The sequence below is a fragment of the Cannabis sativa genome, chromosome X (genome assembly GCF_029168945.1).
Source record: "Cannabis sativa cultivar Pink pepper isolate KNU-18-1 chromosome X, ASM2916894v1, whole genome shotgun sequence".
In the NCBI taxonomy this organism is placed as follows: domain Eukaryota; kingdom Viridiplantae; phylum Streptophyta; class Magnoliopsida; order Rosales; family Cannabaceae; genus Cannabis; species Cannabis sativa.
In genome coordinates this window covers 752,812-824,900 of record NC_083610.1, presented here as the reverse complement: position 1 = coordinate 824,900, position 72,089 = coordinate 752,812, and the positions used below count along the sequence as shown (strand labels likewise).

At 35.5% G+C, this 72,089-nt stretch overlaps 3 protein-coding genes and 3 non-coding genes across 12 annotated transcripts; 5 read left to right on the top strand and 1 right to left on the bottom strand.

Moving 5' to 3' along the window:
• The first annotated feature begins 20,286 nt into the window (after positions 1-20,286).
• Positions 20,287-28,006, top strand: LOC115709620 (putative 1-phosphatidylinositol-3-phosphate 5-kinase FAB1D). Of its 3 annotated transcripts, none has more exons than XM_030637770.2 (13): positions 20,287-20,503; positions 21,338-21,586; positions 21,694-21,727; positions 21,820-22,392; positions 22,563-22,707; positions 22,784-23,125; positions 23,308-24,129; positions 24,260-24,594; positions 24,831-24,957; positions 25,046-25,201; positions 25,496-26,911; positions 26,998-27,264; positions 27,355-28,006. In XM_030637770.2, the coding sequence occupies exons 2-13, from the start codon at positions 21,343-21,345 to the stop codon at positions 27,640-27,642; spliced, it is 4,749 nt and encodes a 1,582-aa protein (XP_030493630.2). In that variant the 5' UTR covers positions 20,287-20,503; positions 21,338-21,342; the 3' UTR covers positions 27,643-28,006. The 3 variants fall into 3 exon arrangements, with proteins under 3 accessions (XP_030493630.2, XP_030493639.2, XP_030493623.2); XM_030637779.2 differs by having other exon boundaries at positions 20,287-20,541; positions 21,351-21,586; XM_030637763.2 differs by having other exon boundaries at positions 20,287-20,541.
• A 9,827-nt stretch (positions 28,007-37,833) lies between these two features.
• On the top strand, positions 37,834-37,940 carry LOC115703294 (small nucleolar RNA R71). Its single transcript, XR_004009070.2, has one exon. It is a non-coding gene; the product is annotated as a small nucleolar RNA R71 (small nucleolar RNA).
• Positions 37,941-48,649: 10,709 nt separating this feature from the next.
• Positions 48,650-48,756, top strand: LOC115703380 (small nucleolar RNA R71). Its single transcript, XR_004009149.2, has one exon. It is a non-coding gene; the product is annotated as a small nucleolar RNA R71 (small nucleolar RNA).
• A 3,672-nt stretch (positions 48,757-52,428) lies between these two features.
• LOC115703391 (small nucleolar RNA R71) lies at positions 52,429-52,535 on the top strand. Its single transcript, XR_004009158.2, has one exon. It is a non-coding gene; the product is annotated as a small nucleolar RNA R71 (small nucleolar RNA).
• A 4,402-nt stretch (positions 52,536-56,937) lies between these two features.
• LOC115709604 (uncharacterized) lies at positions 56,938-59,007 on the top strand. Of its 2 annotated transcripts, none has more exons than XM_030637742.2 (3): positions 56,938-57,083; positions 57,750-58,653; positions 58,817-59,007. In XM_030637742.2, the coding sequence occupies exons 1-2, from the start codon at positions 56,967-56,969 to the stop codon at positions 58,647-58,649; spliced, it is 1,017 nt and encodes a 338-aa protein (XP_030493602.2). In that variant the 5' UTR covers positions 56,938-56,966; the 3' UTR covers positions 58,650-58,653; positions 58,817-59,007. The 2 variants fall into 2 exon arrangements, with proteins under 2 accessions (XP_030493602.2, XP_030493611.2); XM_030637751.2 differs by having other exon boundaries at positions 56,961-57,083; positions 57,762-58,653.
• A 3,450-nt stretch (positions 59,008-62,457) lies between these two features.
• Positions 62,458-66,119, bottom strand: LOC115709591 (uncharacterized protein At2g24330). Of its 4 annotated transcripts, XM_030637733.2 has the most exons (7): positions 65,842-66,062; positions 65,711-65,744; positions 65,323-65,613; positions 64,872-65,016; positions 64,052-64,161; positions 63,119-63,527; positions 62,458-63,032 (listed from the first exon to the last, which is right to left on the bottom strand). In XM_030637733.2, the coding sequence occupies exons 3-7, from the start codon at positions 65,599-65,601 to the stop codon at positions 62,776-62,778; spliced, it is 1,200 nt and encodes a 399-aa protein (XP_030493593.2). In that variant the 5' UTR covers positions 65,602-65,613; positions 65,711-65,744; positions 65,842-66,062; the 3' UTR covers positions 62,458-62,775. The 4 variants fall into 4 exon arrangements, with proteins under 4 accessions (XP_030493593.2, XP_030493586.2, XP_060961468.1 ...); XM_030637726.2 differs by lacking the exon at positions 65,711-65,744 and having other exon boundaries at positions 65,323-65,615; positions 65,842-66,119; XM_061105485.1 differs by having other exon boundaries at positions 62,458-63,527; positions 65,323-65,615.
• Between the last annotated feature and the right edge of the window lie 5,970 nt (positions 66,120-72,089).

The following is a 72,089-nucleotide window of genomic DNA, read 5'->3' as shown; positions in this document are numbered from 1 at the left end:
TTCATGTATTTTTAGTCAAATGATATTAAGTGAAATTTTTACACATGTAACATGCTTTTGAAAAATTGTTTAGTCAAATGTAGAATTTTGTAGTTAATTTTTATGTTTGAAATTATATATCGGGATATTTTTTTTATAGCAGTATTTGTTATAGCTACATTATTATCTTTTTAAATTTTTGAAAAATTCTGAATAGTTTACAATGCCAAAAACAGAGTTCCTGATATTCGAGCTTACCACGCGCGTTCAAAAAAACTTCAAACGTATTTTTAGCACTATAAACTATTCAAAAAATTTTTAAAAATTACATGAATAATGTTGTAAACATAACAAACACCGCCATGAAAAAAAATTGTAAAAAAAATATTTCAACATGTATTTTCGAGCACGAAAAATAAACTAAGATGTTTAATAAGAACTTAGAGTAACGCTCCTCTTTTGTTATTGAGTGAAATATTTCCACATGCAACATTTTCTTTCTTTTTTTTTAAAAAAAAAAAAAATAAGCCATTTTGCTATGTATTTTTTTTTTATTTCATATTTTATATTATATAGTAGACATATAACTTAATTTTTATTTTTAATTTTTCTTTTTAAAAAATGAAAATTTTATTCTTAAAATTTTCAAGTAGGTTGCGACATAAATATTTAAGTTTAATTTCCAATTGCAGATAAATATTTAAATATAATTTTTGACGATAATAAACCTAGGTTATATTTATAGAATTTCTATAAGTATCTAGTTGTTAAGTGTCACATTAATCGCCACGTAGTAGTTCCTGATTAGTTCAAATAATTAAATTTTTATTTTTTATTTAAAAATTAATTTAAATATACCAATAAAAAAATAACAAGTGGATAATGACTTGACACTTGACTCCCAGTATCTACGGAAGTTTTAAAAATATAACTTCAGTATTAAACCGTCAAAAATTAAACTCAAATATTTAAGTATTTACGCTGCAATTACTCTATTTTTAGCTCTAACTAGTTTTTTTAAGATAAAATAAATAAAAATCAGATACTCTAACTTTTATTTCCTTTCCAAAATCCAACTTAGAGTAAATTTCAAATGATGTTTTTATTTTTTCATTCTCATTTATATTTTCTACCAAAACTTGGTAGTTGTAAGCCTATTTGCATGTGGTCCTCAATATGACTTTAATTTATAATTTTAAGTGTGTCTGGGTTTTCTATAAGTGTGTAATTATTTTAACACGTTTTAATAAAAAGAGGATGTTAGATCACAATTTTTTGGTTTATGAGCTAGAATGATAATTATTAAAAAGTTATATAGCATGGACCTAAATAGCTAAGTTTATTAGGGTATAAATGCAATTTTTTTTATAAAGGTATTATATTTTAAAATTCTAACTAAATTTAAATTGTTTCACTATTATTATTATTTTTTAAAAAAAGCTTTATATAAATTTTCATAAGTTTCGGACAAAAGTTAGTGTACAAAGATTATTTATTTTTTATTTTTTATTTTTTTGTAAGGAGTGTACAAAGATTATAATAAAATACTGAAGATAATTCAATTTGGTAACTGTTGCTCCAAAATTCGCCCAAAATACGTGGACCAGTCGAGAGGGGACACGTGGATCAGATAACTTGGAAAGATTTGCTAAGTCTTTTTATGCCACCAGGAAGCGCTATTAGCATGGGTCCCGGAGGAGACACCCGGAGTACAAGGTACTCCAGGAAGCTAGCATAGCATGAAGGCTCTCCGGGATGTGTCAGGTCTCTCCCGAGAAATCAAGTCGCATTTAATGCTGCATGGGAGGAAGCGTGTTGGGACTGTAACACGCAATAAAGTCTGACGGCACAACCCCCGAACAGCAGCGCTACAGTAATGATCAGTTAAGTCTAGCGACGGCTACTCTGCGAAGAGTCACGTCAATCACAAGACAAAAAGGACATTCTCCATAAAAACCCTACAGCACCTAAGGATTTGACCATGCATCACCCATGGTATATTCATCGGAAATGCCCAACTTTATGGATACTTACAGACACATGTGTAAGAACAATTCTAGGGATTACCCCGCCAAAACACTATAAATACCCCCTCAAAGCTCATTTAATGGAGTCGAGAATCTTGGTTGCAAAAGAGCAAGAAGAGAAAAAAACTCACCAAGAACATTCTCTGTATTTAAGAGAAAAACATTCTCTCAAGTGTAGAATCTGTATTAAATACATCCATTAATAGCAGTGGCTCGTGGACTAAGGCTCATTAACGCCCCAACCACGTAAAAAGTCTTCATCTCACTTTCTTACAGCTCCTTATTATAATTATATTTTAATAGTTGCCGAAAACCTCGGTCAACATTTTGGTGCTTTCATTGAGAGCTGAGGAAAGCTGCTTCACAACAAGCATTTAACTTCACGACAATGGTGGAGACAAGAGCTACACGTCATCCTCGCCCTCTAGAAGACGCTCAAGATCCCAATGAGGAAGATGTAGCCTCAAGGGCAGCAGAGGAGTCCGAGGAAGAAGAAGAAGAAATAGTTCCCGATGAAAACTACGAGGAACACCTCGACGAGTATGCCTATGACGGAGGAAGCTACTCGGAGCTGGTGCTCCTTAGACAAAAAGCTATCGATCATGAAGCTGAGATCGAAGCTCAGAAAGCGCAAAATCAAAAAATGCAGGAAGTGATGCTAGCCATGCAGAAAGCCATGGAGGCAGCTGGTATTCACGTGCATCCCAAGGCGATGGCCGCTGGACTCGACGGGGAGCCAGCAACGTCTTCGCCTAATTCCCAGCAGCAAAGGCCTAGGGAACCTAGCCCTATAAGGCACCCTGCTGAGGAAAACCAAACAAAAAACCCTACTTCTGCCCCTGGTCGAAAGAAAAAGGCGCAGGATCCGCGAAAGGTCCGCTCGGATTTCCCTAAAGGGAAAGGTCCGCAGAGGGGCAAGCCCCAAAGAGGGAGTCTTGGCCCTCAGGATCGAGGGGACCGGAAAAGCATTTTCGTGCACCAGGAACCAGGGGGTAGAGGAAGAAGAGGACAGAGATGTCCACCCATTGATATGAGAAATCAAATCAATGGGAATCAAGGTGACCTCCGGGATCACCTTGACCAAAAAAGATACAGGCCCGTAGTTTCCTCGGGTACTGTAAACGAAGGGATTATGGCAGAACTTGCCATACTTCGAAAAGATATTGCTCGAGTCTCCCGGAGGCAGAAGGGAGATGACTCCGACTTGGACAGTGAGGATCGGGAGCCTTGTGCCAAACATATCCTGGAGGCGGAGCTCCCTAAAAACTTCAAAATGCCCGAAATGGCAGCATATACTGGGAACTCCGACCCCAGTGATCACTTGTCACGGTTCAACCGGGTCATGACAGTCATGCGGGTCAGCAATGACGCCAAATGCTTATGCTTCCCCCTCACTCTGAGCGGATCGGCGGAGGAATGGTTCAAGAAATTGGAACCAGGATCGGTGGGTTGTTGGAACAAACTCCAAACCAACTTCCGGAGACAGTTTGTCGCTGCCAGGAAGGTCAACTTGGAGGTTAGTGCCTTGACCAACATCAAGCAACTGCCCACCGAGACCTTGAAGAATTACATCAAGAGGTTCCGAGAGGAAGCCTCGAAGACCAAGAAGGTCGACGACGGACAACAGCTTGCGCTTCTCCAAGCAGGAATCCGCACTGGGACTCCCTTCTGGAACGAATTACAGCAAGAAGGCGCTGCTAGCCTTCAGGACTTCCAGAAGCGAGTCCAAAAATATATTAACCTCGAAGAAGCCCAGATCGTGGCTTACGGAGGCTATTATCCCACCGGGATAGCGGGATACATGCCAGGAGTATCGCCCTCGGGTACTGTCCCGACCGCGACCCCTCCGGTAAGTGGCATACAGTTCTCTGCTACTCCCGGATACAGCCAGGGCCAAGCTTTGGCCCCGGCATCTTCCCATTACGGCAACCTGTCCGGGGTGAATGGACGGACCCCTTCACAGGCTGCCCCGATTGCTAGCTTAACAGGCCCTACCCAGGGGTCGAGGAACAAAAGGTCCTCCAAGGGCAGCACCCGAACGGGAGAGAAGCGCCAAAAGAAGGGGTACACACCCCAATACACCCAGTACACAGAGCTCACGGACTCTCAGGAACGTGTATATTTTGCCACAAGGCAGAATACGCACTACCGGAGACCACAGCCATTGTACAAAGACAGCTCCCGGAGAGATCCGAGTAAAAGGTGCGAGTACCACAACGACATTGGTCACAACACCAATGAGTGTAAAAATCTCAAAGACGAGATTGAGAATTTGATCCGTTTGGGCCACCTCTATGAGTGGATCAAAAATAGGTTGCCCCACCTTAATCCGGGCGAGGTGGCGGGGGTATGCTTCGGGAACACCAGGGGGTACAGCAGGAGTATTGCCTCCAGCTGCTCCCGCAGGTGACACCCAGCATATACCCGGACTACCGCCCCGGCCTAATGGACGGGTAGCCATGATCTCCGGAGGTCCCCATATCGGAGGAAACACTCGCAAGGAGCGAAAGAGATATGCCGAGGCCGCAAGACACAGTGAGGTGTGGGAGGTCACTCAACTCCCGGCTCAAAGGCCTCGGCTAATGGACCAACCCATAACGTTCACGGAAGAAGACGCCAAGGCGGTGCATTTTCCTCATCACGACCCGCTGGTCATAGAGACCCCCATCGCAAATAAGGTGGTGGCTAGGGTCCTGATTGACAACGAGAGTTCCGTGAACTTGCTCTTCAAAGAAGCCTTCACTGCGATAGGGTTGACCGACCGGGACCTCTCGCCTAGTGGATCGCAGCTCACAGGGTTTAACGGGACGACGCTAATCCCGATGGGAAAAGTCAGGCTCCCGGTTACCCTGTGCCCCGATACCCCCAAAGCACATTCAAGTATTGCACCTTCGTGGTGGTAGACTGTCCAACAGCCTACAACGCAATCTTAGGCCGACCGGCCCTCGTTGACTTTGGTGCAATAACCTCAATCCGACATCTATGCCTAAAATTCCCTACCCAGGAAGCCGGAGTCGGAACGGTGAGGGGAAATCAAGGAGAGGCCAGGCAATGTTACAATGTTGCCACCCACTTGCCAGTACTCATGGTCCGGGGGCCCCCTGAGATAGAGAAGCTGAAGAGGACGAGTTGGATCCTCGCATAGGGTCCGAAAGGGTCGTATAACCAATAGAGGACGTCGAAGAAATACCAGTGTGCGACGACGACTCCACCAAAGTACTCCGGATAGGGAGAAGCCTGGATCCGGAGGAAAAAGATAAAATAATAAAAACACTGAAGGGCGCCATCGACATTTTCGCATGGCGCCAAGAAGACATGACCGGCATCAGCCCTCATGTCATCACCCATGTACTCAATGTCAACCCGGACATGCCCCCTATCCAGCAAAAGAGACGCCCGCTCGACTCGGTGAAAGCCGAGGCCTTAGAGAAAGAGGTGGATAAACTTTTGTCCAATGGCATGATCCGCGATGTATACTATCCGGAATGGCTGGCCAATCCGGTCCTGGTGCCCAAGCCGAACGGGACACAGCGGGTTTGTATAGATTTCACGGATCTAAACAAAGCTCGCCCAAAGGACCGCTTTCCGCCGCCCAGATCGACCGGATGGTAGACGCCACGTCCGGATTTAAGTCGCTTGTCTTTCATGGATGCCTATGCCGGGTACAACCAAATAAAAATGCATACGGCAGACCGAGTGCACTAGCTTCGGGGCCAGATAAGGGGGTATACTGTTACCTAGTCATGCCTTTCGGACTGAAAAACGCCGGAGCAACCTATCAAAGAATGGTTAACCGGATGTTTAAAAGCCTCCTGGGACGAAACATGGAGGTATATGTAGACGACATGCTCGTCAAATCCAAAGCATGCAACAGCCATGCAAACGACTTAGAGGAATGTTTCGAAGTCGTCCGGAGATACGGCATGAAGCTCAATCCGAAAAAATGCACCTTCGGGGTCAAGTCGGGAAAATTCCTGGGCTTCATAGTCAGCCAAAGGGGGATCGAGGCGAACCCGGAGAAAATCCAAGCTCTCCTGGACATGCCATCCCCCGAGAAACATAAGGACGTGCAGAGTTTGACCGGAAAGGTAGCCGCACTAAGCCGCTTTATCTCACGGTCCACGGACAAGTGCATACCCTTCTTCAACATACTGAAGAAATGCCAAAAGTTCGAATGGACAGACGAATGCGAGGAGGCATTCAAAAGGTTAAAAGACCACATGGCCAAACCTCCTATCCTATCAAAACCCGTCCTTGGAGAAGACTTGTTCCTTTACTTGGCCGTCACCGAGCATGCGGTCAGTGCTGCACTGGTCGGGGAGGAAGAAAAAATTCAGCACCCCGTGTACTATGTTAGTAAGCGCATGGTAGGGGCCGAGACAAGGTACCCGGTTATTGAAAAATTAGTATTCTGCCTCCTGATGGCATCAAGGAAGTTGAGACCATACTTCCAAGCCCATCCGATCAGAATCTTGACCAATCATCCACTCCGGCAAGTTCTCCAGAAGCCTGAAGCATCCGGAAGGCTCCTCAAGTGGGCGATGGAGCTGAGTCAGTTCGACTTACATTACGTGCCCCGGATTTCCATAAAAGGCCAAGCCTTGGCGGACTTCATCACCGAATGTAATGAAGCCGAGGCGACAGCCAATACGCCGGAGCCACCCATCCCCGCTTGGAGAGTATTTGTGGATGGAGCTTCTAATGAGAACGGTTCAGGAGCCGGAGTGGCTATGATATCACCTACTGGATTGCGGCTCCAGGCAGCACTCCGATTCAACTTCACGGCTTCGAATAATGAAGCCGAATATGAGGCCCTGATAGCAGGGCTAAAATTGGCTAAAGCTGTAGGAGCCAAGAGGGTGGAAGTCTACAGCGATTCTCAGCTGGTCGTAAACCAAGTTTCCGGAGAATACCAAACTCGCGGCGAAAGGATGGCCGCGTACGTAACAATAGTCCGAGAACTACTCCACGAATTCACGGACTATAAAATAGAAAGAATCCCCCGAGAAAAGAACGCTCACGCGGACTGTCTGGCTAAGTTAGCCTCGGACAGCGAAATCGAAGAGCTCGGGGTAGTACCAGTGGAACGCTTGGCAGAGCCAAGCATCAAAATAAAAGAGACCACACAAACGGTTGGGCAAGAACCCAGCTGGATGGTCATCATAAAGTACATAACCACAGGTGAGTTACCCCAAGAGAGGGCAATCGTCTCGAAAGATTCGCATCGGGCTCATCGTTATGTAATGATGGATCAAATTCTCTACCGGAGAGGACTCAGCATGCCTTATTTAAGGTGTGTATCGGACCCTGAAGCTAGACAAATCATGCTGGAGGTCCATGAAGGGTTCTGTGGAGATCATACGGGAGGACCCAGCCTCTCAAAGAAAATATTGAGGCAGGGGTACTTCTGGCCAACAATGAAAAAAGATTGTATAGACTATGTCCAAAAGTGTGACTCGTGCCAAAGGTACGCGAACATACCGAGAGCTCCTCCAAATGAGATCACTTTGATGACCAGCCCCTGGCCCTTCGCGGTCTGGGGAATAGATCTCATCGGGTCTCTACCTACGGGAAAAGGAGGGGTAAAGTATGCAATAGTAGCAGTGGACTACTTCACCAAGTGGACAGAGGCTGAGCCTATGAAGACAATAACTGCTAAGAAGGCGTTGGACTTTGTTATCAAAAACATAGTGTGTCGATACGGCTTGCCTCACAAGATAGTCTCAGACAATGGAAAGCAATTTGATTGCGAGGAATTTACTGACTTTTGCAACCAACACGGAGTGATAAAAAGCTTCTCCGCGGTAGCCCGGCCTCAAACAAACGGCCAGGCGGAAGCGATCAATAAAATCCTAAAGGTCACCTTGAAAAAGAAGCCGCCGGCTCCGTAAAAATAACTGGCCTGAAGAATTGCCAAGGGTATTGTGGGCCTACCGGACGACCCCCTGAACCACAACCGGTCACTCGCCGTTCTCAATGGCGCACGGTTGTGAAGCAATGGTCCCGGTGGAAACATTATTCCCATCCCACAGGAGGACGACTTATGATCCGCAAGAACTAATCGGGCCCTGCTCCAAGAGGCTCTGGATCAAGTCGAAGAACTCCGGGATGAGTCCCAAATACGGATGGCTGCTTATCAAAAGAAGGTGACCAAGTATTTTAACTCCAAGGTTAAAAATAGAAAATTCGCTATTGGGGATATGGTCCTAAGAAGGGTTTTCCCAGCCACCCAAGAACCCGGAGTGGGGGTACTTGGACCAAATTGGGAAGGACCATATGAAATCGAGGACGAAATCGGTTCTGGCACTTACAAACTGAAAAAAATGGACGAAACTACTGTCCCAAGAGCCTGGAATGCCGATCACCTCAGAAAATATTACCAGTAGCGAATTAAACTTAGATTTTGTTCAAAGGGTTTGTACCGTCCAAATGTATGCCTCCTCTATATTAAATAAAACTGAGTGCCTTAAAAACAAAGTTTCTATGCCACTCAGGGGGGTGCTAGGGTATACCGCACGGACAAACAAAAACAAACTAAGTAAAATATCCTGACCCAAAGGGCAGGTCAATCTAAGTAAAATATCCTGACCCAAAGGGCAGGTCAAAAAATATGCGCAAAAATAAAGAGCATAAGTATAAAAACCCTGAGCCAAAGGACAGGTTAAAATACCTAAGTGTGACAAATAAAGATCGCATATATATAAGAAAAAAATATCCTAGCCCGAAGGGTAGGTCATACACATGTAAATGGCCCGGGGACAGGCCTTAAGATATAATTGTCTCCCCTTCAAATAAAAGCTGCCGCCTATATATAAATTGTTCTAAGGCAGCAGCAAATATGTACAAACAAAAAAAAAAAAAGAGTTATAAGAAGAACGGGTAGAGTCTGGGTCAATAATACGGCAGCTCAGTCAGCCCGCGGAGGAAGACGAGGTCCAATCCGTGCCTCAAGCGCAGCATCAAGCTTCTTCTTCTTTTCCCGAAATCTGGCAATCATTTCCTCGGGTTTGGGATAAAAAGTAAGCTTGATACTCTGATCATTGGTGGCCCAAGCCATGTAGACACCATCATCAAAGCGCTTCGGGCACCGGGCGCAGGAAACAGGAGAAAGGAGCTCGGCCCTCTTGGCCTTCCTGGTAGACTGATCTTTGTAATCCCTAAGCTCCTTCAACTCCGCAGCTAGAGCGGCCTTGGATTCGATATCCGACTGGTGAGTCTCCTCTAGAGACCTCACCTTGGCGGCCATTTCATCCAAAGCCTCCCTGGCCTCCCGGAGATCTCGCCTGGCCTTCTCGACAGCCTCGGTTTAAGCCCTTAGTTCCTCCTGATGATGGGCCTCCATCCTGTCTCTCCGCTGGGCCTCGTCCCGGATCATGGCCTCCGCCTGAGCCTCCCTCCGGTTGGCCTCCTCTTCCTTGGCCTTGGCCGCTGCCTCCTGGCGCTCGGCAGCCTCCTGGTAGATCTGCCTCTCCGCTGTGAGGTCTTGGAGGACCTTCCTGACGTCGTTCATGTCCCCAAAGTCGGACAGAGCGAAGCCATGGTTTATGATGTTCCTGGAGAGGCGACCAGCCTCAGCAGCAAGCTGAACCATAACGAGGTATAAGGAAAAATTTCTCAAAGGAAGAAAACAAAATACAAACAACAAAAAGGAAACGCAAAAAATTGCAAAGTACTTACCACTGTGAGAGAATGGCTGAGGTCCTGGACCTGGAAGATAGAGTTCAGGGAAGCACAAGTGGCAAACCGCTTGGGCGCGCAACGTGTAAGCTGAGAAGCGAACTCACCGGTCATCTCCGCGGCAAAGGGAGCCAAAGTGGGCCCTAGGAGGGGACGGAACCAGTCCGTTAAGGGGTCCAGATTGAGGTTCCACGGATCATGATAGTCCGGGTGGTTGATGCTCGCCTCAACCTCAGCTCGCAGAATCCTCCTAAGGGCCTCCACTTCGGCATACCCCCGGGAGTACTCGTCCATAGCATAGTTGTGTTTGGCTATGCGAAGCTCCTGCCTCACCTCATCCCCCGGAATCGGGGTAAGATCAATGTGGGGAGGAGCAGGATTTTCCTCCATCGGGGAAACCCCGCCGTCTAGGCCATGAGCAGGAGTGTCGGCCCTCCGAGGCCTCTTCGGCTCGTCCTGGGCAATCATCTTGCCCTTACGCTTGCGAATCAGAGCCACTTCAGGCTCCTCCTCGTCCTCCTCTGCTACCACTGGAGGGGCTTGAGGCTCTCCAGTACCCTCAACGGCTTCCTCCGAGAAGTCCCACCCTTTCCCTTGGCCTTCTCCCGGAAGCACCTCCTCGTCATCCACTAAGTCAATGGTTTCGGGGGGAGCGCCGGAAGGAACCTTCAAGGAAGGAGCCGGGGGAGAGGGGTGAAAGCCGGAGGAGCCACGGGAGTATGAACCCCGGCAAGCTGTTCCAGGATGGCATCCATGGAGGTACCTGTTCCAATAAAATAAGCAAGTGTTAGAAGTTCGTGAGGAACCGCTTATAAAAGATGCAGCAAATAAGCTACTCCTACCCGAACTTCCTAATTCGGCCCTAGCAAAGTCCCGAACTTTAATGCTGGCAGCATCATCTCCAAGATAACTGTCCGAGGGCCGAAACCAGCTGGACGCTATGTAAGTCGACGGACCTAAGGGAATAGGTTCCGGAGGGCCGGAGCCCATCCGGGACCGACCTAGGTAATCTCCTAAGTTCGTAAAATAAAATTCCTTCAAATGATCCCCCCACCGGGTCGACGGCATCTTAAACCTACGGAGACGCTCGTCGAACCCTATGGGCCTATGACTGGTATATTCATCAACGGAAGGAACATAGCGAATTATCAAGGGAGACTTACCACCGGCACCGGAAGTGCTAGCACCGGGAGCACCCGAGTTTGGTTCGGGGGCTGAAGGCTGAGGCCGGGAAGTCTGATTCTCAGAAGAACCTTCAAGACGAAGGGGCCTCCCGGCGGAAGGACCCCCAATCTCTTCTTGAAGTATCTTGTCAAAAAATTTAGCCTCGGACTTCCCGCCAATGGCTTGGCTCCTTCGCACCACCGGACTCCCCACGCGAAGCCCTCTCCCAGAGGCAGCCTGGGCCTTAGAATACGCCTTCTCCTGGGCCTTCCGGTAGAGATAATCTTGGTACTTCTTCTCTGCTTAGTAGCAATGAGCTCATCCAGAAGGCCTTCTCGCAGCCGGCGCCCTCACATTGGGGCGGGATGACCGTGAGAGGTTGGAGTCATCCACGGATTGATGAGAAAGGATAAGTTTGGCCTTCCTACAATTCTCCGTGGTGACCAGGCCCCCGACATCAAGATCGGCATGGTCGTAGGAGGCGAAGGCTTGGGCCCTTCGAAGGAAAGCCTGAGTGGGAAGCGTCCGCTGGTAAGGTGGGATCCGCACCCACTCCGTGAGAAGCTCCGGGTGGTCCACGGCCCTGAACCCGGACGAGAAGAAAAAGCGGTGGCGGTACTCCTTAACATGAGTCTGCCTATTATATGGAACCACCCCCTCGTTAGCAGGGTGGATCCGGAACCCATAAAAACCATCCTTAAGTGTGTCCCCTTTCTTGGGGACGGATACAAGTTCATAAAAATATAAAATTTCCGCCGGCCGGGAGACCCCCAGCCACGGGCGGTGTAAAAAATGAATAAGCACGAGAAGCGGGCGGTAAGCTTGAGGAATAAGTTGGTATGGCGCAAGGCCGACAAATACAAGAAAATTCACAAAGTAATCTTGGAGCGGGAGCATGGCACCGGTCATCAAATGGGTCTGACTCCAAGCCCCGAAGCCCTCATAGTTGTGGTTAGGCGTCTCCGAGTCACGAGGAGGCCGGTGGAAGGTCCCCGAGGTGGAGGGTTTGATCCCAGCCACATTAATAATGTTCTCCAGCTGGTGAGGACAAGTCAGGGTCGATCGAAGCTCGGCCGCTTCCCAACCAGTTGCACGGGACTTGTACCCCTCTTGGGCAACGGGTTCCAGAGAAACCTCCTCCAGGGTGGCCATGCTTTTCCCTTTCTTCTTCGAAGATTTCGAGCCAGAAGCAGACATTTTATGTTCTGAGAAAAACAAAAGGGAAAAAGAAAAACCCAGCAGTTAGGTCCCATACCAAACCCTAAATCAAGAAAAAGGGAGTGGGGGTCCCCTAACCGCTGGAAAGAGGCCCCCTCCGGACACGTGTCACCTGGGAAACTCTGGAGAGAATCCCTCAACAAGTGTCGGGTGCAGTGAAATCGCAGAAAGTGGTTTCGCAAAAAAGAAAAAAAAAAGGAGAGAAAAGCCATCCTATGCCACTAAGCAACCGGTTAAACGAAGAGCACATGGCCCTCTTCAAACAGAACTGTATAACTACAACAGGGGCATGATAAATGGCGATTTTACAACTAATGCAGTAAACATAAAAAAAAAAAGAACTCGAAGAACTTAAACACTCACACACCCAGAAGTCTCTAAGTGCGAACCCAGAAAACGAACGAAGTAAATATAAGCATGTTATTATCTAAGGATGCAAGAAACTTACAGTCGATCGTTGAACTGGAGGAACTGAAAGGTGGTTGAGTGAGAGTTGAGAAGCACTGGCAAAATCAAACCTTTGGAAAATTAAATGAAGTGTCTGAGTATTAAGATAGTTCGTGCTACTTCGAGAAATTTTCTCTCTAGGAAATTCGAGCAGAAATGGCAAGGAATGGAAAGTAACCGAAATGAAGGAAAGGTGGTGGCTTTTATAGGCAAAAGTGCATGAGGAACAGGCGTCTTCACCTACCAATCGCACGGTGGGGGAAACGCACGATTCGAATTTCCAAAGATCAACGGACCAGATCAATCTACCATTAAGGCGGTGGAAACGTTTGAGTATCCGTCTGACACCATCAATGCGCCGCATCAATCATGGGGCGTGAAACGAATCGACCTCTGCAAAAGTGAATCGCTGCATTTAATGCCATTATCAGACACACCTCCACGCGCCCCCAAGTCGTATCAGAAGACCGAGGAGGCGGCTGGAAACATTCCTGCAAAAAGCATATCGCTGCATTAAATGACATCATTTAATTTGCCCCCACGCGCTCGAGGCTCGAGCTAGGGAAACGAGGGGTCAACCGGAGACACTTGAACAAGCCTTGGTTTATTTTTACTAAGTAAACAAGGCTTGGGGGGTAAATGTTGCTCCAAAATTCGCCCAAAATACGTGGACCAGTCGAGAGGGGACACGTGGATCAGATAACTTGGAAAGATTTGCTAAGTCTTTTTATGCCACCAGGAAGCGCTATTAGCATGGGTCCTGGAGGAGACACCCGGAGTACAAGGTACTCCAGGAAGCTAGCATAGCATGAAGGCTCTCCGGGATGTGTCAGGTCTCTCCCGAGAAATCAAGTCGCATTTAATGCTGCATGGGAGGAAGCGTGTTGGGACTGTAACACGCAATAAAGTCTGACGGCACAACCCCCGAACAGCAGCGCTACAGTAATGATCAGTTAAGTCTAGCGACGGCTACTCTGCGAAGAGTCACGTCAATCACAAGACAAAAAGGACATTCTCCATAAAAACCCTACAGCACCTAGGGATTTGACCATGCATCACCCATGGTATATTCATCGGAAATGCCCAACTTTATGGATACTTACAGACACATGTGTAAGAACAATTCTAGGGATTACCCCGCCAAAACACTATAAATACCCCCTCAAAGCTCATTTAATGGGGTCGAGAATCTTGGTTGCAAAAGAGCAAGAAGAGAAAAAAACTCACCAAGAACATTCTCTGTATTTAAGAGAAAAACATTCTCTCAAGTGTAGAATCTGTATTAAATACATCCATTAATAGCAGTGGCTCGTGGACTAAGGCTCATTAACGCCCCAACCACGTAAAAAGTCTTCATCTCACTTTCTTACAGCTCCTTATTATAATTATATTTTAATAGTTGCCGAAAACCTCGGTCAACAGTAACTTTACATACATATCCACGATCAAAATTAAAGCTAATTAATGCTCTAAAAAAATATTATATCCATTTTTTTAATGTATATATATAATTCATTTTTTTACTCTATTTTTCCTATATTTATTTTTTTAGACTTTATACATTTTGTAAACTAGAACAAAATATCCTAAGAATCTATTTGGGTTAAAATTACTAAAGTTTACACATTTTAATTTAACCTTATACATAAAACATTAGGATACAAATATGTTGACCATAATTGAATTATAAAACTATTTTGATCTCCCAAACTTTTTTTTTTTGGGGGGGGGGGGAGGGATTCTCATGCTACAAAAATAAGCATGTTATAGGTGATTGCTTTGAGGAAGGGACATAGTAAGCTCCAAAAAAATTGATAATTTGTCGTTCTTTTTTTTTTTTTTTTTTTTGGGGCGGGGGGGGGGAGGTTAAAGAGAAGCATAGTAAGCTCCATTTACTTCTTACGAGCAGGTTTGTTTACTCAAGCAGTTTGGTGACATTGAATTTCAGAGAGTATCGAATGGAACAATGTTATAGTAGCAAAATTCATGTGGGATCTTTTTATAAAGAGAACCGTATGCTCCATTTTACTTCTTGGGAGCAGTTTGTTTACCCAAGCAGTTTGGTGGCGTTGACTTTCTAGAGAGTACCGAATAGAAAGGTTGTATTAGAAAGATTCATGTGGGATCTTTCTATGAAGCAAGATCTTCTTTGGTAAAATGGGTGCACAGTATTTACTTACAAGATCAAGACTATTAGTCATATTCATTGGAGACCGATGTCAATTGGTACTGGAGGAAGTTGGTTAACCTTCGAAAGATGTTTTCTATAGTGAATATTCTTAATGTAAGGAGTAATGGGAAGTTTAAGGCTAGTAAGCTTTATCAGAGTTTTATTCATCATGAGCATGTGAGTTACAATAAGATTGTTTGGTGTAGACTTAGTGTGTTTAAGCGTAAGTTTATTTTTTGACAAACAGTGAATGAACTTACTAAAGATAAACTTCTACTTTGCAACATCCATTTGAATTTAATTTTATCCCTTTTTGTGAAGCATGTTCTAGTCATTCTCAAATTATTCTTTAATTGTAGTTTTTTTCAAAGAGTAATACAAGGTGTTTTTCTTGATTAAAAAAAAAATAAAAAACACAGAATTTATTTTTTTATTATTATCAAAATAGAAAGTTCAAAAAAATATTTAGTATAAACAAAAAATCTACGGTACCTCACATGATACGAATCTAAATTATTTAATTAGGTTTAAACTTAAATAATTTTTTGCTGGTATTTATAAAAATATTAATCTAGTCAAATATTATGATTCATACAAACATGTTTTCACACTAATTGCATAAATCGATCAATACTTATCCTTATATTAATTAAAAAGTGAGGTATAAATCTTCACGTAATTTATATTTTAAATATATGTTTATATGATTGATTGCATGGCGTATATATATATGTATATATTAACGTTTGAGTTTCTATAACCTAATACAAATTTAAATAATGGCTATAATAATTCATTACCATTTTTAGTAATTTCATCAAAAAGTAAATATAAATTAAGTTGTTCAAAGATTATACATTAATTTAATTAAAAGGGACACTATTGTCTCTTCTTCTCAAATATTATCTCAAATTATATATATTTATTTAATTACGTGGGCCAAATTGCATTTATTAAATTCTAAAGCGTTAAAATAATAATAAATTAAATTAATAATTAAAAAGAAAGTGGAATTTGTCAAACAAAATACATAACACGCCAAAATTATATAAATGAGCCGTTTTTCCTTGAGAGAAATTATGACTTTTTTTATTATGAAAATTATATTTTAAAACACTAACAACAATAATTAAAATAAAAAAACAGAATCTCCAATTTTAAAAATGTATTTTTATTTTTTTTATTGCAATCCTAAATCTTTTTGTCTTATATGAATGTAAGTTGTATCTTTGTTTTAAACAAAGGGTCAATTTTTGTAAAGAAAAAATTACAAAATAGGTCATAAATTTGAAAAAAATTATAAAAATATTTTAATACAGAAAATTTATTATTTTTACTTTGAACTTTTTTATTTACAAAAATATTTTTTCAGTAAAAATAATAAATTATTTTTTTAATTGTTTTATAATTTATTTATAATTGTATTATAGTTGTCATGAGATTATTTTATTTCTAGTTATTTTATAGTTTATTTATAGTTGTTTTATAATTGTTGTGAGGTTGGTTTTTAATTGTCATTTAGTTGTTTTTTTATTTTTTTACTAAATAAAATGTATTTTTATAAATAAAAATTTTAAGTCGTAAAATTATAAATAAAAAAAATATCGTTAAAAATTTTCATATTCTAAAAGCACTTCCTCAAATGATAAAAAGATTAATTTAGTATACTATAGTAAAAAATAATGAATTTGGATATATCTTCCAAGTCACCGAAAAATTGATCATAAATTAATCTAAATAATAATTAACAAAAATAATTTAGATAAAAATTGATAAATACGTGTCATATGAGTGAATGCATGCGGTGAGAGGGGTAAGTAAAAATATAGGGCACGTGGTTAACATATTGACCAAATATTGTCAATATGAAATTTTATAGTTAGGGTTAGGTTAAGAAATGATTCCCATTTATGGCATGTTTACTAATAAGTAATGGGAATCAATAGTAAGGTAATCATTCATTTACATTTGTTTACTTGCATTATTAAAATTAGGAAAGGGAGAAGTTGATTAAATAAGAGAAAAAAGAAAGGGAGAACTTCCCCTACCAATTTTGTAAGAAATGCCATTAAGGGTAATGGATTTTTATTATTTTTATTTTATTTTTTAATATTAAATATATAATGATAATTTTGTCCTTTAAAATATGTCTTGCAAAATAACTACCATATAATATAGTTTAACTCAAAAGGGCAATTTAGTCAATTTAAGCATTCCGATTACGTTTCCTAATAAAGTAAACAAAATAAATCACAACTATTCCATTTCTAAAAAATTTTAGTAAACAACATATTACAAATATTGATTCTGATTATTTTTCATTTATTCCGTTACATTTCTCTATTAATTTATTCCGATTCTGATTACTGTGTAGTAAACGTGCCATTAAAGTAACAATACTTAAATACTTATCAAAGATACATTTAAATAATGAATTATTTTATAAATATAGAAAAATAATAAAAAAAAATTATAAAAATACAGTTGTACAGAATTTTAAATATTTTTACGATTTTTATGATTTTATTTATAAATACACAATCTTTTAATATAATTTTATGTTGTACTCTTGTTAATTTATTGTTATTTATATGTTATTTTTATTATTATTTTGATGTTGTTTAGATTTTATTTTCCTGTAATTTTTATGTAATTTTTTTTATAATTTTTTTTTTATAAAATACCGTAAAAATATATATATAAAAAATTGAACGTAAAAATATAAAATTCTTAAAAAAAAATAGTAATTTATGTAATTATCTCTTTAAATAAATTAGTCATAAATGTAGACTAAACTGATCCTATGCTAACTTGGGCTTTAGACAAAAATAAAATTGGAATCCAGTAAAAATTTGAAATTATTGGAATTTGAACTCTAAACTTATACACCCTAAACAAATTACCATCGAGCTCCAACATATATTCAGTGCGACCATCTCACTCGTCTCACATTAGGACCGATCCTGACTATAGAAAATATATATTATTATAATATATATATATATTTAAAAAAAAAAAACTTTGTATCATATCACAAATATTTTTATATATTGTTTGGTTATTTAATGGATTAACAATTTAACAATTTTTTCCAGCAATTTGAGCATGATATAATATCATTTATTTATTTTAAATTTATATGATTATTAAAAAACATAATAATATTTTCCGCATATTACTTTTATACTAGTATACAATATATAGTATATAAATTGTAATATTGGTCGTTAAAATTTACATTAATTAAACATAGAATAAATGATATATATTTTTAAAAGGTAATTCACAGTAAATTTTTTTTTATATTTTAATTTTTATATACGTAACATATTTTTATTAGTTTCGAGATTTTAATGTCTCATGTATAATAATCCGAGTTGACATTTAATGGTAAAATTTAACTAATGTTTTAAATTTGCAAATAAAAGTGAAATTAAAAGGATATTGCCAAAAAAAATTCAAAAAATTAAGTGTATCAAAATTAAACCATAAACCATAAAGGAGTTTCATTCCTAATTTCCTTTTTTTTTTAATAAAAGAAAGAAAAAAAAAATAGTAACATATTTGGTTTACTTGTTAGTTGCTCTTGTGTAATATAATCAATGGTAAACTTGACAAGAATTAAAATAAAAAAAATGATTTTCGAGTCAACAAAATTGTTAGTAATATAATTAATTAATAATCCAAGTTGTTGGATGCAAAAACCTTGACTTTAATGTTGTCTCACGACCTTATCTCTCACGTATTAAATCAACCTATAAATATTATTTTTTTATATATAAAATATAAATTAAAAATTTGAGAAATATAAATTTGACATTTAAGTTGAAAATTCTGTTTTATTTATTAAAAAAAAAAATCAAATTTCTATATTAAAACTGAAAAATGATACCGTTATTACCATGAAAAAGTGGTATAAATTTAATTGAAAAAAATTAGGGTTGCTTAATTGGGTTCATAATCTTATTATTAGTAGCCAAGGCCGAGTTTAAACTAAATGAAATAAGTAATAATGTAAATAAATAAAATTATTGTTATTTATCCAATTTTATATTTTTACATAATTAAGAACAAGTCTAGTGCCAAAATATTTAAAGTATTTTCGTAGATTAATCATATATTTGGTCTAATGATGATTTTAATATAATTGTATGAATAAAAATATTTTTTGTTATTCTAATTATTATACATAGAAAAATTAGCAAGTCTCTAACAAAAAATTATCAAGGAGTGTTCCTTAGTTTTCTTCATTTTCTTTTCATCCAAACAAAATCCAATAATGAAAATGAAGCTACATTAAATACAAGGTTTAACATATTTTATCGCGATCTTACTCATGAGAATTGACATTCCAAGAATTTTGGACATCTTGAAAGGCTATCTCGAGCTACGTGGTTCTCTTTAGTTTTTTTTTTTTTTTTTTTTTTTTATGATTTAAGCGTTTATATATTACAACTATGTTTTATATGAGACTCGAACCCAGAACCTCCAACACCCACCCACCTATGGCCACTTGAGCTAGCCTCAAGTGGTTATGGTTCTCTTTAGTTGATCAATAACTTAAAGTTCTGTTGAGTATTCTTTTGTTTTAATTATTTATGTTCTCTCTATGTAAATATTGATTTTAGCTAGTTTGTGCCATATTTTTAGTTAGTTTGTACTATTTTGATTTGACTGGTATACAAATTATTGTTGGCTTGTTTGTTTACAGAGTGAACCTTAAAGAGTGCTATTACAGATTTTCACAAATAAATTTTAAATCTTGTCTTTTAATTATATTTTAATAATTTTAGAGGAATTTTCTTCCTATTATTTTACCATTTATTTGTTAGCTAATTGAGTTTTGTTACATTTTTGACAAATTAACTAATTTTAGTTGGGATTTGATTTAAATTTTATGTATGATGCATGTTTTATTAACTAGTATACTTTGCTTTAGAAAACTTAGCTTATATACAATGGTAGTTTTGGTCTATTTGGTCGCTTGAAAATAGTCTCAAGTTATCTTGTTTAATTTTTCGAAATAATTAAGTATTATATAAGTCACATTGTTTGTAATAATTCATATTCTGACTTTTTATATTTTTAACTAAATAATTAACTTATTGACTAAAAATTAATTTTCATTAATGATTGTATTCATATCCCTCTCTAACAAAATTTATAATAAATATTAAATATTTTTTGTTTGGCCAAAAAAAAAAGTGATTGCATTATAATTTAATAAATATTTGCTATTAATTATAGGGCATGCCTCTCCATTCTAGACATGCACCATGCTGCTAAATCTAGCAATTTTATTTACATTTTTAGAAAAATCCATAAATACCATAAAATCAGAGGACATAACTGCAAAACTCAAAATATTTATAATACAATCCGCCCCAAATTATGGAACAAGTCCTCAATTTTATTTTATTTACTTATTTCACCAGACAAGAAGACTTTCTTTGCAATAATAATAATAAAACCTTTATTTATTTATAATAAAAAAAGAAAAATTTACAGCTGCTAATGGAAACGGCGGGACCCATTTTTGAATTTAACTTTATTATTATTTATTTTATTTTTTATATATTGATTTATATTTATATTTATTTTCTCTGTTCTTTTTTTGTTTCTGGTTCATTCTCTCTTTCTCTCTCTAGATTCTCTCTCCTCCAAATCTTGTGACTTTGTCTGAAGAAAGAGAAGACTCTGTGTGGACTCTCACACCATACCTGAACAGACCAACGAGCTTCACAAAAGATTTGAATAAACGAAACCAAATTACACAATCTCATATTCGTGTTCTTAAATTATGCTTCGGATTGATTTGGAGGTTACACCCAAATCTTTGTTCTTTATTTTGCTTTGACTGTAAGTCATCCATTTCTTTTGATTTTCTTTCTATTTTTATATATATATATGTATGTATTTTGATCAAAATGGTAGTGTATATATATGTTTGTGTATGTATGTTACTTTTCTTGTTCGAAATCTTGGTGGTTTGTAAACAGTGGTTTTGAGATTTTTGGAAAGTTTGGATTTTGTGATTGTGTTTTTCTTTTCTTTTTTTTGGTAGATTTAGTAGATCATTTTTTTTTGGTGGTTTCAGCAATGGTTTGGAGTATGGTGTTAGTATTTTTCATAACAATTTTGAAGTGTTTTTCTTTATTCTTTGGTAAAGTTTGGGATTTTATCAAACTGGGTTTTCATAGTTTTTTGTTCATTAGTTTGTATGTGAAGAAATATTCTTGCATGAATTCATCTTTTTCTTTTATTTTAAAATATTTATTTTTGTTCTCCTGATTAATGGGTTTTGTTTAGATTCTTGATTTGGTTTTTAATATTTAGTATCAGATTGGTTCTGGTTTTGCTTTTGAATTGTTCTTGTTATAATGTCAATTGATTTTAGAAAATTTTGAATCCATGGAATCTCTATAGTTTACACAGTTCTTATTCTATGAAGTTAATCAGTATATGCTAATCCATATGAATAATTTTAAAACACATGCTAATCTATATGAATAATTCTAAAACACATACTTTATTTTTTTATTTCTTATTAAGAACATTGCTCCTTTTTGGGACACTATTTTGTTTTTTCTTCTTAATGAGTCAAAGTTGGGTACCAATTTCAACGGTTAGTTTTCTGGATTTCTTATTTTTGTAGATTATATGTGTAGCATGTGTCATAATTGTGGTGTGGAACTGAACAAGCCAAAGGAGGCAAGGAAAATAGAAGAGAATGTGAACGGTTTAGAAATTACCACGCAAGGCTCCATTACGTCTTGCAAATGTTGTGAGGTTAAGCATGAGCAAGGAATTGAGACAGATAGTAGAAGAAACAGTTCTTATGTAGAACCAATGATCAGTCCAATGGCTTCTTTGTCTAGCAGCGATCGGTCTGTATCTAGTTGCAGTAAGTTCCTTTCGGTTTGCTATTGCCATCTTACTAAAGTTCAATTGTTTCACAGCTTATTATGGGTTCTATTGTTTTATACTTTTATTTATCTTCTGTTTTTTTAGGTGAGATTTCGGTTGATATGAACTTACACGATAGGTATGTGTCTTTGCTTCTTTGAATTCGGAATTATGTTTATCATCTGTATCACTTTTGGGTATTTTATTCTTATGTACTTATACTACTTGTAGGGCTATTCAAGAAAATGGAAGTTATAGATCATATTCACATATAGAAAGCAATGGTAAGACTCTACCAAAGAGTAATGGCCATGAAGAAAAAGATAATGGTGTTGAAGCAACAAACAACTCCGTTGATGAAGAAACTGAGGATTCAAATTCCTTTGAAGATGATGTTAATGCCCAGATTTGGGATCCCCCTGAACCAGAAAATCAAGAAGATGATTTGGTGGGCAGTGTGGCTTTCAATGACGACGATGATGAATGTGGAGATGGCACGCCTTGGGGAAAGCCAAGTTCTTTGAGCCCTTCAAGCAGTGACAGAAGTGGGAATTATAAGTTTGAGGAAAAACAGAGAGCTATGGAAGAGGTGAAGAATGGAAAGTTTAAGGCTCTTGTTTCTCAACTTCTTAAATTGGTAGATGTTGCCCCCTGTGGACAAGATGGTGAGAATTGGGTTGATATAGTTACTTCTTTGTCATGGCAAGCTGCTCAATTTCTAAAACCTGATGCCATTGTTGGTACAATTGATCCAAATGATTATGCGAAAGTGAAATGCATCCCAACTGGTGCTCGCAGTGAAAGGTAACAGAGTTAGGCTGTTTGTAATTTTAATGCTCTTCAGATTTTCTTTCCTCAGTTTAAGATCAGTTAATTGTTTCGCATATTTTCTCTCTGTATTTTAATAACGTTCATTCTCTCAGTTAAATGTATTTTCAAAGTATGTTTCAAGCCTGAAATTTTTGATGTTGCAGCCAACTAATTCAAGGGTTGGTCTTCAAGAAGCATGCAGCACACAAGCACATGCCGACTAAATACAAAAATCCGAGGTTGCTGTTAGTCCAGGGTGCTCTTGGCCAATCCTCCAGTGGATTGTCATCATTTAGTACTATGGATCAGGTAATTTATCTTAAACATCATTTTTGATCATGTGAAGATTATGCTTCTTACTGATCTTATGATTTGGTTCAAACAGGAAAAGGATTACCTGAATTCTGTGATTGAGGTTTTAGCCTCGTGTCATCCAAATGTGATTTTAGTGGAGAAGTCTGTTTCTCGTGATATCCAAGAGTACACTCTGAAAAATGGAATGACACTTGTCTTTGATATGAAGCTCCATCGGCTAGATAGAATTGCTCGTTGTACAGGTTCGCCAATTTTATCGTTAGATATGATGGCAAGTCAAAAGCTAAAACATTGTGACTCTTTTCACATTGAAAAATTTGTTGAGGAACATGCTGGTTCTAATGAGGGAGGAAAGAAGCCAAGCAAAACATTGATGTTTATTGAGGGCTGTCCTACTCGTCTGGGTTGTACGGTTAGTATTCTTTTCTTTGTTTAAACAAGAATTGCTTATAGATAATTTAGTTATTTTTTGCTCTAGCATGCTTACCCAGTAATAATTTCAACAGGGATTCACATTGCTTTGGTGAATTGATTTTTTAACGTCCTAACATTGTGAAGTGAAGTAATTGTTTTTTGCATGATATGACCTTACAGATTTTGCTGAAAGGAGCAAAGAGTGATGAATTGAAGAAGGTTAAATGTGTGGTTCACTGTGCGGTTATTATGGCGTATCATTTGATACTTGAGACTTCCTTCCTTGTTGATCAGAAAGCAATGTTTTTTACATTATCGTCTGCTGAAGAGGCAAATGTACTGTCCAGGGATCAAGAACCCACTAATCTAGACATTGATGCATCCTCTCCTCGGCTTGAGGCTTCTGCTGAAAGTAAGTCACATGATATTCCAATATCCAGTGGCTTTAATGATGGAGATTTCTACAACTCCAACACTGAGTCAGACGGAAATTCCCTGTTTTATGAACCATATAGTCCTGCGATACTGTCTGGCTTTTCCTCTCTTTCAGCTTCTTTTAAGAAGGCTGTTGGCGAAAATTTCCCTCTTGCATCTTCTTCTTACCAGTCACTTTCTTCATACCTTGGTTTCCCTGAAAGTGAGTCGAACGATAATTGTATCAAATCTGTTTCTGGTTTAACATCTCCTAAGGATCTTGATCATTATGAGGCTGAAGATAAGAGCAGTTCTGATGAAGAGAAGTCTCCAAATGTTGAACAGTCTGATTCTTCTAATGAAAGCTCGGAGGCATCTCAAGAATTGAAAAATGGTGACTATGATGAGGTGCAAACCAAGGATGGCATCAATGGAATGTTGGATTCCCAGAGTATTTTGGTTTTAATGTCTAAGCGGAACGCCTTAAGAGGAACTGTATGTGAGCAAAGCCATTTTTCTCATATCATGTTCTACAAGAATTTTGATGTTCCACTTGGACAGTTCCTGGTTGATAATTTACTTACTCAGGTATTTTTTTGAAGAACATTTTATCATTGTTTCATCTCTTCTGTCACTAACTTCTGTAATTCCCTATTTCATAACACATGGGTTAGATTATTTGAATTTGAATGCCACTCATGAAAACTATATGATGCAGAGAACTCAGTGCGATGTTTGTGGTGAACTGCCACAAGCTCACGTATACTACTACGCACATCATAAGAAGCAGTTGACCATAAAGGTCCAGCGTCTTCATCCTGAAAAGAGTTTACGTGGGGAAGCTGAAGGAAAAATTTGGATGTGGAGTCGTTGTGGCAAGTGCAAACATGGAGATGGAGTAACTAAATCTACGAAAAGAGTTTTGATCTCCACTGCTGCTAGTAAATTGTCACTTGGAAAGTTTTTGGAGCTCGGGTTTTCACAACACTCCTCATCCCATAGATTATCTAGCTGTGGCCATTCATTTCATAGGGACTTTATCTACTTCTTCGGGTATGTATTCTCTGTGAACTTTGGCATATATTATTGGACAGCTTGGGATTGTATTTATTGAACAAATTAGAATTGTATTAGCAAATAGTTTACTGTTTCAGATATTAGCACCAGAATTGTATGTGATTCATAATTAGTTTCCTAAAAAAAAAATATTTAAATTCTTCATCATTCATTTGTGCTTTCAATTGGTTTCTGTTTTAGTGACCTCATCAAATAAGTTCAACATGTCACAGGTTAGGTCCCATGGTTGCATTATTTAGGTATTCTCCAGTTGCCATTTATACCGTGGCTGTGCCACCTCAGAAGTTGCAGCTCAGCCATACAATTAAGCAAGATGTTCTTAGGGATGAAATTGAGAATGTAAATTTCATTTTATTTCTATCTTTGTTTGTTATGATGCTTTTAATTTTTCCTTTATTCATTAAGTTGATCTTTTAATTTCTTAAAGGTGTATACGAAAGGGATATTGCTGTTTACAGAGGTTTCAAACTCATTAAAGGAACTCAAATCCCAATTTGAGGGCTTGTCTTTGGATCTCCAAGGTTCTATAAAAGAATTCTCCGATATTGAGGATATGTTAAAGCAGGAAAGATCAGAATTTGAGGTCAGCACCTAAATATGTTGAGGGAACTTTTGTGAAAAGTTTGGATTTGGCATGACTATAATGTCGCATTTAGTCGTAAACGCTTTCATACATGAGAATCATGTTTTTCTTGAGGAGCTTTGGTTTCCCATGATTTGTTGTGCAGTTTGTTTAGTTTTTTAAGGTTATTTATTTTGTTAATAGAAACTAAACTCATGCTAATTTCTTTAGTTCTTTTCCTTAAATTCCGTGTATGCTAGAACTACTTTTTTCGGGTATTCTGTAAGACTTACACTTAATATGTAATTTAAACAGGAAAATATTCAGAAAATTTTCTCAAAGAATGGGAATTCAGACCAGACTGCTCATAGACTTCTCAGTTTGAATCGATTACTGTGGGAACTTCTGGTATCATCCTGCATTTGGGATAGGCGCATGAATTCCCTACTCTCTCGTGATATCGTCGTCATTGCTAATTCTAGTGTCGATGGGAAAAAAATTCAAGGACAAGAGAGCAACGGTGTTGCACCAGAAGTGAAGGTGGATACTGAGATGACTATCGAAGGAGGTGAACTAAATTTGAAGTTAGATGCCTCTGCAGATGTAGATGACTCTTCAACCAATGAAATTCCGATTGAAGGTCCTTTTGACGAATCTAGATCTAGCGATCCAGGTGAAGTGTCTCTTGTTCATGAAAGTATTGATATCCCCATTGAGGGTGAGTTAAGCCCGAAAGAATTGTCCAGAGAAGATTCTGTTGTGATACCTGACAACTATCATTCTGAGGATTCTGAGGCAGATAACGAACCAGATTCTGATCGCCTACAAGTGAAGAGATCAAAAACAAATTTCCCAAATGTTAGCAGTTATGATTCTGTAGCTGATTTGAATTTACTGAAGAAAAATGTTTCAGAGACTTCACTTTTGCATCACTCAGAAAATTCAAAGGGATGGTTCTGGTCACCATTTGCTGAGATAATTGGTTTAGAAATGAGAGACCTTCAAAGACTATACTTTCAGAAATTCGAATCTGTCAGTAGCTATACTAGGGAAAATATACCCGAAGCATATCAACTGATATCTGAAGAAGGACGAAGACTGCACATTCCTCTTGGGACAGATATTGTTTCAGATTACGAGGGCGAACTCTCTAGTATAATCGCTTGTGCATTGGCATTGTTGAAAGAGGGTGATGTTAGTACGAAATCTCTCGAGAGTTCGTACAGTCTTCCTCATTTTTCTTCAATTACTTCCTCACGTTGGTCTTCAAACACTTCCACTGATTCTGATTCAGTCCACTTAACACCAAGTGTTTCACTAGATGAGTCTCGCTTCTCGAGTTTTGATGGATTGAATTTGCTGGAGTCACTTGTACCTCCTGGAACTGTCAATCCGGTGGTTCATCTCGGTTTTGAAAAATCACTTGGAAAGAGTCGATATACAGTTGTATGTCCCTACGCCAACCAGTTTCGTGATCTCAGAAACTTGTGTTGTCAATCTGAGGTTGACTATATTACTTCTCTTAGCCGCTGCAAGCACTGGGATGCTAAGGGTGGGAAGAGCAATGCTTTTTTTGCGAAAACTCTTGATGACAGGTTGATTATAAAAGAAATCAGGAAAATTGAATTTGAATCGTTTATGAAGTTTGCTGAGGATTACTTTAAGTACATGAAGGCTTCCTTTGAAGTGGGGAACCAAACTTGCTTAGCTAAAGTTCTTGGGATTTATCAGGTTCATACTTTGATTTTCTATCTTCAACCATTTCACTATTGTCGTTTTTATATTGATCACTAACACTTGAAAATCTATTTCAACAGGTTGTTGAAAGACCAAACAAAGGCGGGAAAGAGGTGAGGCATGATCTCATGGTGATGGAGAATCTCACCTTTGGCCGGAATTTTACTCGCCAATATGACCTTAAAGGCGCTCTCCATGCTCGGCTCAATACAAAATCAAAAGATCCCGGTGATGTTCTTTTGGATCAGAACTTTGTTAATGACATGAATTCTTCTCCACTATATGTTAGTAGCACAGCAAAGCGTCTCTTGATACGAGCTGTTTGGAACGACACAGCTTTCCTCAATGTGAGTACTTAAATTTTTCTGTTTCGGGTTACATTTTCACTCAATAATTTCACATTTTCATGAAAGATATTTCTGTTTCTGTACGCGCAGTCAATAAATGTCATGGATTACTCATTATTAGTGGTAGTAGACACTCAACGACGAGAGCTAGTCTGCGGTATCATCGATTATCTCAGACAGTACACATGGGACAAGCAGTTAGAGACATGGGTGAAATCTTCACTTGTTCCAAAAAACTTGCTTCCAACCGTCGTCTCTCCAATAGAGTACAAGAGGAGATTCAGGAAATTCATGTCTACTCATTTCTTGAGTGTCCCAGATAACTGGTGCTCGGGCAATTCCTCCGGCAACTTTGAACTCGATCGTGTCAGAGAATGATTCTTTCTCACCATCCAAATGGTTAGGTGACACAAACATGGTTTTTTCCTCCTTACCCCAATTCGTTTTCTTTAACTTCTTGCCTAAGAATTAGATTCTCTGGTTCGGTTTACAATCGATTCGCCAATACTGTAAATAGTCTACGATTTCATATGAGTCAGCTATCCTATATATCCTGCCCTGTTATTCTGCAAATTTTTAGAGAATTTCTGGGGATAGAGAGTCATTCATCTAAAGTACAAAATGTGCAGCCAAGTTTAATTTTTTTTGGTATTGTTGCCTTTATATTTATTTATGTATAGCCTTTTGAGAATATCAGAGTTGCTCTGATAAATAGTATCAATGAAAAGTTTTTAGCTCATCATTCTTTCTTGTACATGAAAAGAAAAGTTGTTAATGGATATATTTGGTGCCATTATATAAATGCTATATCAATTTTTTATCTTCCCCTTTTCTTAGTTACTGGGTTTTTTTGCTAAGATTTTTTTACTACAACTTGAAGTAGTATTTATGGAGAACATTAAAAAGAAATATGCTTGAATTTAGATGAGATGAAATGAGAAGCAAGGAATTAAGGTCAATAGGAATGAGAATTGGAATAAAATTAAAATGTATAAAAAAAATTATTAAAATTTTTCAAATCTTGCATTGGAATGGTTTTTTCTTATATTTTAAAATGAAATAGTCATTCTACCAAAATGATGGAAAGGTAATTTTATCGGAATGGTATTCCAATAGTTTTAAATGCAATCAGACAAAGGGATGGAATGGAAATTGTTAAATTGAAAGTAAATTGAAAGTAAGGAATGATATTTCATTCTATTTCATTACCTCCAACCAAACACCACCTAAAATCATGTTAAATTGAAAGTAAATTACATTAAATCTAGTAAGTACAACTAACTACCTCAAAATAACTGTAAAGTTTAATTTTAAAAAAAAAATGCACTGCAGTTTGTTGCTATAATTTATAAACACTACGCAAGTATACGCAATCAAGTAGTAAATCTCACACAGGTGAGGTCGATCCCACAGGGAATTGGATTAAATACCACTAAACTATACTTATAATTCTATTCGACAGATCAAAAGTAATTATGATTTAAAAATAGTAAAGTATGAAAGTAATTTAGAAAACTTAATAACACGATTGAAAGTTGAGCAAGATGAGATAATAGGGAGGAGAATCCTGTTGTTGTTTACCCAAATCGTTAATGCTTAATTACTATCCTATTCTTGAAGTGAATGACAGATTATGAAGTAACCTAGCTCCTTTCAGATCTTCTAGATTCTAAATCACATGTTATTTAATTAATTCCTCAATTAAACTAACATGAAATCAGTATTAAGTAATAATCTACTCGTCACATAAGTCATGTGAATACTTTCGTTTCACATAGAACATCGATTATCTTAATTTTAGCATTCTCAATTCTCACTTTTCAGATTTCGAATTGAGATCATAAAGCATGCACAAGGTGATCAATCTTAAATATGAAATTAAACACAAATTAAGATAATTTCACAAACAAGAATTGAGGAATGGTAATTAAACATTAACTAGGCAAAACATTAAACAACAATCATCATCCTCCCTAAATGGGAAATTTAGTTCAGAAACAAATCCATAACCATTCCTATAGCAATATTCAACATAAATAAATTAAAGAGGAATAGAGAAAAGAACTGTTGGTGAATGAATTTTGGATCGTCACTTGAATCTCTGTGCTCTTCCTGCGGCTCTCTGCTGTATTTTAGGGTTCCTGATCGCTCTCCTCGACTTCCAATCGCAATTTTCTATTTATATCTAAAATTTAGGGTTCGATGGACGAAAATGCCCCTGGTCCGTACGGGATCTCGCCGCGGCCAAGCTTCCTCTCGCCGCGGCGAGATAATTGCAAAAAGCAGGCCTTTCTGTATCTCTTAAATGGCCGCGGCGAGACTCCCCATCGCCGCGGCGACTGTGCCATTCCAAAGTGTCGAGATCTAGCCGCGACCAAGTGGTATCTAGCCGCGGCCATATATACACAATTCCTTAAAAATTGTGTTTTCTTCGGCCCAGCTCGTCTTTTATTGAATTTCTGCACCCGAGACCTCTTTTATTCTAAAGAACCTGAAAAACATAGAAAACAAGCGTAATTCCGTCCCAACACAGCGAAAAATGCACATAAATTAGATCCAAAACATAGGCTAAAAATAGCCTAACAAACTCCCCCAAACTGACTCTTTACTCGTCCCCGAGTAAACTAAGACTAAACTAAAGCAAACAAACAATGATAACTAAACTTTCCAACGATTGAACTGCTACCACCACCTGCACAACTTCAATCCATCAATAACCAGAATTTCAACTTGCCAACTCTAAGAACTAATTTGAATGTGCAATTTACAAGTAAGTAATTCATACAAACATAAAACATCGCAATTGCCATCTATATCACAACTGTTCTAAACTTTCCAACATCCCACTAACACATGATCAATAAGTTTGAATGACATACCTCTCTCCACTAATGTTGACAAATTTCTATTTGGAATCAATAGGTCTTTTTCGGTTAGCATCGCATGGCTTAGGTACATGGGTAGGTGAGAAGTCATTTAGGCTACACTATACCATAACCAAGCAAACCTAGACATTTATTTTTTTCTTTCTTTTCTTCCATATATTCCAAAAACAATAGTAAGAGATTGCAATTTTTTTTCCTTATGTGTGTACCTCATATTTTTCTTAGTTTTTTTTTCTTTTCAAGAAGACATTTTTGCATATTTTTTTTCTTCTTTTTTTTTTCTTCTATTTTTTTTTTCAGAGACACAACACACAATATTTTTTTCAATCTCTCACCCCTACACTTTATCTCTCCACTTACAACACTTTATCCTCCCCCAAACTTACTTAAAGGCTCATGGCATAATAAGGTATGTTCAGGGTGAAAAGAGTTAAATATAACAAATTCAGCTCAGTTAAGTGGTGAAAATTTTTAAAACAGGCTAAGGCTCAACTTTGGGTATACTATGGTAAAAATTTCTAGGTAGGCTTGAAAGGCTCAATCGTTCCAAAGAAAACTTGCCTAAATCACTTTCCAAACAGATAAAATCAAGGATTTCGCTTCAAGAGAGTATGTCAAACAAATTCTATTTCATGTACAATCAATCATTCCACAAACCAAATAGAACAGAAGTGATATGCGAGAATAATAAATGTTTTAAGTCTACATGAATCACTTCCTAGCACACATCCATCTTAATTCAAACAGTTGCAAGTCAAGCACACAGTTATGTTTTAATCCATTGCACAAGTGAATAACAACAATTCAATCAATCTTTCAATTTAGCTATCACACAGGACTAAAAAAAAAACTAAAACAAATAAACTGAAAAAAATTTAAGTCTCCCCCCCCAAACTAAAATGCACATTGTCCCCAATGTGTGAAAATAAACCAGGGTGAGAGAAACTTACCTGAGCCCCTTAGAAGGGGTTTGGCGGCGGTGGCTGGTCATAAGGGTTGAAGCGGGGTGGCATGGGAAAATAATTTGGATCGTCCACACCGATATTCATCCTCGTGACAAGTGTGTTCAATTGTGCCACCTGCTGCTCATCAAAGATACTCCGCTGAGCCATGTAATTTTGCATATGGATGTTTTGCTGAATCAGATAATTCAGCTGATTGTGAGTGTACTGCATGGCGGGGTCAAGAGGCCCGACAAGGCGTGGTGGTTCAATGTCCTCATGTTCCTCTTCTTCTCTTGCTGGAGGACCTCTCTGAACTGGCGGTTGACCATGAGGATGAGGAGGTTTGAAGCGAAGAACAGTGGCCAAGTTAATACTGCGCTGTGGCGGCGCCTTGGTATCATATGAGTACTGCGGTACCCCATGTTTCTCACAAAGATTAGTGATAATTCCAGCCAGCCCAAGTCCTCCACCAGAAGATCCCTCAACCATTATGTCAAAGGTCACTCGAATAATATCCCCCACATTCAAATTATAACCTTTCATAATGCCATAAACCCATTTAATCCTGTCTATTTGAGCATCAGAAAAATGTTTATTCGGGAGCAACCTTGCACTAACAAAGTAAAGCCATGCCTTGGCCACTGGGTTAAGTTCACATCGGTACAATTGGTATGGTTCTCCAGCAAGCTCATGGAACCTCAGGCCAGGATACCCTAGAGTCTCAGCAATATCCACATAATTCAAACTTCTTTCCCGAAATTGCTGTTTCAAGGGTTGCTGCTCTACAGTGAAAGTTGGGAGGTCGTAAAGAGCATGCATATCAGCTGTGGAAGCAGGCACTTTAACCCCCCTAACCCTTACCTTGCCATCCTCTCTTTCAGGCCAGTTGGCTAAAAATTCCAAAGCTAGAGTTTGGTTACTACGCTCAGTGACATCCACAAACTTAGTCCACTGCCTATGTAGGATTTGATCTCTAATAGATGCAAAGGCAGGAGGGATGTTTGCAGTTTGGCTTAGGTTTACAATATCTATCCCTCTATCTTCAATGAATGCCCTATCTTTCAATTTCAAAAACCGCTCTTGATCATCCATGTTGGTAAACCTTACTCTATCAAGATTAGAGCGACCCCTAGGTGGGTTGGATGATGAAGCTCCCCCTTCCTCACTCACTCTTGACCTTTTTGGACCCATATCACCCAAATTTTTCTATCTCTCAAGATTTTTCAAAATTTTGACAGCACTTCCCCTTAAAAATCCACTTCCCGGGAATTAACCCTTTCACAATCACACTCAATTTCACTCACAACAATAATATTCAACAATGTATGAGCAAAAATTCCAAAAAAATCCAACACAAAGTCTAAAATTCTCTAGCAATCCACAAATAATCCAATCAAACTTGTGTAGAGAGACTAAAATTTGTTACCTCAATGAAAATCAATCTTTAGTCAACCTCCATTGATGAGAACCTTGAAGCTTTAAGGAAGAAGAAGATGAATAGTGACTTTTCTGAAATTTGAGTGATGTTTAGGGATTTTGGAATGGATTTTTAGAGGAAAAGAGTGTTAGATGATAGAAATAAGGGTTTATGATGATTTAGGATGAAAGTTTATGGTTAGATTTGATGAAAAGGGGTTTGAATGGGATTAGATGAAGGAAATATGATGAAGAGAAGGGTTTTCGGCGTGGAGGGGTTAGGGATTTAGAATGGGGTGTGAGTTTGAAATGTTAGGGATTTGGGGTTTTTAAACTCAAACTGACCAATGTCGCCGCGGCGAGATATTGCCTCGCCGCGGCGAAAATGCGTGAAAATTGGGTGCTCTCTGTAAGCCTTAAATGACCGCGGCCGTATGTTCCCTCGTCGCGGCCAGAATTTGCGAAATTAAGCTGCTCTCTGTAAGCCTTAAATGGTCGCGGCGGTATATCCCATCGCCGCGGCCACTGGAAACTTTTTTTTTTTTTCACAAACAAAACTAGACAAACTGAAAAAGAAAAATAACAGTAAAACTTAAAAAGAGTTCAACTAAATCATAAAGAACATTTGGGTTGCCTCCCAATTAGCGCTAACTTTATCGTCGCATAGCTAGACGTTGATCGAGATCTTCATAGTGGCGCCAGAATCATGGCGGACTTGGTTTGATCAAATTGACCTCCCAAGTAGAGCTTTAATCGCTGCCCATTCACTTTGAAAGTATTAGGACCTTCACCTTTTAGTTCCACCGCTCCATAGGGAAACACCTTGATCACTGTAAATGGCCCTGACCACCTTGACTTTAATTTACCAGGAAACAACTTTAGTCTTGAGTTGAAGAGTAGAACTTGTTGACCAGGTTGAAACTCCTTTCTGACTAAATTTCGGTCATGCCACCTCTTAGTTCTTTCCTTGTAAATCTTAGCGTTCTCATAAGCTTCATTTCGAAATTCCTCCAATTCATCCAGCTGTAGTAGTCTTTTTCTCGCCCAAAGGCGGCACTTTTAAGTCCATGTTCAGAGTTTTCATTGCCCAATAAGCTTTGTGTTCTAACTCCACCGGTAAATGACACGCCTTTCCAAACACCAACCGATATGGTGACATCCCGATTGGCGTTTTGAACGCTGTTCTATAGGCCCACAATGCGTCATCCAACTTTCTTGACCAATCTTTCCTTGATCTCTGCACCGTTTTCTCCAGAATAATCTTTATTTCCCGGTTAGAAATCTCAGCTTGGCCATTACTTTGCGGATGATAGGGGAGAGCAGTTCTATGACGAACACCATATTTTGAAAGAAGAGCTTCGAACTGTTTATTGCAGAAGTGACTCCCTTCATCGCTTATGATCGCTCGGGGGGTACCAAACCGTGTGAATATATTTTTCTGAAGGAACCGAAGAACTGTTTTTCCATCATTAGCTGGTGTTGCTGCAGCTTCTACCCATTTTGATACGTAATCCACAGCTAGTAAAATGTATAGATTGCTAAATGATGAAGGAAAAGGACCCATAAAGTCTATCCCCCATACATCAAACAACTCTACTTCCAAGATTCCTGTCAAAGGCATTTCGTTTCTCCTTGAGATGTTTCCTGTACGCTGACAACGATCACATGCCTTCACAAAAGTACTAGCATCTTTGAAAAGTGTTGGCCAAAAGAATCCGCTTTGCAACACCTTGGCAGCTGTTCTAGTTCCACTGAAGTGTCCCCCACATGGTAGAGCATGACAGTGATTAAGAATAGAGTACATCTCCTCTTCAGGCACACACCTTCTTATTATCTGATCTGCACAGTGCTTGTAGAGGATTGGCTCTTCCCAGTAGTAATGTTTCACCTCAGAAAAGAATTTCTTTAGTTGTTGGCGAGATAGCTCAGGAGGAGTGATATTGGCAGCCAAGTAGTTAACATAATCAGCATACCATGGTACCATTAGACTTTCCCTCACACTAAAGAGTTGTTCATCGGGAAATTGTTCATTTATTTGTACCTCTTTCGTATTCTGACTTTCTTCCAGCTCTAGTCTTGACAAGTGATTTGCCACCAGATTCTCAGTACCCTTCTTATCTTTTATGTCTAGATCAAATTCTTGCAAAAGAAGAACCCATCGAATTAGTCGTGGTTTGGCATCCTTCTTAGTCATCAAGTATTTGATTGCTGAATGATCTGTATACACTATCACCTTATTGCCAATCAAGTAGGGTCGAAATTTGTCACATGCAAACACTATAGCCAGCATCTCTTTTTCTGTAGTAGCGTAATTCAGTTGGGCATCATTCAAGGTTTTGCTTGCATAGTAAATGGTTCTGAATACCTTGTCAACCCGTTGTCCCAAAACTGCTCCAATCGCATAATCACTTGCATCGCACATGATTTCAAAAGGTAATTCCCAGTTTGGTGTAGTCACGATCGGTGCTGAGATTAACTTATCCTTGAGAATCTGGAATGCTTCAAGACAATCTTTTCCAAATTCAAAAGGTACTCCACTAGCGAGAAGATTGGACAGCGGTTTGGCAACTTTGGAGAAGTCTTTGATAAATCTTCTATAGAACCCGTCATGACCCAAAAAGCTTCGAACTCCCTTAACTGAAACTGGAGGAGGCAAGTTCTCAATTGTAGATACTTTGGCTCTGTCAACCTCAATACCTTCTTTTGAGATTTTGTGTCCCAGCACTATTCCTTCTGTAACCATGAAATGGCACTTTTTCCAGTTCAACACCAAATTAGAGTCTTCACACCTTGTTAAAACCAATTCCAAGTTACTTAAACATTGGTCAAACGATGAACCAAACACTGAAAAATCATCCATGAACACCTCGATGCATTTTTCTATTAGATCTGAAAATATGGCCATCATACACCTCTGAAATGTTGCTGGAGCATTACACAGCCCAAATGGCATTCGTCGAAAAGCAAAAGTACCATATGGACATGTGAATGTTGTTTTCTCTTGATCTTCCGGCGCTATAGCTATTTGGTGATACCCTGAGTACCCATCAAGGAAACAATAGTACTCTTGACCTGCCAACTTGTCTAACATCTGATCAATGAATGGGAGTGGAAAGTGATCTTTTCTTGTGGCCTTGTTGAGTTTCCGGTAGTCAATGCAAATTCTCCATCCCGTGATAGTTCTGGTTGGGATGAGTTCATTCTTTTCATTCTTCACCACCGTCATCCCTCCTTTCTTTGGAACAACTTGGACTGGACTTACCCATTTACTATCTGAAATAGGATACGCTACTCCGACATCTAACCACTTTAAGACTTCTTTTCTGACAACCTCCTTCATTGGTGGATTTAATCTTCGTTGAGCATCAATGGTAGGCTTCACTCCTTCCTCCATTAAGATTCTGTGCATTACAGTTGAAGGGTTGATCCCTTTAATATCTGCTAAAGTCCATCCAATGGCTTTCGAATGCTTCCTTAGAACCCGTAATAGCTTGTCTGTCTCTACAGAAGATAGGGAGGATGCCACAATAACAGGAAGTGTCTTATTTTCTCCCAAATATTCATACCTGAGATGATCCGGGAGGACTTTTAACTCTAATTGAGGAGGCTTTTCAGTAGATGGGGTAGGCTTTGTTGGTATGACTCCTAACTCTTCATAGTATTTTCTATTCAGCGGTCCATAAGAGTCGAGCCACATAGCATACTCATAAGCTTCCTTACCGTCTTGTTCCACCACCTCCCCTTGTACCAAAGTCAGATTAAGAGGGTCTTCAATATGCGTCTTTGTCTCCACCAACTGGTCCACCACATCAATTGCAAAACAGTTGTCACTAGCCGTAGGGTAGGTCATTGCTTTGAGCACATTAAATACAACTTCATCTCCTTGTACCCTCAGCTTTAACTCTCCTTTCTGAACATCAATTAGTGCTTTCCCTGTTGCCAAGAAGGGTCTCCCCAGGATGATAGGAACATTGCTGTCTTCTTCCATATCCAGAACAATGAAGTCAGCTGGAAAGATGAACTTGTCAACTTTTACTAACACATCCTCAATGACTCCTCTAGGATGAGCTAGTGATCGATCCGCCAATTGAAGAGTTACCGTGGTTGGCTTTGCTTCACCCAGCTGCAGTCTTTTAAACACTGACAAAGGCATTAAGTTTATACTGGCTCCCAAATCACATAGTGCATTTATTCCTTCAATTTTTTCAATAGTACAAGGAATAGTGAAGCTCCCTGGATTCCTGAGTTTTGGAGGAAGTTTCTTCTATAGAATAGCGCTGCACTCTTCAGTTAGAGCCACTGTCTCATAATCCTCCATCTTCCTCTTCTTTGACAAAATTTCCTTCATAAACTTCACATAACTTGGCATCTGCTCTAGAGCTTCAGCAAAAGGAATGTTAATGTGAAGTCTTTTGAAGACTTCTAGAAACTTGGTGAACTGCTTGTCTAAGCTTGACTTTCTGAGCCTCTGAGGATAGGGTATTTTCACATGATGATCAATGCTAATAGGTGGAGACTGTTGTGGTAGTGCTGAGCTTTCAGTAGCCTTCTCTGCTGTTGGTGTTGGTGTTTGCACTGGTTGAGCATTTATTTCTTCATCTACCTCAACTGGTTATGGTAACTCAGGTCCATCATACTTCTTACCGCTCCTCAGGGTAATTGCTTTGCAGTTTTCTTTGGAATTGACTTCAGTTGTGCTAGGCAAATTTCCTTGAGGGCGGGTTGCTACCTGAGTTGCTAGCTGGCCCATCTGAGTCTGCAGGTCTTTAATTGAAGATCTAGTTTCAGTCATAAACTGGAGCAGTAAATCTGTTTGCAAACTAGAATTTCCACCAGAGGCTTGTTGCTGATTGAACTGTTGGTTCTGATTTCTTTGCTGATAGAACCCACTATTTCTTCGGTTGTTACCCTGGTTGAACCCATAATTGTTGTTGTTGTTGTTCTGTGAAAAATTCCCAATGGCCTTAGCTTCATCCATTGGCAAATCATCCACATCTGCTTGACACTCCGAAAAGTGATGACTTCCTCCACATAACTCACAAACAATTTGGGCTTGTTTAGCTTGCCCTGCAATTATTTTTGTCAATGCCTCAACCTGAGCTGTTAACTTTGTGATGGCATCAACTTCTAACACACCAGCTACCTTCTTAGATTGACTCCTTTCAGTTGGCCACTGCTGATTGTTTAGAGCCATCTCCTCCAATAGATCATACGCCTCATTAGCACTCTTTCTCATAAAAGCTCCGCCCGCTGCTGCATCTATTAGAGTTCTAGTATTACCAACCAGCCCGTTGTAGAAGTTGTGTACCAGCATCCACTTCTCTATACCATGATGAGGACACCTCCTGATCAGATCTTTAAACCTCTCCCAAGCCTCATGGAGAGATTCATTATCTTGTTGGCAGAAATTATTGATTTCTCCTCTCAGCTTTGCAGACTTGGCTGGAGGAAAGAACTTTGACAAGAATTTTGTTGCCAGATCATTCCAGGTGGCAATAGAATTGGGTGGCAAGGAGTTCAACCAACTCTTGGCTCGTTCTCTGAGCGAGAATGGAAACAATCTCAGTCGAATGGCATCATCGCTAACTCCATTAACTTTAAAAGTTTCACAAAGTTCCATGAAGTTAGAGAGATGCAGATTAGGATCTTCAGAAGGGAGGCCACCAAACTGAACTGAAGATTGCACCATTTGAAGGATGGCAGGTTTAATCTCGAAGTTGTTTGCATCCACTGTCGGTGGCCTGATACATGACTGCACTCCCGTCAGAGTAGGGAGAATGTAATCTCTCAAGCTACGGCCATTAGCTTGATCTTCCACGGCACCTCCATTATTACCGTTATTACCCCCATTGTTTCCAGCATTATTGTTCACATTGGCAGCCATGATTTCTGATGTTTCAGCAGTTGCTGAAACTCTTTCTTGCCTCTTGTTCTTTCGATTCCTCCTGCAAGTTTTCTCGATTTCAGGATCAACTGGTAATATGACTGCTTGTCCTTGACGGCGCATACACTTAGGATTCCTGAAATAGATCAAGAAAATATTGCAAGAAAAAGGTTAGAAAAAATCAGCAAGAGAAAATATACCAAAGTAGAAGTTAGTATAATTTTATGTAATATTAATCTTTAAACGATTCCCCGGCAACGGCGCCAAAAACTTGTTGCTATAATTTATAAACACTACGCAAGTATACGCAATCAAGTAGTAAATCTCACACAGGTGAGGTCGATCCCACAGGGAATTGGATTAAATACCACTAAACTATACTTATAATTCTATTCGGCAGATCAAAAGTAATTATGATTTAAAAACAGTAAAGTATGAAAGTAATTCAGAAAACTTAATAACACGATTGAAAGTTGAGCAAGATGAGATAATAGGGAGGAGAATTTGGTTGTTGTTTACCAAATCGTTAATGCTTAATTACTATCCTATTCTTGAAGTGAATGACAGATTATGAAGTAACCTAGCTCCTTTCAGATCTTCTAGATTCTAAATCACATGTTATTTAATTAATTCCTTAATTAAACTAACATGAAATCAGTATTAAGTAATAATCTACTCGTCACATAAGTCATGTGAATACTTTCGTTTCACATAGAACATCGATTATCTTAATTTTAGCATTCTCAATTCTCACTTTTCAGATTTCGAATTGAGATCATAAAGCATGCACAAGGTGATCAATCTTAAACATGAAATTAAACACAAATTAAGATAATTTCACAACCAAGAATTGAGGAATGGTAATTAAACATTAACTAGGCAAAACATTAAACAACAATCATCATCCTCCCTAAATGGGAAATTTAGTTCAGAAACAAATCCATAACCATTCCTATAGCAATATTCAACATAAATAAATTAAAGAGGAATAGAGAAAAGAACTGTTGGTGAATGAATTTTGGATCGTCACTTGAATCTCTGTGCTTTTCCTGCGGCTCTCTGCTGTATTTTAGGGTTCCTGATCGCTCTCCTCGACTTCCAATCGCAATTTTCTATTTATATCTAAAATTTAGGGTTCGATGGACGAAAATGCCCCTGGTCCGTACGGGATCTCGCCGCGGCCAAGCTTCCTCTCGCCGCGGCAAGATAATTGCAAAAAGCAGGCCTTTCTGTATCTCTTAAATGGCCGCGGCGAGACTCCCCATCGCCGCAGCGACTGTGCCATTCCAAAGTGTCGAGATCTAGCCGCGGCCAAGTGGTATCTAGCCGCGGCCATATATACACAATTCCTTAAAAATTGTGTTTTCTTCGGCCCAGCTCGTCTTTTATTGAATTTCTGCACCCGAGACCTCTTTTATTCCAAAGAACCTGAAAACATAGAAAACAAGCGTAATTCCGTCGAGATAATTGCAAAAAGCAGGCCTTTCTGTATCTCTTAAATGGCCGCGGCGAGACTCCCCATCGCCGCGGCGACTGTGCCATTCCAAAGTGTCGAGATCTAGCCGCGGCCAAGTGGTATCTAGCCGCGGCCATATATACACAATTCCTTAAAAATTGTGTTTTCTTCGGCCCAGCTCGTCTTTTATTGAATTTCTGCACCTGAGACCTCTTTTATTCCAAAGAACCTGAAAACATAGAAAACAAGCGTAATTCCGTCCCAACACAGCGAAAAATGCACATAAATTAGATCCAAAACATAGGCTAAAAATAGCCTAACACAGTTGTTGCTAGAGACCATCTTGGTAGGGTGGTTTGGATTTAAACAACTCATCTGGACTTCTCTGATGCGTTGTGCGGCGAGGCGGCTGCCTGCTTCTTGGCTATCTCGATTGCGAAGGATCTGGGCTTCAAGTTTGTCATTGTGGAGAGTGACTCGAGGGTAGTTATCAATGCTCTTAATGGGAAGGCGTCCTGTTAGGCTTTGGATAACTACGTCTCATTTTGTAATAATTATTCTTCCTACTTTTCTAGTTGTATTTTCTGTAATATTAGTAGAAACTGTAACTTTGTTGCCCATAATGTGGTTAAGTGGACGTTTTCCCACCAGAAGTTTGGAGTTATTCCTTTTGATTCCATTCCTTCTGATTTAGTTTGTAATGACCGTGAGGTCTAATGGTATTTTTATCTAGCAATATAATCATGCTTTTCTTAAAAAAAAATGAAAAAAATTTTGTTTAACAAATTGAAAGAAAAAAGAAACTTAATATTGTGAGAAATAATAAAGAATGAAAGTTTTTGTCACCAATAAGCATATTGAAATATTCGTTAAAAATAACAAAATAAGCACGTTGAAATATGAATGTTCTTTTTTTTTTTTCGAAAATAGCGTAGATATATTAAACAACAAATAAGTTAGACCTCACGGTCATTATAAAATAAGTTACTTGGAATAGAGGATGGATCCACCATACCCGCCACATTACAGTTAAAATCCCATTTAGCCACATTATGGGCAGCACAGTTACAACTTCTAAAAATAAATGAAAAATTACAACCAGTCAAAAGGGTCGAGAGCTTTTTACAATTAGTTACATAATTAGTAATACCCCAATTGGAGGACAATCCCTTCAGAGTATTAATTACGGTCTCAGAATCGCTCTCAATGATCACAAAAGAAAGCTTCCCTCTAACCGCTGATTCTAGGGCCAACAGGCAAGCCGCAGCTTCTCCAATAAGCGGATCAGAAAAATTGAGGATATTGCTTGCAATCCACAAAATTGACTTCTTATGATCCCTAGCCAAAGCCACCACACACATTGAGTCGCTACCAACCTTAACGTCACAGTTGATTTTGACCCAATCTTCCGGCGGTGGAGACCATAATGACGTCGTACAAATCACTGGCGTGGGAAATAAACAAAGGTTGTAATCTGCGTAACAAGCAGAAATATAGTCAATACAATGCTTAATGTTATAAATGTAATTAGTGGTATGAATCTTGTCATTTCATGTACGCCATATCGTATCCACAATAATCGATGCATACAGGAAGACTCGTTGACATCTACTCCTTTGTCCTTAAGGCCCCAAAGGAATTTTACCCAGTTCCACATCCTACCTCCCGACTCGGGTACCGGCATCACGCCCCAAGGGGATGACCTCCAAAGGTGTGAGGCAAAGTTACAATAGAGGACAAGATGTTCCATAGTTTTCTCCTCCTCCCCACAAAGGGGGCAAGAAACCTCCTCAATGTGCATTCTTCTAGCCAAAGCCGATGTTGTATACCGAAATGGTACGTTTTACATTTATCAACTCGCAAGCGCACGAATCTTTATTGTAGTATTGAGATTGTGAAGAACGAGGTCGAACCCATGGGAATTGCGTGAAATCGAAGAAAATAGTAATTTAATCTAAGCTAATAAAACTCTGACCTAGTCCCGAAAATAGTGAGATTTTTGGTAACAAAATAAAATAAAGTATTTAAACAGTAAAATGACAGTAACAGATATTTTCAGTAATATTTGGAATATTATTAAGGGTTCAGAATCCACTTAAGTGTATATAAAAATATTTATGTTTATATTGATTCTCATAATTTAACCAGTAATCAAACCAATTATTTTCTAATAAAAAAATAGATTTTCCTTCGCTTTAAAATTATAACTTCTAAGCATTAAATGTGAAACAATTTAATGTAAATACAAAAAATCAAAGAATATTATTTTTAATAAAATGTAGAACCAAACATTAATAATTTCTAACTATCAAAAATACGTGATATTAAAGATGAAAGAAAATTATTTTAAGAAGCGAAAATCATTGCATATATTGTACTGAGAATCAAAATAAAAATAAATACTTAATTAAATACACTAGGTTTCATCGTCCACCTTAATAATAAGGGAACTTAGAAACCCATAAGAAAATTAACTAAGAAAAGCGGTAAACTAACTGAGCGTTTTCTCTGGATTTTTCTGTCTGAAACTCTGAAACTGTAACTGAATTCTAAAAACCTAAGCTTCTATTTATAGAAGGGTAAAAGGACTAATGTGCAATTAAACTTATTACAAATTGCATGTGGGTAAAAATGTAAATACGAGAAATTATAACCGGGGTGCCACGTGTCAAGCTCGGATTGGTGGCTTTGGTGTGCAACTTGACACGTGGCGAGAGGAGAGAAAGCCACGTGGAAAGTGGCTGGGCTGCTGAAGGGAGGCGGTCATAGAGGAAGGCCAGCCGCGTGGCTGGCGAGTGCAGCGAACGAAAGGCCCAGGAGGGGCCGTGCGCTCCACGCGCGCGTGAGGAAGAAGAGGGGGACAGCCCCTGGTGCGCCTGTCGTGGGCCTGCGGAGCGAATCCCAGCTCGCCACGTGGCAAGCATGTCGGCTGGGAAGGAAAATGGGCTGAATGGGCTGCCTTCTTGGGGTGCTCTTCTTGGACTTCAAAAATACCATTTTTCATTGCTTTGGACCACATTTTTACTATTTTTCTTTTTCTTTTCCTTTCTTTTCACAAATGTCATTTTCTTAATCAAACACAAACAAAATTAAATCCAAATAAAATATTTTCAACACAAAATATATCACAATAATTTAAATGAAAATATTAAGATCTAATTAATTTGTATTTTTTTTAAAATAAAAACAATGCATTTTCTTAATTTCTTTTTATTTATTTTTATCTCTTATTTGTGTCATAAAATGTTATTTTCTTACAAAATTAACTCAACACTATAATATTTTCAAATAGAAATATATTACATTAATTTCATGAAAATGTTATATAGAATTAATTTTATTTTGTATTTTTACACTAATAAATATGCATTTTTGACTACTTAACACAACCCCCAACTAGCTTATTGTTAGTCCCTAGCAATTCAAGCGGATAACAAAATATTACCAAGATGAATAAATCAAAACAAACTCTGCTTAATCAAAACAAAACAAAATATTGGTGTAAACACTAGAAAATACTATATAAAAACTTACAGTAGATATAATTCCAAATTTTTTGTGTGTGTTTCAAATCATATTTTTTGCTTTAATCCATAACACAGATAATATTGAAAAATCTTTAAAGTAAAAAGTCTCAACTCCAAATCCTCACAGGTATTGATATATTTAAAAAGAGGAAGGGTTATCACTCTTAGAGTTGGAAATGTATATTAATTTACGCTCAAATGGATAAAGATTTTTAGGACGAACAATGTAAACAATTATTGACCCATAGATAGGCTAACCAAAAATATTTTGAAATTCAAATGACAAGTTAACTTTCGGGATTTCATTACAATACCTAGAGCCAAAATAAATAAATAAACAACGATTTTTTTTTTTTTGTGACTAAAATTTACGAAAAATAAACTATGGCAAAGTCTCTTTTGATTTATGATGATATATTATTTTTTTTTCAATATATATTATATATGCATATATATATTTTTACCGATATATATATTTTTTACTTTGCTAAATGATTAAAACTAAGATATTTCTCTTTATATGATATATATGTATTTTTTTTAAGGGCAATATCTACAATAATTATTTACCGTAGCAAAATTTTCTTTGGTATATTTTGAATTTTAACCAAGCTACGCTGAAAGAGAAATGTTGCTCTTGTTTGATTTTTTTTTTTTTTGTTATATATAGTATGTAAGATATTGCTCTTTATATGATATATATGTATATTTTTTTAAAGGCAATATCCACAATATATATCTTTTTTTTTATTTATTTTTTTTTTTTTACAAGAGGCAACATGTGATAAGAAAATATAAAGATAATAAATTTACAATTAGGCTCAATTCTAAAAAAGTATCCCTCTATTAATTGTCATATTATCAAATTTCAAAAAATTTTGATTTTACCAATTCAGAAGATCAATATATGTTCAAAAAATCGTTTTCTCAATTCTCACTTCTCACAAAAAATGAAAGCTTTTAACTTAAGATTTTTCTCAATTAAATGTTTTAAAAACAATCAAATCATATGTTTGGTCTGTGCAATTTTTACTGGAATTACTATCTAAGTGACTAAATGTTGCTATAATTTATAAACACTACGCAAGTATACGCAATCAAGTAGTAAACTCACACAGGTGAGGTCGAACCACAGGGAATTGGACTAATTACTACTAAATTATACTATTGATTCTATCTGGTAAAAGAATACTTTTATGAATTAAATAAGACAATTCGATAAATTAAAAATAACAAAGGAAGATTAATCAAGATAAGAAAATAGGGAGACGAATCCTGTTGTTAAGTTACCAATGTTAATGTCTAAATGCTATCCTTCTCTTGAAGTGAATGACAGATTATGAATTAACCTAGCTCTTTTCAGATCTTCTAGGTTCTAAATCTCATGCTCTCTAATTAATCTCTTAATTAAACTATCATGAAATCAGCATTAAGCAATAATCTAAATGTCACAAAGGCTATGTAAATACTTTCGTTTCACATCAAAACCTAGACTATCCAATTTTAGCATTCTCAATTCTCACTTTTCAGATTTCAAATTGAGATCATAAAACATGTAAAAGGTGATCAATCTTGCACATGGAAATTAAACACAAATATGAATAGTGTTCACAATCAAGATGGAGGAATGGCAATTATTCATTAACTAGGAAAAACTTAAACAACATTCATCATTCTCCCTAAATAGGAGTTTAGTTCAAAACATCCATAATCAAATCCATAATTAACATTGAAACAGAAAATAGCATAGAAAAATTAAAGAGAAGAGAAAGAACTAGTTGAAGCAATTGATTCGGGTCGCCACAAGCCGCTCTTCTAGCCTCCTTCTTTGTTTCTAGGGTTCCAATTTTGAATAATCCCTAATTTTCACGAACTCTCTCTATTTAAACCAAACCCCATCTTTAAAATTCGTGAAATTACGAAACTGCCCAAAAATCCCGTCACTGGGGTCTCCGTCGCGACTGGCAAAGCCCCCGTCGCGACGGGGTTAAACTTTGAAACTTTGAGATTTTTGCTGCTAGTTCCCGTCGCGACTGGCAAATTCCCCGTCGCGACTGGAACAGGCAGAGACACCAATCTTGGTTTTTCTTCTCGATTCTTTCACCACTTGTCCTCAATTCTTGTACATACTTTTTTTAAACACCCAAGGACCTGAAACAAAAGAATCAAGCGTAAAATAGCCCTAAAACTAGAAACAAAGAGTGAAAACTAACCGAAAATATGACCTGAAACTTAGACTAATATTAGCCTAACAAATTCCCCCAAACTAGATTCTTACTCGACCCCGAGTAAGGTAAAAAAAAAAACTAACTACGCTGTCAGATAATCACTACGCTGCTGACTCATGCTCTGTTTTCTTCCTTGCATAAACTAGAATTTCGATCCTACTAACTCTAACAATTAACTCAGATGCTCAATTTATAACACTATGTACAACTGCAAGAATTTATTCAAATGTGAAACATTGTTATAAAAGTTTTACTCTTTCCAACAGTTCCACAGCCTGATAACTCATAAGCTTGCATGCTTACCTTTCTCCACTAATGTTGACAGTATTCTTTGGAATCGTTAGGTCTTTTCAAGGCTTTAGGTAATATGGCTCAGATATTCAGGGATAGGCAAAAGACAATTTTGGCTAAAGATATCATAAGCACACAAACAGAACCCACAAGCTTCTTACTTTTCTTTTTCTGAGATCTCATAATATTCCCTGAATTTACCAAGATTGATTAAAGACATCTCTATTATTTTTCAACATCACTGAATTTTTTTTTTTTTTTTTTTCACACATATTTTTACTTTTTATTGTGTTTTTTTTTCCATCATATTCCATTTTTTTTTCAGTGACATTGAATTACACAATTTTTTTTTTTTTTTGCCCTTCTCAATCTTACAAGTTTTTCTCCCTCTCACTATTTCCTCACACTAAATGTTTCTCCTCCCCCAAACTAATTATGTAGCTTATGATATCATGGATAACATGGTGAAGAAAAATTAATAGTGTGGTTGCAATTTTTCAAATCGATGGGTGAAAAACATAACGGCTTTAGGCTCAAAAGGTTAACTAGGGATACACATTATTACGGTAGGCTTGAAAGGCTCAAACTATCCAACAAATGCCTAAGTCATATTCCAATTGAACACTATCAAGGATTTCGTCTCAAAAGAATAAACATGCAAGTTCTCAGCTATCCTGACAATCTTACCACAAACCATCGTAAAAAAAAATTATAACAATTTTCACAGATTGAGTATTTGCAGATAAACACAAGTTTCTAAGCATCCAAACTAATCCAAAGAGTTAACAGAATCAAGCACACAGTTATTTTACAATTTCAGATCACATCACACTAATCAGCAGTATACAACTATCGTCAAGCTTATTGCCATTCCTTAACTAAAACAAAAAAACTAAAACAGAAAATTAAAATGCAGAAATTAAAGTGCAGAATTTAAAAATTTTAAGTAAAAATTTTAAGTCTCTCCCCCAAACTAAATATGACATTGTCCCCAATGTGTCATTATACTCAAGGTGAGAAGGACTTACCTGAACCCCCATCAGAAGGGGTTTGGCCTCAATACTACTTCAAATTGGATCAAGTCCACCTCTTGCATCCAATAGGGTCCTTGTACCAAATGAAGAAAATTGACCTCCAATGTTTCTAATTTCAGAGTTTTGCACAAGAGGAAGTTTACCTTCAGAATTACCACACATCAATCTTTTCCAACACCGCCGAATCGTTCGAAGTCGCTCTTTAGGTTTTGCTTTCTTCTTATCAGCTTTAACAAAAGAACCCTTCACCATCTCAATCTTGCAATAGGTAGGAATGTCGGTTGGGGAAAAAACATTAAAATTGACCTCTTCATCTTGCACTCTCAACTTTAACTCCCCCTTTTGAACGTCTATTAATGCTCGGCCCGTGGCTAAGAATGGTCTTCCCAAAATAATGGGAATAGTTGAATCTTCCTCCATATCAAGAATTAGGAAATCAGCAGGGAAGATAAACTTACCAACCTTCACCAGTACATCTTCAATTATCCCACGAGGATGAGTCAAAGAACGATCTCGCCGCCTGCAAAGTCACTGTTGTAGGCTTTGCTTTTCCCAATCCTAGCCTTTTGAAGACAGACAATGGCATTAGATTAATGCTTGCTCCCAGATCACATAGAGTTTTAGTTTCCACCGAACCCCCTATAGAGCATGGAATATTGAAACTACCCGGATCTTTAAGCTTGGGCGGTAGTTTCTTTTGCAAAATGCCGCTACACTCCTCAGTTAATGCCACTGTTTCATAGTCCTCCAATTTTCTCTTCTTAGACAATATCTCCTTCATGAACTTCACATAACGGGGCATTTGTTCCAAAGCTTCAGCAAAAGGAATGTTGATGTGTAGTCTTTTAAAGACTTCTAAGAATTTGGTGAACTGCTTGTCTAGACTTGACTTTCTAAGTCTCTGGGGATAGGGTATTTTCACATGGTGATCAATGCTAATTGGTGGAGACTGTTGTGGTTGTCTTGGGCTATCGCAGCCTTCTCTGCTGTTGGTGTTGCTTGATCTTTAATCTCTTCATCCACTGGTTGTATCATCTCAGGCCCATCATATTTCTTTCCACTCCTTAAGGAAATTGCTTTACATTGCTCTTTTCCTTTTGCATCATTAGTGCTAGGCGAATTTCCTTGAGCTTGTTTTTCCACTTGAGTAGCCAATTGTTCCATTTGAGTTTCTAGAGTTTTAATAGAGGCTCTAGTTTCCATCATGAATTGGAGCAATAAATCAGCTTGGATAGTGGAGCCTCCACTAAAACTTTGTTGTTGCAGCTGTTGTTGGTTTTGTTGGGGCTGGTTTCTCTGCTGGTAGAACCCCTGTTGGTTGTGCCCATAATTATTGTTTTGGGAATAGTTTCCAATGGCTTTTGCTTGATCCATTGGCAAATCATCCACATCTGCCTGACACTCAGAAAAGTGATGGGGACCTCCACATATCTCACAAACCACTTGAGCTTGTTTGGCTTGCACTGCGATCAGCTTTGTTAGGGCCTCAACCTGAGCTGTCAGCTTTGTAATGGCATCCACCTCTAGCACACCAGCTACCTTCTTAGTTTGACTCCTTTCAGTTGGCCACTGTTGATTGTTTAGAGCCATCTCCTCCAATAGATCATAAGCCTCATTAGCACTCTTTCTCATAAAGGCTCCACCAGCTGCTGCATCTATCAGGGTTCTAGTGTTACCAACCAACCTGTTATAGAAATTATGAACCAGCATCCACTTCTCAATACCATGATGAGGACACTTTCTGATTAAGTCCTTGAACCTCTCCCAAGACTCATAGAGAGACTCATTCTCTTGTTGACAGAAATTGTTGATCTCTCCTCGCAGCTTAGCAGACTTTGCTGGGGGAAAGAACTTAGACAGAAATTTAGTTGCTAAGTCTGTCCGTGTTGCTATGGAATTTGGTGGCAAGGAGATTAACCAGCTCTTGGCTCTTTCTCTAAGTGAGAATGGAAACAGTCTCAAACGAATGGCATCATCACTAACTCCATTGACTTTAAAAGTCTCACAAAGTTCCATGAAGTTCGAGAGATGCAGATTAGGATCTTCAGAAGGGAGGCCACCAAACTGAACTGAAGACTGCACCATTTGAAGGATGGCAGGTTTAATCTCAAAGTTGTTTGCATCCACTGTCGGTGGCCTGATACATGACTGCACTCCCGTCAGAGTAGGGAGAATGTAATCTCTCAAGCTACGGCCATTAGCTTGATCTTCCACGGCACCACCATTATTGTCGTTATTTGCAGCATTCGCATTCACATTAGCAGCCATGATTTCTGTTGTTTCAGCAGTTGCTGAAACTCCTTCTTGCCTCTTGTTCCTTCGGTTTCTCCTACAAGTTTTCTCAATTTCAGGGTCGATGGGTAGTATAACTGCTTGCCCTTGGCGGCGCATGCACTCAAAATACCTGAAATAGATAAGAACAGTTATTATTTTTTTTTTTTGCAAGAGAAAGGTTAGAAAAGCAGCAAGAGAAAATATACCAAAGTAGAAGTTAGTATAATTTTGTGTAATATTAATCTTTAAACAATTCCCCGGCAACGGCGCCAAAAACTTGTTGCTATAATTTATAAACACTACGCAAGTATACGCAATCAAGTAGTAAACTCACACAGGTGAGGTCGAACCACAGGGAATTGGACTAATTACTACTAAATTATACTATTGATTCTATCTGGTAAAAGAATACTTTTTATGAATTAAATAAGACAATTCAGAAAATTAAAAATAACAAAGGAAGATTAATCAAGATAAGAAAATAGGGAGACGAATCCTGTTGTTAAGTTACCAATGTTAATGTCTAAATTCTATCCTTCTCTTGAAGTGAATGACAGATTATGAATTAACCTAGCTCTTTTCAGATCTTCTAGGTTCTAAATCTCATGCTCTCTAATTAATCTCTTAATTAAACTAACATGAAATCAGCATTAAGCAATAATCTAAATGTCACAAAGGCTATGTAAATACTTTCGTTTCACATCAAAACCTAGACTATCCAATTTTAGCATTCTCAATTCTCACTTTTCAGATTTCGAATTGAGATCATAAAACATGTAAAAGGTGATCAATCTTGCACATGGAAATTAAACACAAATATGAATAGTGTTCACAATCAAGATAGAGGAATGGCAATTATTCATTAACTAGGAAAAACTTAAACAACATTCATCATTCTCCCTAAATAGGAGTTTAGTTCAAAACATCCATAATCAAATCCATAATTAACATTGAAACAGAAAATAGCATAGAAAAATTAAAGAGAAGAGAAAGAACTAGTTGAAGCAATTGATTCGGGTCGCCACAAGCCGCTCTTCTAGCCTCCTCCTTTGTTTCTAGGGTTCCAATTCTGAATAATCCCTAATTTTCACGAACTCTCTCTATTTAAACCAAATCTCATCTTTAAAATTCGTGAAATTACGAAACTGCCCAAAAATCCCGTCACTAGGGTCCCCGTCGCGACTGGCAAAGCCCCCGTCGCGACGGGGTCAAACTTTGAAACTTTGAGATTTTCGCTGCCAGTTCCCGTCGCGACTGGCAAATTCCCCGTCGCGACTGGAACAGGCAGAGACACCAATCTTGGTTTTTCTTCTCGATTCTTTCACCACTTGTCCTCAATTCTTGTACATACTTTTTTTAAACACCCAAGGACCTGAAACAAAAGAATCAAGCGTAAAATAGCCCTAAAACTAGAAACAAAGAGTGAAAACTAACCGAAAATATGACCTGAAACTTAGACTAATTTTAGCCTAACACTAAATATAGTATAAACTAGTCTAACACAATATTTATTTATTCACATAATTAGCAACAGAATTTGACTCAAAATTTTCAAAAAGGTAAGAAATTTATCGAACTTAATGCAAGAATATACTCAGTACCCCCAACTAAAATGAGACAGTGTCCTCAATGTCTAAACATGTATATGATAAGAACATGAGATGAGAACCGAAAAAAACAGAGAATATGCACAGTGATAGATGTTAATTTTCTAAAAAATAAATGACAGAAAATAAACTAAAATACTGAAAAATAAAGAAAGCAATTAAAGATAGGACCAGTAGTGAAAGAATTCACTAACCTTGGTAAATCGAGTCGTGAAAGAGCGTTTCCTCCACTTCAGGTGGTGTTAATTCTAAAAATGGTTTCAACCTTTGACCATTGACTTTAAATACATTACCAGATTTAGAATTTTCAATTTCAACAGCTCCGTAAAACAGTACGAACAGAAAATGGACTAGTCCATTTAGAACGTAACTTACCGGGATCAAAAGGAATGTCCCAATCAGGAGGTCGAAATAACTTTTGTGGTCTAGGGAGTGATTGTGATTCTCTAGGAATTTTCATAGATCGATCTGCTAACTTTTTCGGAACATTGGTGTTTCTATTTGTAGTACACAGATCTTTTAAAAAATTTGAGTAGGTAGGTATTTGTTTAATGACATCTAAGAAAGGGATATTTATATTTACTTGCTTGAATACCTCTAAGATGTCACCATACTGACTACCTCTTTTGATTGGGATCAATCTCTGTGGGAATGGAGCTTTTGGAATGAACGACAAAGTTTGACTCATTTTTTTAACCGAGTCTTTGGAATGTGAGCTTTCAGGCTGACTCTTTTCATTTTCTTTCAATGAGTCTTTGTTCATTTTAGTATCAGGTTGAGGTATGTAATCAAGTTTTTCAATAATTTTTTAGACCTAAGGATAGAAATTGATTTAGCTTCTTCAGTAGGTCTAGATGTACTTACCTCGTACTGACTCTTTGGATTGGGAATGGGTTGATTGGGAAGTTTTCCCTTTTCCCTTTCAGCTACAACAGTAGCAAGCTAACCCATTTGTGTTTCGAGTTTTAACATGGACTGTTGGGTGGTTTGCATGAACTGTTGTAAGGTATCCTCTAAAGATGGTTTTCTTTGTTGTTGAGGATATGGCATATTAGGTAGGGCATGACTTTGATTGGGAGTGTTGTACTGGTTCCCTTGGTTCATTGGAGGCTGGTTCTGTCTCCAAGAAAAATTTGGATGATTTCTCCAATTTGGATTGTAGGATTGAGCAAATGGGCTATCAAACGAATTCCCATAAGTTTGAAGAGCATTCGCATCTTCAGAAAATGCCTCTTGGTATGTAGGCAATGATGGACACGACTGGATAGTATGACTTGTACTATAGCGTAGAGAACAAAATTCATTCCTATGGATAGGAGTATTCGTGGATTGACTAACTGACATAGCTTCAACTCTCTTAGTTAGATTTGCTAATGATATTTTTAAATCTACGTCATCTTTGACATCGTAAATTCCACCTCTCTTAGGTGTGTTGGAAGCTTTCGATCTAGGATCTTGGCAATTCCACTGTTGAGAATTTACAGAAAGATTCTCAAGAGACTCCCAAGCCTCGTCCCCTCTAAATTGCAAAAATTTTCCAGTGTGCATTGATTGTACCATTTGTCGGTTTGAAGGAGATAATCCATCATAAAAATATTTTACCAATCTCCATTTCTCAAAACCATGGTGTGGACATTTTAGCAATAAATCTTTAAATCTTTCCCAACATTCATAAAATTCTTCGTGATCTCTTTGATAAAATTCGGAGATTTCTCTCCTAATATTATCCGTTTTAGACATTGGGAAAAATTTGGACAAAAATTTATTAACTAATTCATCCCAAGTAGAAATGGATTGGGCTGGGAGTGAATTAAACCAGGCTTTAGACTTATCTTTTAATGAGAATGGAAAAAGTCTAAGCCTAACAAATTCATCAGAAAAATTTTAAAATCTAAAAGTATAACAAATTTCTAAAAAATCTTTCACATGCATGTATGGATCATCTCTATCTAACCCATAAAAAGATGGTAAAAATTGAATTATAGAAGGTTTCAACACAAAATGTGTAGCATTTATTTCAGGAAAAATAATGCATGATGGATAATTAACATAAATGGGAGAAAAATGATCAATGAGAGTTTTTTCTTCCACATTTACTTGATTTGGTTCCATGATGTAGAATTTTCAATCTTAATTTCAACCTACAATAATTTTCTTTTAACCAAACAATTTTTTAGAATTTCGTTCCCAGCGAATCATACACCAAGTATCACAAAAATTAAAATAACATGAAAAAATTAGGAGGCGGTGCCTACCATATAATTGCGTAAATAAAGACTGAATTTAAAATATAGCGGAAAATAAATAATATGTATATATTTGACAGAAATATAAATACTAAGATTAATATATGTGCAGAAATAAAGACAGAATTTAAAATATAGCGGGAAATAAATAATATGTATATATTTGACCGAAATATAAATATTAATATTAATTATAATTTATAATATATACTTTATTATATATAATTATAATAATAATATATTTTTCTTAATAGTTAAGTAATGTATATAATAATAAATAACATATAATAATATATTAATATTATATATAATAATAATATATAATAAATTTTATATATATTAGTTTACGTAATTTATATATACTGATAATAATAATAATAATAATAATAATAATAATAATAATAATAATAACTTTATATATATGTTTTACTTCGTTATTAAGAAACGTAATATATAATATATATATATATAATATAATAATTAGTAGAAAAATTATACCAACCTGAATTAAAGTAGTTTTTTTTCTTGCAGTTCCCCGGCAACGGCGCTAAAAACTTGTTGTATACCGAAATGGTACGTTTTACATTTATCAACTCGCAAGCGCACGAATCTTTATTGTAGTATTGAAATTGTGAAGAACGAGGTCGAACTCATGGGAATTGCGTGAAATCGAAGAAAATACTAATTTAATCTAAGCTAATAAAACTCTAACCTAGTCCCGAAAATGGTGAGATTTTTGGTAACAAAATAAAATAAAGTATTTAAACAGTAAAAATGACAGTAAAATGACAGTAACAGATATTTTCAGTAATATTTGGAATATTATTAAGGGTTCAGAATCCACTTAAGTGTATATAAAAATATTTATGTTTATATTGATTCTCATAATTTAACCAGTAATCAAACCAATTATTTTCTAATAAAAAAATAGATTTTCCTTCGCTTTAAAATTATAACTTCTAAGCATTAAATGTGAAACAATTTAATGTAAATACAACAAATCAAAGAATATTATTTTTAATAAAATGTAGAACCAAACATTAATAATTGCTAACTATAAAAAATACGTGATATTAAAGATGAAAGAAAATTATTTTAAGAAGCGAAAATCATTGCATATATTGTACTGAGAATCAAAATAAAAATAAATACTTAATTAAATACACTAGGTTTCATCGTCCACCTTAATAATAAGGGAACTTAGAAACCCATAAGAAAATTAACTAAGAAAAGCGGTAAACTAACTGAGCGTTTTCTCTGGATTTTTCTTTCTGAAACTCTGAAACTGTAACTGAATTTTAAAAACTTAAGCTTCTATTTATAGAAGGGTAAAAGGACTAATGCGCAATTAAACTTATTACAAATTGCATGTGGGTAAAAATGTAAATACGAGAAATTATAACCGGAGTGCCACGTGTCAAGCTCGGATTGGTGGCTTTGGTGTGCAACTTGACACGTGGCGAGAGGAGAGAAAGCCACGTGGAAAGTGGCTGGGCTGCTGAAGGGAGGCGGTCATAGAGGAAGGCCAGCCGCGTGGCTGGCGAGTGCAGCAAACGAAAGGCCCAGGAGGGGCCGTGCGCTCCACACGCGCGTGAGGAAGAAGAGGGGGACAGTCCCCCTGGTGCGCCTGTCGTGGGCCTGCGGAGCGAATCCCAGCTCGCCACGTGGCAAGCATGCTCACTGGAAGGAAAATGGGCTGAATGGGCTGCCTTCTTGGGGTGCTCTTCTTGGACTTCAAAAATACCATTTTTCATTGCTTTGGACCACATTTTTACTATTTTTCTTTTTCTTTTCCTTTCTTTTCACAAATGTCATTTTCTTAATCAAACACAAACAAAATCAAATCCAAATAAAATATTTTCAACACAAAATATATCACAATAATTTAAATGAAAATATTAAGATGTAATTAATTTGTATTTTTTAAAAAATAAAAACAATGCATTTTCTTAATTTCTTTTTATTTATTTCTATCTCTTATTTGTGTCATAAAATGTTATTTTCTTACAAAATTAACTCAACACTATAATATTTTCAAATAGAAATATATTACATTAATTTCATGAAAATATTATATAGAATTAATTTTATTTTGTGTTTTTACACTAATAAATATGCATTTTTGACTACTTAACAGCCGACCTGATCGGTAAGGCACTTGATAGGATACACCACCACAAAATCTTATGGCGCTCCAAAATCTTCGAATTCTAAAGTTTGTTCTAAATGGAGGGCGCCACCGTAATAGGAGGGGCACGAGATAATGCCTGAGCAAGGCAGGTAGATTTCGTAGAAAACTGACCAGTTGAATCTATAGACCAAATCCATTTGTCACTACCTTGCCCCCCGGCCTACCTCCTTTAAAGATATTATTGGTGGTAGCTTTGTCAAACAGGGAATTGAGTTTGGAAACATTCCAATTTCTATCATCCGTAAGTAAATATGCCACTTTATTCCAACCATCAGGCCGACCATTCTTAATTAAAGGGAAACTTACAAAAATATTGGAATTTTGGTTAACTTTTACAAAAATACTGTCACACGAATTTTTTTTAAAAAAATACCGTGTTTTTATAAAACACCAGTAAAACACAAAGCAGTATAACTCAAAACAACAGTAAAACACTAGTAAAACACTAGTAGAACACCAGTGAAACTTAACACAAAGATAATCGCAAAGATGAAACTTATAAAAAAATACAGTAAAAAAGTACAAAATACCGCCTGGCAATATTTTTGTAAAAAAATAGCAAAAATTAGTATACCATGTAAATTTCCCTAATTAAATCTATTGATTTAACAACATTCTTCCACACTGTTCTTTGTTAAAAAAACAACATGCTAAAATTGAAAAGTTAAAAATAAAATTTAAAAAGATATATGGATCCGATGAGAGTTTTGAACTTCACGACCACATAACCACATGGAGAACAAAAATAATTTAAAAGAAGAAGTAAACTTAAAAAGGAAAAAAAATGTGTTAGGAATCTAAACTCTTAACATCTATTATAAATGCAATCTTGCATAACTATTACACTAATATTAAGATTATGTCTATAAATGCTATCTTTTATTACAAATATATATCATAACTAATTAAATTAAATGTATATTTTTATTTTGATTCATTGCTTTTATGATTATGGAGGCTGTAAGGGTGGTTATTAGTTATGCAAAGACATTATTTTTAAAAATTGATCTATTTTTTTTTTTTTAAAAATATTATGATATGAAAAATTAATTAGAATAATTACCTAAAGATCTAAATTCTGTAATTTTTTTACATTTTTAGTTCAAAGGTTTTTTTTTTTTTTTTTTTAATTTTACGGTATTCTATAAAAACATAATAAAGCCACATAAAAGTAACAAATAAACCACATCAAAAAAACATCAAAAGAATATAAAAAATTAATACACAAATAATAAAAAATCAACAACAAAATAGTAAGAGTACAATATAAAAATATATTAAAAGACTGTATCTTTTGTAAATAAAATTTTAAAAAAGTAAAATATTTAAATTTTGTACAATCGTATTTTTTCTTAAATTAGGAATAATTTCAAAAAAGTACAAAAGCAACAAAAAAATTACAAAAATATAGTTCGTATGGAGTATTCAATACTTTTACAGTTTTTTAGATTTTATTTACATAAAATACAGTCTTTTTGTTGTATTCTTGTTATTTTATTATTAATTTTTGTTATTTATATATTATTTTTTATGTTCTTTTGATTTTGATGTTATGTTTTTGTGTCTTTATAGAATATTCTAAAAATGTAAAAAAGAAAAATTTGAGCCTAAAAATATAAAATTTCACAATAGTGTTCTATGTAATTTTCAGTCCAGCTCAAGGGCCCAGCCCAATTAATTTTCAAAAATATCATCTGTCTAATATGATAAGCCCAATATATGGGCCCAACTGAATTAGGGTTTCATCACTGGCAGTGGCAGAAGACTGAAAACCTACTTCTCACACCAGAGAACCTCTCTCTCTTCTCTCTCTCTTCTCCACTCTCCATCGCCAAGGTAATTCATATTTTCACCTCTTAGATTTCTGTGATATCCTTATAGAATTCTCAGTATTGTTGCATGTACTATCGAAACTTTGTTGGTTTGTTCGACTTTTCTCAATATTTAGAATATAATTCATCATTGGCAATGGCATCCTTAGTTCTAAGATTCGTATATATACGAGATTTTGTTCTAATCTGGTTGGTTCGGAGATTTTGTTCTCAATTTTTTTCCATTTCAAACCTTAGAAACATTCATAATTTTATGATTTTGGTTTAATGTGATTACAAAAATTCTGCTTCTCTCATATGAATCACATTTTGTGGTTATTGTGTTTGTGTTATAGAAACAAGTAACTGGAACAATACTTCATTGAATGGTTACCTATTAATAACCTGTTTAGTGAAGTTTTCAACCAAAATTGACAATACTTGATTGAATAGCTACCAACTAATAACCTGTTTAGAGAATTTGTGAACAATTGTTGTTAGTTTCTACTAAGTGCTGGATATGATAATCTGATTTTGTTTCTTTGAGTAGTGAGTATAGTTGTTAAAATAATGTTTCTATCTATGAAATTTCTTTATTGGATTTTTATGGTAATATGCTGTAAGGTTTTTGTGAATGGGTTTTATTTATAATTTTAGTTTGAAATGTTATAATGTTAATGTCCACTCTCAGTTCAATTCTCAGGATTTCGAAAACGTTGTTGATTCTCACTCAGACTCGGCAACAATGTCGATGTCTAAGAGCTCTAAGATGCTCCAGTACATCAACTACCGCATGAGGGTGAGCATCCAGGATGGTCGCCAGCTTGTTGGCAAGTTCATGGCTTTCGACCGCCACATGAACCTTGTCCTCGGTGACTGTGAGGAGTTTCGCAAGCTTCCTCCGGCCAAGGGAAAGAAGACCAACGAGGAACGCGAAGATCGCCGCACCCTAGGTTTGGTTCTCCTCCGTGGGGAAGAGGTCATTTCCATGACTGTAGAAGGCCCACCTCCGCAGGAAGAGTCCCGAGCTAAAGCTGCTAATGCTGCAGCATTGGCTGGGCCTGGAATTGGTCGTGCTGCAGGCCGTGGTGTACCCACTGCACCCCTTGCTCAAGCCCAGCCTGGACTTTCTGGTCCAGTGCGTGGCGTTGGTGGCCCTGCTCCAGGCATGATGCAGCCACAGATATCTCGTCCTCCTGTCCCGAACCTTGCTGCTCCGCCAATGTCGTATCCTGCTCCTGTTATTCGGCCGCCTGGTCAGATGCCTGGCTATCCCGGTCAGGGTCCGCCTCCAATGGCACGTGGCCCTCCCCCAGGTGGGCCGCCACAGTTTGGTGGTAGGCCTGGTGGGCCACCGCAGTTTCCAGGCCCACCACCTCAGTTTGGGCAACGGCCCATGGGACCTCCTCCTCCTGGTCAGATGATGAGAGGACCACCTCCTCCACCCAGGCCCGGAATGCAGGCACCGCCTCCTCGTCCTGGGATGCCGCCTCCTCCTGGTGGTGGCGTTCCTGTGTTTGGACCGCCCCGCCCGGGAATGCCTCCTCCTCCAAACCCTCAAAATCAGCAAAATCAACAGCAACAACAGTGATTCGGTAAGCTTCATTATGGTTGTTAATCTAATACGATTGCCATGGAAATTAAGGTGGCGTTTGTCTTATTTCTTTTGTTTGGTTGCATTTAAATCGAAACACCAATATGTCTACTAATTCTCCCTATTGATTGGATCTTCACGTTTATTTTTATGTTTGGTTGCAGGAGAGATGGTGATTTAAGGGATTTTGGATTTATTAAGTCAACATTTGTAGTGGATTTGGAATAGTGTTAATGTTTGTGCCTTTTGTACTTGAGAATTTTGTTTTAGTAGATATGCTACTATCTTGTAACAGTGTGAATCTCTTTGTTAGTATAGTTAGTAATACATGAAGGATTAGATGTTCTTTTTAAAATATCAGTTTTATATGTATTTATGATTTAAATTTAAAATAGGGTAATTTGCGACATAAATACTTAAGTTTAACTCCCAGTTGCAAATAAATACTTAAGTTTAATTTTTAGCGGCAATAATACTTAAGTTATATTTTTGGAATTTTGTAGGTACCTAGTTGTTAAATATTAAGTAAATTATCACATGGCAATTACTAATTGGTTCAAGTTATAAATTTTTAATTTTTTTTTAAAAAATAATTTATATGTACTAATAAAAAAATGATACGTGATAATAACTTGAAATTTTACGTTCAGGTACCTACAGATTTTTAGAAATATAACTTAGGTATTATTATCGTCAAAAATTAAACTTAAATAAATGGGGGTTAAACTTAAGTATTTAAGCCGCAAGTTACTCATTTAAAATAATTTAAAACATATTATTATTATATTCTCATCGAAAATTTAAAATGGTACCCACTTTAACATGGTGACAAGGTTGTGGAAGAAGAATGTGTCTTTCTGTGGACAACATTTTTGGTTCTCCCTCGAACAACTTTCCATTCCTTTAACCTTAATATAAATAATGTAGTGATAATTACAATTTTTTATTACAATCTTCTCAGTTAATATAAGAGTTATTTGCGGCATAACCTCCTTAAGTGGTTAGATTTTTGCAACTAATCCCAAATTTTAAAATTTTGGTGGTAAAACCTCTAAAACCTAAGTTCTGTTAGCACTTAGCCCTTTCCATCCCTTTTTGGCTGTTAACTGCCATGGTGGAACACGTGACACAATTTTATTGGTCCACGTAAATAAATATTTAAAAAAAATTATTTTTTCTTTAAAAATTAAAAAAAACAATTTTAAAAAATTAAAAATTAAAAAAAAACCCTAACCCCCTAATTCCCTAATTTCTCACGCCCTCCTTCTCCTCCTCCTCCTCCCTCTTCTTCTTCTTCTTTCTCTGCTAAAAAAAACCCTAATCTAAACCTAAAACACATTTTTTTCACCCTCTCTCTCTTACCGGACCCCAACCCCGAAACCCCGACCGCTCCTCTTACTTTCCCCAAAATTCAATATCTCCCCCGATTCAGGCTTCAAGGAATGAGAATTTTTGTTGTTCTTGACACTGTTCCCATCAAATCCATAACCAGAGAAATTCAATTCTTTGGTGAAAAAGCTTTGGGTAGTCTCCAGTCTGTGCTTGTTGTTGTCTCTGAATCGTGCTGGGATTGTCTGTCAAGCTACTAGAGCTAGGGTTTTCGAGCTGGACAGTTGATTTAGAAGTCTGTTGGTGGTTTGTTGAGCTCGGAACCGAAGCCGACGGAGCTGCTCTAGTGGTTACAGAATCTTTAACTTCGACGGTGGTAGAGGAGCGGTCGGGGTTTCGAGGTTGGGGTCCGGTAAGAGAGAGAGGTTAGCGACGCCATTCACTCTATCTCTTAAACTCACTTCCTCTACTCCATTCAAACTCACAGAAACTCCGACACAAAGAAACCCTCTGCTGCCTCCGGCAACGATGCCCTTCCCGGTCACGGAGGTTTTGTTTTCGTCAAGGACTTTTGTCTCCATCACGATGCTGACTCCGCCATTCGGAAAGCCAAGAGCCTCAATGCCATTCAAACCACACTTGAGAACTTCGAGGACCAGCTCGAAATTCTCCATGTGAGTTTTGCTTTTTTTGTTTTGTTTCTTTTGTGTTTTTGTTTCTCTTCTAAGAAAATCGCATGGAATGATGTATAAATGTGTTGTTTTTGTTTGTTTTCTCTTCGGTTGATAAATAAATGGAGCATGGAATAGCTGATTATGGAGAAGAAGAAGAAGAAGATGAAGAAGAATGAATGAATTAGAAAATTAGGGTTTTTTTTTTAATTTTTATTTTTATAAACTTATTTTTTTAATTTTTTAATTTTAAAGAAAAATATATTTTTTTATTTTTTTATTTTTAAAATAATTTATTTTTTTATTTTTTTTAAATATTTATTTACGTGGACCATTAAAATTGTGCCACGTGTACACAGCATTCCACCATGGCAGTTAACAGCCAAAAATGGATGGAAAGGGCTAAGTGCTAACAGAACTTAGGTTTAGGAGGTTTTACCACCAAAATTTAAGAATTGGGGTTAGTTGCAAAAACCTGGCCACTTAAGGAAGTTATGCCGCAAATAACTCTTAATATAAATAATGGAGTGTGAACAATTTTTGCTAATATTTTTTTTATAGTGATATAAATTTTCATAAATTTTAAATTCTAAATAATTTACAGTAACAAAAACAAAGTTCTTGTTATTTCAGTTTGCCGCGTGTTTACAAAATTTTAAAGGATATATTTCATTTTGGACCATGTGTTTTGCAAAAGTTACAGATTGGACAATCTGTTTTGTTAAATGGTAAAATAGACCTTATATTTTCTAAAAGTGTATAAATAGGACTCTGAGTTTAATTTTTGACAACTTTTTTTTGTTAATATAATAACTTGAAGACAATTCCTAACACGAACAGATGTAGGAAATTTTATTAGTTTTGTCATAATACCTCCAGGCTCCAAGTCAGATTATTATTAAGTTTTATTTTTACAAAAAATTAATTCTAAGGTCCTATTTGTACCATTTTAGAAAATACATGGTTCATTTTGTTATTTAACAAAACAAATTATCCAATCTGTAACTTTTGCAAAGCACGAGTTCTAAAATAATATTTACCCACTTTTAAACATATTTTCGGTATTTTAAATTATTTGAAAATTTTCAAAAATTTATTAGAATTATGTTGTAAACATAATAAATACTGCTATAATTTTTTTTTTGAAAAACAATATTCTGATATATATTTTTAAGCACAGAGTTAATTAAAAAGCTATAATAAAAGGTTGACGGTAACAATCTTTCATAAAAAAATATTACTTTATTTAAATTTTGAAATAAATCTTTATTTATATATTTAATATTTGGGGAATTACCGCATATACTATTTTTTTAACTTTTTTTTTCTACAAATTTACGGTTTTAATTTTTAAAGTGGTTGCAACGCTAGTTGCAATAGGAGTTTTTATACGATTTTTTGTTGCAATGTTGCATTAGAAATTTCTACATAAAAATTCGTAAAAATACACAAAAAAAAAAATGTTTTAAAATGTAAAAATAAAAAAAAAAAAGCGCTTATTATTATTATTATTATTATTATTATTTGAAAAAGAACTTCAAGTTCCAAGAAGTGGGATGATAACACTTACAACTTGACCAAGTCTAGCTTCAAAGGCGAGGTCATTAACAAAAGAAACATGTTTGAAAAATTAGAAAGAAAAGAAACTTAATAATTAATATTGTGAGAACAAAATAAATACTTAATTTAAGTCTTCCTTATCAATAAGCATGTTTGAAATATTTGTTCAAAAAAAAAAATAACATGTTTAAATATGAATGTTCTTTGATAAAAAAAAAAAAAAAAGCGTGTTGAAATGTCAAAAATTAAATAAAATAAAATTAAGTATATATTGAAATATAATGAATATGAAAAGTAAAAGACAAAAAAATTAAGAAATATTTGGATCTGAGGAAAGAGTTTTCAACTTCACCAGAATCACCACCACAAGGAGAACAAAAATAGTAGCACCACCACGTATAAACATGGGCGGCCGCCTCACCTGAAATTAAAACCGGTCTTAAACTATTTGAAATCTAAATAATTTCTTGTGTGTTTATACAAATAATTTTCTAGTCAAATAATTTTCACAACACTTCAACTTTGAGCCTCAAACTTAAGTTTAAGTTTGCTTGCTTGCTTTCTCAACTGGCCAAATCCTCTGTTGTTTCGGTCATTTCCTCGACTTTGTTCTCGGGGATGGCTCTAATAATGGAACCGTCACCTGCGACTACACTCTCACTTGCAAGTACATTAGCAGTCTTCAACACATCGATGGCTCCCGAATTAGGGGTACTAGAACCAGAAGAAACATGCTCTTCGGATTGGTGTGGCCTGTTTAAGGCCCGACAATGTGGGCAATAATATGTAATGAATGGGAAATCTTCCTTCCTAGCAAGTCCTGTGCAAAGAAAAAACCCGAGGCCAGTCCACTTAACTGGTTAGTTAAAAAACCAAACTAGTAGTAGGTTAAACGAAAAGTCTCACCGTTGTGCATATGGCAGTTTCCACAAATGAGTGCATACGATTGTGTTGGATCTTCACCGACAAGTAATGCTGCAATTCGAGCAATCCATCCTCCGTCATGAGCAGAGGATCCTTGAGTAGGATTGTAATGACTAACAACCAACGGGCTCTGCTCAGAAGTCTGGGCGGGATCCTCACTCCCTGGAGATTGATGTGTACCTTCTCCGGAGATTGAGTGAGTGTTGGAATGTTTCCTATTCCGAAGTCCACCAGACTGAACAAGTTCTACATCTTTGCTCTTTCCCATTGTAGCTTGAACATTAGGTTCATGTTCATCTCCCAAAAACATTTTCAGACCTGAATCTGCACCCAACTTTGATGCTAAAACAGTTGCCGCAGCTGCTTTTGCTGCTGGGTCAGGGTCATATCTCTGCATTAAGGAGATTACCTTCATTATCACATACAAATAATAGAGCTTCCAGTATATAATACATCATCAAATGACAAATATGTTTGTATAAGAAATGCATATAGACCAACCACTTCAGCTAGCCCCAAGTGGATAGTAAGTTTAACCATTATTTGCAGGCTCCACAACAGTGAACCCAGTTTAGGAACAGAAAGCATTTCATAGACACAATGATAGTAAAATATTATTTGTCACATTTAAACGACACTTATTTTAAATAAGTGAAAAATGTATCGATCTTTCTGAAAATAAAGCAAATGAACTAAATTTTAACACATTTTCAAGATGTTGACTTGGAAATTCAAAAAATTCAGAAACAATTTGTCCCGGGGTTGGCCAAAAGTAACCTTATCTGAAACTCAACTAAATTAATCCGACCGAAATATACAAATAAGTAAACTAATGACTACTGCCTCATGTTTCACCACGATGGAACATCGAACAAAACAACAACTCGGGCAGTACAAATCAAACAATCATTTCACCTGAATTAGTTGTTGAGTGGTGTAATAATTAGTTCTTTCTTTAAGCTCATCAATTTTCGCCTGCCTTTCTGCCCGAAGCTTTTCCAAAGTGTTTTGGTCTTTGCGGTCACCTGAATCATCAAATCATACCACAAAATATCAATTTATTGATATGCTAATACTGTGAATACAGGATGAACAGTTAATATTAACACTATTAGACCCCAGGATTAGTATGGTGTGCTAGAATAAATAAAAGGGTGGGTGACTCATTGCATTGAGAGTTAGTTAGATAGTATATATAGAGGTGAGGCTAAGGGGTGAGTGGGGTATGCAAGAATTGAGTAGTAATACTCTTTGCATCACAGGGGCCTAAGGGATCCAATAGTTTGGAACCTTGTTTCTCTAGTTCAATAGCAATTGCCTATAATTTCTACTGTTTGGCTACTTACTGTTTTATTGGTTTTCTTGAGTTTAGAGTATCGGTTCTTATCACACACACACACAGACAAACAACAACAGCCACAACTGTATAAGAAAGGAAATTTTACATTGAGTTGAATTTCCTTGCTAAAACTTCATGGGACAAAGGGTGGTGTTGGTTGGTTGGTTGGTTGGTTGGTTGGGTGAGGGATTTAGGGTTGCAAAGTACTTGCTTTCTTTCTATTTATGTCAAAATTCTCACCATAACACTATGCAAATTCATTTCTGAAAATAAGACTCAGAATAATAAATCCACTAACCTATGGAACCCGATCAAATTCTTAATGCAGTCAAAATAACAAAATATTCCTAAACCCTCAAACTCAAATAAACATTTAGCTATTATTTGGGCACTTACACATCTTTGTGAAGCTTACAAATGCTGAATAAGTAACAGAAGAGATAGCAGGCAAAAGAAATATAGGCAAAACTCGAAATGCTCTCATTTTCCAATTCATATCCGATGTTCGGGTTGTTACAATAGCGTAACCAATTGCAATAGCCTGAGGATCAAAACATTCCAATTGGTTACTTATTTGTAAGAACAAACTTAAAACAGAAAACATCAGATCATCTACAGAAAACTGAACAAACAATGCAAGTTACAGCGGTTAACTCAATAGAATCAAAAACATGCTAGACTTGCATAATCAGGTGAAATTTATATTTCATATCTTCAACAAATTTAGTAAGCATAATGGCCCTATGATTAGTTTTTTCGGAAAATTTCCAAACAAACGATTTCAACGAAATTTTTCAATTTCATACAATGTTTGGCATAATCAAGATACATAGATTTGGAATGCTACCTCAAAAATGAGAGAAAATATAATAAGGTATCTAATTATAGGCCTCCAAGTTTGGGATCTCCTCTTGATTCTAGCAAGAACAGTGGCTTCTTCTTTAGAAATATACTGAAGTCGCTTCTCAAAATCATCACCATTTATTCTAAAGATTCCATTCCAAATTCTGGAAAAGATACCCTTACGAACCTTCTTCTTCTTCTTCCCAACCTCACTCGCCGTCGCCGTCGTCGTTGTTCCCGATTCTACCTTCTCACCTTCTCCAACGCCTTTATCATCTCCCATCTCTCTCTCTCTCTCTACCAAAATTACACACAAAAATCCCAAAATCGATAATCATTCAAAAAAAAAAAAATACAGATTCAAACATTAACCGTATGAAATGCATAACTACCTTAAGATTTATGAATGAAGTAATAATAACCGATCTGAGAAAAAGAAAAGCAAAGGAATTAGATGATGAACATGGATTGTTCCATCACCTGTCGTATCGGATCTCAAAGAGAGAGAAAGATATAATCAAACCTGTTGGAGCAACCGATGGATTGAGCAGAAATGAAATCAAGTGATTGATTTGGTTATGGTTAGTGAGTATTGATAATCTTCTTCTTCTTCTACCATCACCATTGAATTCTCTGTTGCTCTGGTTATGATGACCAAATCAGAGTTTAAATTACTAACAACATACTTTGTCCAAATATTTGACTTTTTATGTATATATTTTTTTTGATAGAAAACTTTTTATGTGTTTATTGGGTTAAAATTATTTCCCCAAACCTAAGTTATTCCGAATAGGTTAATATTTCGTAAAACTCAATTTTACCTCTTTGATTTTAAACACCGAACCTCTCTCTTCCTCCCTTTTTTCTCTCTCTCTCTCTCTTCGACCTTACTCCAAGGACTCGACCCACAATCCACAATTCATAATCTCGATTCATTCTCTCCACGACCACCGAGACCACAGATCTAATGATTCACAGACCTAATGATCACTGTGGACCCAATAACTTCTCCATCAGTACTATCGTCAAAGGTAAGCAGTAGCGGAACTAGAATTTAAAGTGAGGAAATTAGGGAGCACTCAAGATTTAAAATGAGGGGGTGTAATGAAAAAAAAAATACTCTATTTGAATCCTTAACTAATATCTTATATGTAATTTATCTTAATCATTACACTAAAACTAATATTATGTCTATAAATATTATCTTTTATTACAAATATGTATCGTAACTAACTAAATTACATTTGTTTCTCGATTATTTTTTCAAGAAGTGACGGCCCTGCTTCGCTTCTATGTGGGTCTGCCCCTAAAGGTAAGTATTAATTTTTTTTTTGGTATGATTTAGGGTTAAAATATATAAAATTATTGAAATGTTTATTTAAATTTAGAATTAAAGGACTGTGATTTTCTAGTTTAGGTCAGATTTAGGATTGAAATGGTCAGATATATGTTTTTCGAGCAAATTTAAATTTTTGGCCTGATCCGATACAGGTCCAATATGGAAAGAGATAAAGGTTTAAGATGATAGCCCGAGACAGGCTCGATAATGTGTCTAAATTTTATACTTTTTTGTAAAACTTGATTGGACAGATATATGTGTCAACTCAAGATATCAAACCATACATTATGATTGGAGGTTCTTAATTACATTCTAATTCTCATGGTTTTATGTAATTATAATATAAAACTATTTTTAAATAAAATACGTAATTATTAACTTATCTGCAAAATTTAAAAATGAGTATTCATATACAATTACTTTGATATTTAAATACATATTATATTATAAAATATAATATAATTACTAAAAGTTACACAATTACTTTCAACTACAAAAACCTTATCACTCCATTGTATCATTCAATTGTTTTAACATGGACTTTTGATTTTGTGAATGTGTTTTGTTTTAGTATTTGCTTATTATTTCAATTAGGTATTAAAAGATACAACAAATTGTTGAAAAAATATATTTTCTTTCTTTATTTATTTTTTAAAGAAGAAAGGCTTTGGTATTAAAGTGTAATTTCATCACTAATAAGTATTTCTCTCATTTTTAAACGTCAATGAAATATGAAACTTCAATAGTATTGTTAAATAATTTTACCCCTGAAGTGTGATCACTATCATACTTTTACTATCGAACTATTAAAACTATCAAATTGTGCTTCTTTTTATTAAAGGATACTGGGTAAAGTAATAAAAATTTGGAAGAAAAATATGGTAGTAATTATAGTTTGAGATGTAAAATTACTAATTATTTAACAAAAAATTCATATAACATTAATTGTGACAGTTTAGAGAAAATATTTAATATCAAAAATAATTTAAGAGATCATTTTCTTCTACCAAAATTGAGGGGACAAAATTCTATTGATTGGATTCTTAGATGCAAGACCAATGCTGCTCATAAAGTAGAAATAATTTTATGAAGTTTTTCTCAGATAAAAAAATTAAAATAATTTTATTTATTATAATTGTAAATAATATTGAGTTCAGGTAATAAAATGGTGTTATTTTGATAAAATAATTCATAAACCAAAGAAAAGAATTAACTATTGTATTTGGTAATCTAACTTGTTACTTGTCATTTTAATTTTATACCAAACTAGGGAATGGTACCGCGCTTCGCGCAATTTTTATAACAATTGAGAATTACATATATTAAAATCATTTTTTATTTATAGTAAACTTTGTATGTTTTATGATTTAAATTCATGGTTAATTTTATAGTTGTGGTGCAATTTAAATTATTATAAAAATAAATTTGTTAGTATTTTTTTTCTCCTGATTTGAAAAAAAAATTCTTTCAACTATTACTGATGTTAAATATTCTCGATACTGAGTTGTGATCTTTCTCTTACTTTCCGTCCTGTATGGTTAATATAAAACCGATATGACATATTAAATCCTAGCATATTTTAGTTATATCAATGCAATGTGTAAAATAAATAAATATTTTGCCCTTTAACAGTTATAAAAAAAAAAAAAAAAAAAAAGAATTGTTCTCTAAATTTATTAACTTTTAAAAATTATTTAAAATAATAAAACTCAATTATTTTTACGTGTATACATGTATAGTTAGAGCCAAAAAAATATGTATATGTGTATTATATCTTAATAAATAAATTAATTATAATTTTTATTTTTAAAGTTATTATACATAAGATAATTAAAAATTATGAATTTATTATTATATTTTGAACTGTATATTATGAGTTAATAGAAAAAGTATAGAATATGTGAAGATTAAAAAAGTCAACCCATCTATATTATATAAAAGTTTTGTTGATGATTAATATTTTTATAAGTTATATTTATATTATTGATTTTGCTCCTCATTAGTGTCAATATTATGAATTGTAGATAAAAATGTTTATAAGTAATCAATTTTTAAGAGAAGATTTTTATCTATTAATTATGATATAGAGATTAAAAGCATAACTCATCAAAATTAGAAAAAATTCAAAATTTTATCAAAAAAAAAAAAAAATGAAAGAAAGAAAAATATAAAGTAAAAATGATAGGATGTCACATGATTTTGCTTGGTTTTTTTTTTATTATCTATATATAGATAACCTCACTTTCTATTTTATAATAATAAAAATATCATGCAAGTTTTATATTTATTTAGTTAATAATAATGTTTTAAATACACATATAATCTCTCGATGAATAATTTATATATTATGTAATTTTTTATTCACTCATATTTCTTATAATATCTTTATAATACATCTAAATTATAAATAAATAAATTTATATTTATGAAAGAATTTATGTGTTTTGACCAATTACTCTTTTGGGCTACATATATTCTACAATTGTTTTTTCTTATAATAATTCTATTTTGGTCCATATATTTGATATGAATATATTTCTCTTTTTAAAAGATTTTATCAAACACCTAAATTGTATATAAATTTTTAAAAAACACATAAGAAAAACTCATTATAATTCTATTACTCTACAAAGCAACACTATTTTTTTTTAAATAAAACACCATATATCAAAATATAATATAATAAATTTATATATAAAATGATAATATAGATAGCAAAAAAGAATAAAAATAGAGATTAATATTTATATATATATATATATATATATTGGTTGGCGATTTTAATTGTGAAGAATCATTATTCATACTTCTCTTTGAAACATATAATAATATTTGCATGTATAAGACAATCTCATATACGTGTATATATATTATGTCAAATACAAGAAAAATATTTACTTATTTTAAGAAGTTTAGATTAAAATTAATTATAAATAATAATGTGATTTTTTTCCACAAGTTATAAATATATAAAATTATAGTATAGAACATTATTCTATGAATCTAGAGTGGCAAAAAATAAGTTTGAGACGTGATTTACTTTTTTCTTTTTATTTTATGTTACTTATAATATTTATTTTTTCAAAATTTCAAATATATAAATATAGATATAGATATTGTTAATTTTTTATATTGCTCTAAAACAATAAATGTGGGAGATGAAACACCTAAATATATTATTGTCAGTAGCCTAATTCTCTCATTTATATTATAAATGTTTTATTATATAATTGTCATTAAGATTACTATTAATATGATTTGAATTTTAGTAATAATACATAATAAAACTAAATTAATCCTAACATAAAAAATGAAGAGTCTCAATTATATATTAAATTTGTCTCTTCAATTAATAAATTAATAATTATTATTATTATTATTATTTTGAAGGAAAATTAATAATTATTATTAGTTTATATTAAATTGAAAAAGTTATAAAAATCCACAAAATTAAAATATTACAGTACTATAAAAATAAAATTGTCTCTTTTTATTTGAAGATTATATAGATAAAGATAGATAGATACATAAATATAGATATAAATTATATACGAACACTTTTATAAAATTTATTTTTCAATTAGTAATTGAAAAAATATACTATATATAATTAATAATAATTTTAAGTTGAAATATTTGTTTCAATGATGAGAATCAAATGGTCATGATTATATATCATGTACAAAAATTATATAATTTCTCATGCATAAAATACATAATTTCATAAATACATCATCATTATTTTTAATAATTAATATATAGAAATATATTACTAATTATTAATAAAAAAAATGGAATAAATATTTGTGTAACAAACTATTATTTACATCTGTAGTCTAATTTTAACATAATTTATAATATATAGTAGATAATAACATTTGCATTGTCATCTAAAAAAGAAATATACTATTAACTTATATAAATTAACATTTTTAACATATAAAATCTCATGATTAATATCTAATTATAAAATTAAAAAAAAAATTACCGAATAAATAATGTGTTCTCTAACATAGGCACATAAATTTATGTCAAGGGTTCTTATAATACTATGATCAATCAAATTGTGAGACCAAAATTAATCAAGTGCATATACACCATATTAAAAAATTAAAAGATTTCTCACTTGTATGAAAAGGCATATTGTTACTTGTGTACATATTTTAAATTTTTTTTCTATGTTGTAAAAGTTCTACAATTTCTAAACTTCATAAAAGTTTCACGAAAGATATTAATAAAAGAAATTATAAATGCATTAATATAAAATTTAGAATTGTAGCAAGCAAAGCTAATTGTTACTTTTTTATTCTAATCTTAATTCTCTAAAAAAAATATTTTACATAAAGTTCATAATAAAATTGAAAAATATTCATAACAATGAAAATTAAAATAAAATAATAATATTGATTCTTATTTATAATGCAATATATAATTTTATTTTTCTCATAGACACACTATAAATACTATTTAGAATGCTATAATGTTTAAAACTATAAATCAAAGATGAGATATCTTATTTATTAGAATAGAAAGAGATGAAACTATGAATAGAAATAGAATTATCATTTTTTATTACTACTACTTAGGAAAAGAATATGATAAATACCTCAAATATCTGAAAGCAAATGAGAAGAGATGGTGATTATTTTTTTTTCCATAAAGAGGGTTATATATACATGATATTAGTCATCTACTAATATGAATTAACTTTTACATATTAATTATAGGAATATAAAAAGTTCTTTACAATAATTATAATAATAACAATAGTAATAATAATAATGAATGATAAAAAGTTATAAAATATGAAAAGTCACTATATATGCTTTAATAATAATAATAATAATAATAATAATAATAATAATAGTATTAATAATATGTAATTTATGTTGTGTTTCCTTTAACAAAATGTGAAAGCTTTAGAAAATAGTAAAAATAGTTAGAAAAAAAGATAAGATGCCACCAAAGATCTTTTGTGCTTTCCTTTATTTATATACTAGATACTGGATACTAGATAACTAAGCCGCGCTTCGCGCGGGTTCCACCTAATTTTTGTATTCTTTTCATATATTTTGAATAATTTAATTGAGTAATATAATTTGTAATATAATATTTTGATGTGTATATTATAAACAAAGTAAAAACTTTGAAAAATATTTTCTTTAATTAAAAAATAATCACTTCTAATATTTTTTTATGAATAATATGAATTATACATAATATATATGTATAAAAAAAATGTCTCCCTATAATTAAAACACAAATAAATCATAATACAATAAAAATAAAACGACTTATAATGATATAATTTTTTACATAATTAAGAAGCATCATTTTTTATTAATTCATTATTATAATAAAATTCAAACTTTAATATAGTAAAATATACATTTTCAACATGATTTCATTATTTAAAACCTTTTATAATAACT

Excerpts from the sequence above, each read along its gene's own strand:
- LOC115709620 (XM_030637770.2), top strand. The coding sequence starts at position 21,343 with ATGTGTAGCATGTGTCATAATTGTGGTGTGGAACTGAACAAGCCAAAG. Across the intron at positions 24,595-24,830 it reads GACTTTATCTACTTCTTCGG|GTTAGGTCCCATGGTTGCAT; the intron begins GTATGTATTCTC and ends AACATGTCACAG. Across the intron at positions 24,958-25,045 it reads TTAGGGATGAAATTGAGAAT|GTGTATACGAAAGGGATATT; the intron begins GTAAATTTCATT and ends AATTTCTTAAAG.
- LOC115709604 (XM_030637742.2), top strand. The coding sequence starts at position 56,967 with ATGGGCCCAACTGAATTAGGGTTTCATCACTGGCAGTGGCAGAAGACT. Across the intron at positions 57,084-57,749 it reads CTCCACTCTCCATCGCCAAG|TTCAATTCTCAGGATTTCGA; the intron begins GTAATTCATATT and ends GTCCACTCTCAG.
- LOC115709591 (XM_030637726.2), bottom strand. The coding sequence starts at position 65,601 with ATGGGAGATGATAAAGGCGTTGGAGAAGGTGAGAAGGTAGAATCGGGA. Across the intron at positions 64,162-64,871 it reads TGTAAGCTTCACAAAGATGT|GTGACCGCAAAGACCAAAAC; the intron begins GTAAGTGCCCAA and ends TTGATGATTCAG. Across the intron at positions 63,033-63,118 it reads AAACTGCCATATGCACAACG|GACTTGCTAGGAAGGAAGAT; the intron begins GTGAGACTTTTC and ends TTCTTTGCACAG.